At 39.3% G+C, this 72,089-nt stretch overlaps 1 protein-coding gene across 3 annotated transcripts; it reads right to left on the bottom strand.

Moving 5' to 3' along the window:
* Positions 1-22,832: 22,832 nt before the first annotated feature.
* ICE1 (interactor of little elongation complex ELL subunit 1) lies at positions 22,833-59,944 on the bottom strand. Of its 3 annotated transcripts, none has more exons than XM_084214101.1 (20): positions 59,855-59,944; positions 59,063-59,121; positions 57,450-57,484; positions 56,984-57,002; positions 56,129-56,240; positions 55,389-55,465; positions 50,171-50,208; positions 47,942-48,024; positions 47,646-47,685; positions 47,501-47,557; positions 45,766-45,855; positions 45,629-45,682; positions 40,376-40,728; positions 34,758-39,212; positions 32,817-32,985; positions 29,712-29,872; positions 26,921-27,111; positions 25,654-25,760; positions 24,642-24,740; positions 22,833-23,720 (listed from the first exon to the last, which is right to left on the bottom strand). In XM_084214101.1, exons 1-20 carry the CDS (start codon positions 59,936-59,938, stop codon positions 23,539-23,541), a joined length of 6,465 nt encoding a protein of 2,154 aa, XP_084070227.1. In that variant the 5' UTR covers positions 59,939-59,944; the 3' UTR covers positions 22,833-23,538. The 3 variants fall into 3 exon arrangements, with proteins under 3 accessions (XP_084070227.1, XP_084070228.1, XP_084070229.1); XM_084214102.1 differs by having other exon boundaries at positions 29,712-29,803; XM_084214103.1 differs by having other exon boundaries at positions 37,020-39,212.
* Positions 59,945-72,089: the final 12,145 nt, after the last annotated feature.

Raw genomic sequence — 72,089 nt, 5'->3', positions numbered from 1 at the left:
GTACACTTACTTAGAGTGTAGTGGCAATTACAGAATCACAGAATGACTAGGTTGGTAGAGACCAATATCATCAAGTCCAACTCTTGCCCTAAACACCTTAACTAAACCATAGCACCAAGTGCTACATCCAGTCTTTTTTTTTGAGCATATCCAGGGATGGTGACTCCACCACCTCCCCAGGCAGGCCATTCCAATATTTTATCACTCTTTCTGTGAAAAACTTCCTCCTAATATCCAGCCTATATTTCCCCTGACACAGCTGTCAGGGGAATGAATGTGCCCACTCATTCTGACAGTTGCTGCCTGGAGAAAGACACCAACCCCCACCTGACTACAACCACCTTTCAGGAAGTTGTAGAGAGTGGTGAGATCACCCCTGAGTCTCCTTTTCTCCAGGCTAAGCAACCCCAGCTCCCTCAGTCGTTCCTCACAGGGCTTGGGTTCCAAGCCCTTCACCAGCCTTGTCACTCTTCTCTGAATATGCTCCAGCCCCGCCATGTCCTACCTACACTGAGGGGCCAGAACTGGACACAGCACTCAAGGTGCAGCCTCACCAGTACCAAGTACAGGGGAAGAATGACCTCCCTGCTCCTGCTGGCCACACTATTCCTCATACAGGCCAGGATGTCATTGGCCTTCTTGGCCACCAGGCTGGGTCATGTTCAGCCAGCTGTTGACTAGTACCCCAGGTCCTTTTCCACCTGGGCACTGTCCAGCCACACCATCCCCAGCCTATAGCACTGCAGGGGGTTATTGTCACCAAAATGCAGGACTTGGCACTTGGACTTACTAAACTCCATCCCACTGGACTCTGCCCATGCATCCAACCATTCTAGATCTCTCTGCAGAGCCCTTCTCCCTTCCAACAGATCAACATATGCCCCCAACTTGGTGTCAGCTGCAAATTTACTAATGAAGGACTCAATTCCCTCATCAATGAAGGTATTGAACAAAACTGGCCCCAGCACAGACGCCTGAGGGACACCACTAGGCTGTTGTCATCTTATTACAGGGGTTCCATACTGTTGTCTCCTTATCACAAAAGTTTCATACCTTCTTGGTGTTTTCTCATGGGCAGCTCCTCAGAGCACTGACTCATTCTTCTTCACAAAGTAGCCAAGTGACTCCAGCCAACCCACTCTTTTATAACACTCTTTTTCTCATTGGTTACAGCTGTGGCCTGTTCCTAATCTTTGATAATTGGCCCAGCTGCAACTCCTTAGGGGTAAGATTACTTTTTACACTATCTTTATTTTCTTATATTCTCTCCCACTACAACTAGCTGCCGGCTGGATACAGCACCATTCACCACCACTCTCTGGGCCTGGCGATCCAGCCAGTTCTTAACCCAGCAAAGAGTGCTCCTGTCCAAGCCTGTGGGCTATCAGCTTTTCCAGGAGTGTGCTGTGAAAGACAGTGTCAAAGGCCTTGCTGAAGTCCAAACAGACAACATCCACAGCTTTTCTTGCATCTACCAGGCAGGTCACTTGGTCATAAAAGGGGACCAGGTTGGTCAAACATGACCTACCCCTCCTAAACCCATGCTGGCTAGGTTTACCCTGGCCATCCTATAAGTGCTGTGTGATGGCACTTAATATAAATTGCTCCATTATCTTGCCTGGTACTGAGGTCAGGCTGAGTAGTCTATAATTACTAGGATCCTCCTTTCTACCTTTTTTGTGAATGGGTGTCACATTGCCAGCTTCCAGTCATCTGGAACCTCACCAGTGAGCCAGGGCTGTTGGTAAATGATGGAGACCAGCTTCGCAAGTTCATCTGCCAGCTCCCTCATCACCCTGGGATGGATCCCATCTGGTGGCATAGATTTATGAACATCCAAGTGGCTCAGCAGTTCTCTGACTGCTTCCTCCTGAATTATGGGGGGACCATTCTGCTCCCTGATACCATCAACCAACCCAAGAGGGCAGTTTTCCTGAAGACAAGTCATCTTCCCACTAAAAACTGAGGCAAAAAAGGCATTAAGCACCTCTGCCTTCTTATCTGCAGTTACCAAGTCCCCTCCTGTTGTCTTATCACAAATTCTAGCATCATTATAGTGCAAGGGATTTCATATCTCCAGGGCCTCGTACCTCCTTGAAGTTTTTTCTCAACGCAGCTCCTCTATGCACTGCCTGTCCCTGGTCCTTGCAGCAGTCATCTGACTCCTCTTCTTCACAGCCAACAATTGCCAGCTCTCTTCACAGCACAACCAACAAATGCCATCTCTCTCTTTAACCAGCTCACTCTTTTTTAGCACTTACTCTTATTGGATACAGGTATGGCTTGTTAAGATCTGGGCCTGTTTCTAATCTTTAGTAATTAGTTCAGCAGCAACTCCTCAGGTGTGAGACTACCTGCTGCACTATTTTCTTACATTCCATGTCTCCACACCCTCCTCCATCTAATAAAGAACAAAGACTGATTTTACCCTTCCTTTTATTGTTAATATATTTGTAAAAACATTTTTTTATTATCCTTTACTGAAGTTGACATTCTATTTTCAAACTGAGCTTTGGCTTCCCTAATTTTTCTTCTACACGCTCTAGTAGCCCCATTAAATATTTCCCGAGAGACCTGACCCTCCTTCCAAAGATGAAACATCCTCTTTTTTTTCTTAAGTTCCTCCAGAACCTCCTTGCCCATCCAGGCTGGGTGTTTGCCTTGTCACCTCGTCTTTCGGCACACAGGGACAGTCTGTTCCTGTGCCCTCAATATCTGTTTTGAAGCACTTCCACTTTTCCTGAACTCCTTCGCTTTTAAGGACTGCTTCCCAAGGAACTCTTTGAATTAGCCTCTTAAATAGGCCAAAGTCCGCTCTCCGAAAGTCCAATATAAAAGTCTTTAATTAATGTTCCTCCTGACTTCACCAAATATCAAGAATTCTATAATTTCAGGATCATTATGCCACAAGTCACCTCCAACCACCACATCTCCCACTAGTCTATCTCTATTTACAAACAACAGTTCTAACATAGTCCCTCCCCTGGTGGGCTCACTCACCGGCCGCAACAAAAACTTTTCGTCCAACTTGCCTTTCAGCCGCAAGATAAAGATAGTGTCTGATTTTTGCTTGAGGAGAGGGTGTTGGCTGAATGGTCTAGAATGAGAAGAGCATCTCACGCTTAGTGCCTCAGAAAATAACATTGTAGATGTTTATAGAAAGATACTCACCAGACCTGAAACTCTTGACCTAGGTCAATAATTTTAACTGCTGCGTTGCTCAGCATGAGCTGGCAATGTGCACTTGCAGCACAGAAAGCCAACCTCATCCTGGGCTGCATCAAAAGCAGCCTCAAGCCAGCAGGACAAAGGAGGGCATTCTGACCATCTATTCTTCTCTAGTGTGCCCCCACATGGAGTGCTGCATACATCTCTGGGGTTCCGAAAATAAGAAAGGCATGTACCTGTTGGAGCAAGTCCAGAGGAGACCACAAAGATGATGAGAGGGCTGGAGCACCTCTCCTGTGAAGACAAGCTGAGAGAGTTGGCTTATTCATCCTGGAGAAGAAAAGGCTTCACAGAGACCTTAGAGCACTTTCGGTACCTAAAGGGGGCTACAAGAGAGATGGAGAAGGACATTCAACAAGGGCATACAGTGCCAGTACAAGGGGTAATGGCTTTAGACTGACAAAGAGTAGGTTTAGATTAATATTAGGAAAAAATGCTTTACTCTATGGGTGGTGAGACACTAGAACAGGTTGCTCAGAGAAGTTGTGGATGCCCCATCCCTGGCAGCGTTCAAGGTCAGGTTGAACGGGGCTTTGAGCAGCCTGGTCTTGTGGAACATGTTCCAGCCCATGACAGGGGTCTAGAACTAGATCAGTTTTAAGGTCCCTTCCAATTCAAACTGTTCTGTGATTCCATGATTATTGTAGATGAACTAGAGCCAAGCAAACAGGGAATCCAACCAGCATTAATGTAATATTTTCCATAAATGCTTACAAGAATATTAGCTGTTAGGTCAACTGCAGCACAGCCTAGAATTTTCCTGAAGTCTCCGCAGGCTTCAGAAATATGCCATATTACCAATCACATAATGATAGGGCCTGTGCTTGTTAATCATACACCATAGAAACATGAACAAACAGCTCTTCACTTTCTCACATCTTGGTTTGTAGTAGTGGATATATTAAGCACCATGGCATTGCTAGAATGTTTTCATGTATCCTACTAAAAATGTTATTATTTTTACTGCTTAGACTATTCATATCACTGTAGTTCTATAAGATTTACAAAGCAGAAGAGCTTGTGGAAGACAATAGCAGCTTCTAGTTCAGTAGGAAATAGCTGAGATGTTGTTAAAACATGTTTCCCAAAAGCTGAAGATCAGAATTAATTCAAGATCTGTGAATACAAATATGAAATGTTTTTTCACAATGTATTGCATAAAACTGCTTTTAATTAGCTATGTTACCATTGTCCTGTATGCTAGGGTGCAGTCTTGCTCAACCTCCAGATACACAAGACAATGATTACAGAGGTAATTGTACTGAAAGAAAGCAAACCATAAACGTGCAGTGCTACAGATTTACTGATACAAGTCAGGTGGGTAGAAGGCCCCAAAATGGCCACTTCTACTCTGAATGAGAGCATTTGTGAGGATGTAAGTTTATACCCTGTTTCCCATCTATTGGTAGTGGGACAAGTATGCATAAGAAGAAGTGGATATAATACAGAATATCAATGTAATTTAATCCTGTGCAGATTATACTGATTACAGCTGTTTACTGAAACAATGAGTATAAGTTTCTGAAAAATCCAAAGTCATGCCTGAGCGTTTAACTTATATTTTGGCATGAAAAACCTGTAATCAACAGATTTACTTGCAAGGTTTATGGTGGGGTGTTAGAAAAAAGTTCAGAGCCTTCCAGATTGGCTGGGGCTTTTAACAACTGGTTCTAGTGAATGGTGTCCCCGCCCATGTCAAGGCTCTTGGAACAAGATGATCTTTAAGGTCCTTTCCAACCCAAACCATTCTAAGATTCTATAATTCTGAGTTTGTTGAAATGAAGAAAAGGTTTGCTCTACTTTTGTTCAGTGTTGAACCACTGATATTACTTACTAAATCATTAAATCTACTTTACATATATAAATTATGGAGTTTTAAACAATTGTTACCCTTAGGAATGGAAAACAAAGGACCTGCCATATTGCATTGAAAGCAGATGAAAAATCAAATGTCTGCTTTTTGTGATAATGGACTAAATTTTCCCTTACTCTGCACTTATTCTTGCTATGAACATTTCCTTGAAGTGTCATAGGATTTCAGAAGCCCCAACAGGAGATGGGTAATATTCTAATGTTATCACATCTTTAATTAAATGTTTGAAGAAGAAAGGATTAATGACCTTGAAACAGAAGAGTTTTGCAATATAGTCTTCCCCTAACTATGCTGTGTTTTATTTCTTCTAATTTTAAAATAGTAAACTACTGAACCTAGGTATGTGATTCTTTACTCATTCTGGAAGAGAGAAGGATTTATTTTTATTTTACAACTTACTCTTACAAGCTTTGATTAAGCTAGCCCCTAAGAGCTGAAAGTCACAAAGTTTTCACTTAAATTCTGTGTTAGTAAATAATGCAAACATCAGTAGTGAAAAATAGCAAAATAGATGAAAGATTCTTGGCTAAATTTGAATCTCTTAATTATTGCATCTTAGGGCAAACAATGGCAACAGCATCAGTTTATTCACTTTAAAACACTGCTTGCTTTATTTAAAAAATTGTATTTCATATTTTATAAAGAATTTTGTTCAACTATGTCATCCATTCATTTCAAATACTTTTTGAACCAAAGGACAGAGTAGCCTTCAAAGAGGCAAAAATTAATATATGTTCTTTGTTGGTGTTTTACAATGTATAATTAATTTTTTATTAGTTTGTCTGCATATTCAGTGCAAGAAAAAACCTTTTCCTGTTTATTACACTACAATTACAAGGCTTGTCTTGAAAACTGCTTGTATAATTTGAAGACTGCTAGGTATACTACATTGAAGATATGGAAGAAATTAAATTTGGTTTAATTTTGAAAGATCCTTTCTATGTCCTCACTGATGTAGCAGATACTTCAACTGTATTTTCTATTCTGAAATCACTTATGAAATATTCAAATATAAACAATTTTACTTAGTTTGCAAGATGTCTGGATGGAGGTAAGGAATTAGGTAGTCAGTCATTATGCAGAATAATGCTTGCTAGTACAAGACATCACTTCTTGCTACATGAAACAAGCAGGACAACAAAAAAGGACATCTCCCAACAGAATTATCTCTACTTGGTAAATGTCCTAAAAAACACTGCTGAAATTCAGTTCTGTCATTTAACTGATGCCTTATATAGCAGGTGAGAGGTTCACACCACTATGTCATCTTTTCTATTGGTAGTGAAGTTTTTCTTTTCAGCATCTTAGATGGGGAAGAGCCTGTAAGTTTCTGTTCAATTATCTAGAACTCCTTTACTACACAAAACAGTGGGTTTTGAGAAGACAGTAAAATAAAGGTTTTCCCTCCTATGGGTTGTGTGCTTGTGCTCCAACAGAGACAATCATGTGTGGGGTGGGAAGCATCTGTCCTTTGGCAGGAGTTGGGTGCCTCTACTCCTGTACCTGTAGCAGTGGCTGCCCAAAGAGGCACCTCAGCTCTTCACTCACTGCCAGATTATTTGCCACCTACTCACTATTCCAGATTTGGAATGTGCTCTTCCTACTCAGTAAAGGGTGTGAGGGGTTTTGAACCAAGGGGAATGGAAAGCCAGACATACTTTTGAGCGCGCTTGTGTGGGCCGATCCTCCATATATCTGCATTTGTGCATATTGCCGCTGTCACTGCACATGGAAACTATTCTGTGAAAGCACCTTGCAGTCAAGAGAAGGAATTTGCCATTCTGCTCTGGACAGAGCAGACTCACTCTGCTGGAAGGTACTAGGAGATGCCAACAGGGGCCAAGGCCTAATTTTAGGTTCAAGGGGGATAACGAGCAGGTAAGGAGGAAAGCAAGGAGGTGATTTAAACGCTGTCAATTCAAAGTTTCTCCTTCTAATGTGAGAATTGAATGAATCGCTCCCCAGGAGCATGGTCCAGGAAGCACAGCTGTGGTCCCTATTCTCTGGAAACAACACACTCCAGTGCTAAACACTCTGAGACCTTACAAAAAATCGGAAGATCAAACAAAGAATGGAAGACCCTGAGATAAATGTTGTTCCATGCTCCATACAGGGAGGAGTTTATGACTTTTCCCATTTTAAAACACCTCTTTCACACACATACCGATGGGTTTACAAAGAGCCACCTCTAATAACTTCTGAAAGCTGTGAAGAAGATCTTCATGTCCTGCTGTTAAATCTGTCCATAATATATAAGGTTTTTATCTTACACATGCCAAATATAATGAATAGGAGCAAAGTTCCTCAGTTAAATAATGTAACAAATGCAGTACAGGCAGCTCTTTTGAAAAGTTTGGTTTGACCACAAAAATCTGGGGATAAGGAAATGGCAACAGGATTTGCTGACCACACTGCCAGAGGATTCCTCCTAAAAATGATTGCTTCACAATGTTCAAAGGAGAAGTTATAGACAAACTTGTACTAGTGCAATCTGCAAAAAAATAGATGCAAAAAGTGTTGTTTTGCCTTCTATTTTATTGTTCTCCTGGATGTATAAAAATGTATGTGGTGCAAGCAGGCAACAAAATACAGCGTTAGCGGTGTGCTTTTGAACAAAACTGGAACGAAAGAATGAGTTGATGATGGAAATTTTTACAATATATGCCTATTTCTAATTTTTTTTTCCATGAGGGGAGATAACTGTCGCTCACATTGTTTCTCATTGTTGTAGGACATCCATAGGACCTCCCATCAAATTTCAAGGTGGCACCAGCACAGGCACAGGCTCCCTCTCTCTCTCCCTTGGGGGCGTGGGGGTGGCTGCCCGATGTCTCTCAGGGCTCCTCCACCCTTCCATCCTGCAGGGGCCTTCACCTCCCTTCTCTGTCCAAGGCCCAGCCTACCTCACTCAGGCCTTGTGGCTTCCCCTCCCCCGCCCTAGGTGTGTTGGTAGGCCTAGGTGCACTGTTTCCTCTCCTTTCAGATACAGAGGTGATGGCATACACAGATAATTTAAGGTTGCTCCTACTTCCAATATTATGTTTAAAAGACTGCTTAATTACTATCCACTCTCTTGCAAGCATTGACAGGTTTATGAGCAGCCACTTTCACAATCAGCTGGCATTACCTCCAACCAACTTAGCTAGGAATTTGACTATGACTAGGCAGATGTGACATTAAATTGCCCTTGGAGTCACTCTAGGATAGCTAGTGAATTTCACAAAGTTAAAATCAAAGGCTAACCACTGTTCTACTGGTACAATCCTTCATGCTTCTGTAAGCCTGATAACACCAGATGTACATGTGTCTGTCTACTTTCAGGCTTCTGGTTGTGTATCCTTTCTGTACCCCTATCTACATGCACTTATAGCAGCTGCTTCCTCCACTTTTCACAGGCTTCAAAGAATGTACTTTGGATTGATTAGCTGGATGGGAGTCATCGTAGCAGGTCAATTCATTTTCCCATGGTGTTTTTTGTTCCACCTCATGCATGTCACTTTTTCCATTTTGATCATACCAGTATTACCTGCGTAGCGTGGTAATACTTTTATTTGTGCCTGTTTGCAGGGATGAAGCAGCTAAAGAATTTTTGCTCTAGCATGAAGATGACTCAATATGACTTTTCATTCAATGTACCTAGTGTTTATATGCTAATTCTTTAAATGTTATATTTTTTTGGCCAGAAATGTATGCAGTGATTCAATGGTAGCTCTCTCCTCCTGTATAAAACTCATATATAAGGTTTAAATACATGCACATCAAAGTAAATGCCAAAAAAAAACCAGCTCAGTAAGAGATGAGAAATTTTACTTGAGATGTATTATTTGTTAAGAGCAAAGGTATTTGCTCTTAAAGATGAAAACTTAAGGCTCTCCAGAATTTTTTTCAGGAGTGCTATAGTTGGACCCAGTCATCTCCACTCTTGGGCTCTGACAATTTACTGATACCATACTTCATCACTGACAAACAAAAAGATTGCTTCAGCTCATTTCCTCTCCTTGCTCCTCCCTTGCTCACGTGGAACAATAAACCAAATTTGAGAATGGCATATGAACCAGATTATATGCATAGAAATGTAGGAATTAAGAATGGCGACTCTATAGGAAATGGAAAAGAGAATACTGTAAAGAATGGAGGACTGTAGGCAATTATTGGAAGCTAAGGTGATGACACAATACTTGTGAAAAAGCAGCAAGCTTAGGGTGTCCTGAGTAGGATGAGTGTAAAATTTTTAGGGTCTTTGGATGTTCAGTGAGGGACATAAGGAGTGTGGTTTTACTTGCCATAGTGCCAAATAAATAACAATAGATGCATGCAAGGGTCTTTGCAAAGATTTAGGAACACTTTGTTAAGTTAGACAATAATTGAAGCAATTCTATATTAATAGACCTATCATAAATATACCAGAGAAGTTATTTGCCAGAAAAATTCTCATGCTAGGCCCAGCAAGAAAACCAGGGGTTTCTGTTGCAGTAGAATTTTTTACCATTTGGTGGTCATTAGCTGTCCCTGACTTTCTTCTTCTACTTTTCTTCACATGAAATTGCAAGACTGGTAATATTTGCTATAGATCTTTCTGTGTTTGAGCCAGCATGAGGGCAGTCCGGGGTGTGGCCAGGATGTTCTTCAGTACCTGTCATGCAGAGAGATGAAAAGTCCTATGGGAAACACAGCAATTATGGTACAAGTTAGGACAACTCTTAGGGTAGCTGGAATTTTTCCAGGAACCAAACTGGCCTGGCAACTTTGGAATGGAGATAAATACCTATACCTTCCATTTGCTTTCTGCTCCATACTACACCTGAAGGGAACTAAGCCGTCTGACACTGCCTCACTTTTGGAGTGTTCTCAATATTACCGTTCTGCTGAGGAAGAACACAAGTGCATGAAATAGTGCACAAACAAACAAATAAACAAAAAAATCAGTCTGAAGCACCATATAACTGTAAAGAGCTAACAGATGAAAATAGGTGAAAATGTACAAGGTCACTTATTTAATGTGCAGTGCAGAGATTCCTGAGGTAGCCCCGGAACAAGTACTTCTCAGAGCAAAAGCCTGTAGAAGCACTGCTGCAAGCAAGTTAGCTCTGCATCACAGCACAGAGGCAGCTGTCACACCGCTGTCACTGTAAATCATACAACATTGTCACCATCAGGGGAAAAATGCACTTTTCTCCTTCTAACTTAAAAATTCACTTTTAGGAAGGAATAAAAAAAGTTTTAAAAACAATTACCATGTGAATCACATTTTTACCATTACCCTCAGCTTTGCCTAAATAAATAGGGGATACTGATAAAAATGATAGGGAGCTCATTTTCTTCTAGCCACAAGATAAAGCTAAAAGTAATAATATTCATGCCATAGTTTTGACTTATTTCCCAAGAGGAGTAGTGTATCTCTTGAATCTAATGCCAGCTGTAAATGCTATGCTGATAAAATTAATCTCTCAGAGTGAAAAGATTACACTGTACAAAGCTACTATGTAATTTAATATTGGATTTTCTCCTTGTTGCAGGATTAGCTCTTTTTATGGTTACTGACACATGAAATAAAGAACAGTGACCAGAACACTTATAAAAATAAGTCAGATTTTATCATATAATGGTGGTTTATCAGAGTAGGGGAAAAACAGGGTTCATAAAACCAACAGCTAGTTAGTGGTTATGGAAAGAAAGTAATTCTGCAATTGAACTATAGTGGTGGTACATTAAATAGGAGTGAGTAATGGTAGCTGAACTTAGTTAATTACAGCTGGAAATATTTCAAATAGCTGGAACAGTTTTATACTGAAACCATATGATGTGTTCTGGCTTGATTGCTCTCAGAAGGCCTGCTGCTGTACTACCCTTCAGGCAAAACATCTGCTGAGATCTATATGCTTATAAGGAGAGATTACAGACACATTTTAAAGATAAAGATTGGATTCAAGCAACAATTAAATAGCCATTGCCCAGTTCTGTGAAATATAATTTGCATTATCTTTCCTCTTTGTGGAAAAATATTGCTTGGATTAGTCATTCACATGGACTACTGGACACAATTATGGCTCAGGGAAACTTTTTGTGATAATTGTGTTCTTGGCTTTTCATGTAACACCCATGTCTTGGCATGGAAGGTAGAGTATATTTAAAACTAAGGATTCTGGCAGAGGTTTTGTGATCTCAGTGTATTTCCATACTAGACTGTACGCTGCCTGAGGCCAGAACCCCTGACTGTACACCATCAATTATTTATGCACACCCTGAGGCAGAGAGGGCAACCTCAGCACGGCAGCAGAGGATGCTCCTCACATGTCCACCAGTGCATGTGAGTGGGAGCTCTGGGCCCTGCTGCAAGGACAGTGACGGGCACACCACAGCCTGCACCACCAGCACCCACCCTCACTGCCACATGCTTCTCTGGGCCTCCTTGCAGCACAGGTGGGCCATTCAGCTGTCCTGTTCGCTAGGCTGACTACACAAGCAAGGAGGCACAGGAGACAAGGTCATACTCCAGCTCCAGAAGGGCCAAGTGCTTGGTGATGCTGGAGCCAGAGTCTGCCCCGCACCTACAATGACGAGCGCAAAGCCCTCTTGGTAGTAGACAGACACAGCCACAGCAGCTATACATGTTTTCAATTTGGCTTTCACCTGAAGCTGCAGACATTCCTCTCCAGCAATACCAGCTGAGCACTAGACCCTGGGATGCCAAGCACTCTCTGGAGCTGACTGTGACAGGCTCTGGCTACACTTCTGCTAATGAGAACAGGAAAAGTATTTTGTGTTGAATAACATTCCTTGAATAAGGCCCCTGGCCTGGCCAGGAATATGGTCATATAACCACACAAATACTGTTCTTCCTGCAATGCTGCTCTTGAAAGCAGCTTCTGGTCTGCACAAACACGCATCTTGAAACACATCAGGTTGCACAAATATGGATTCAGAAATGCTTTCAAAGCCAAGAGGTCTGATTTCTCTCTCTGCTATAACTATAGCATATCCCTATGTATGGACATCCCTGGAAGCACACTGCAGTCAGCAGTGTGAACATGGATAGAGTAACCTCAAATGCAGTATAAACATAGCCAGTGTATCTACTCCATTCTCTAGGATCAAGTTAGCACTTCCTGAAGCAGCACCAAGATATCCATTACATTGCATCAAACAGTCATCGTGGAACTTCCAGGTTCCCAGGGAAAAGAAGGTAGTGCTACACAATGTGAGAAATGTCAAAAGTTTTCTGAAAGTCTTTTCAGTTAGCAAAATCTCATTGAATAAAGTGTTTTCTTGAAGAAGTAAGGTGGATTATTGGAAAGCACTTTCACCATATATGCTTCAAAAAAATAAGGCTGGGAGAAGAAAACATTTTGTGTTTAAATATGCCTCTTTTTTTTTTTCCCCCAAATATACATATAACTGGATGCTAGTTTTGAAACTGTCAATATTCCCCAGGATTGCTTTCATAAATATGAGGATTTGTAGCCATTGCCAAGATATGCTTCATTCCTATTTTTGGGCATACTTCAGAAATTCATACTTGAGCAACTCACTGCCCTCAAGGGATGTTGTGCTTAGGTAAGAATTGACATTAAGCCTCATCACAACAGGATTTTCTGGATTTCTGAATCTCAATGCAAGTCTGCAGCTAAAGTTTTGAAACTAGTCCTTAGACTTCCAATGGTTCTACAGCAAAGCCACAGAGATGAATAAAAGTGAACTGTGGGTGGAAAATCAGATTTTATGTTGAAATTTTTGATGTTGTCATTCAGGTCCATCTCAAATCCACAGTTTGCATGGACTTGTTCTACTGCTCTTCCTCCCCCTTTGCCATGTAGCTTTGTGACAGAAATGGGATAGTTGTTCTACATTCAAAGGTTTGAAGCATTTAAGGCAAAAGAATATTTCCATTTTCATACACATAAAGAAACATGTATTTTACACTTCAGAAAACAAGAGAGTATATACAGACCTAAGAAACTAGTCTATTTTAATTGCAAGCAAGAAGTCAGAGACCACAAAAATACCATTAAATCCAAAGTATGAGGATCCTTGAGTGCACTCCCCCAGCAGAGGCCTGACTGCCTGTGCTGGAAGCCAGCACTGATGTGGTATAACTGCACAAGCTTGGATGATATGGCTGTGAAAAGCTGGTGGGTGAGAAGGAGCTGTGAGAAGCCCCTTTGGAGGCCTCCTTGCTTCACCTCTGAGTAGTGCTTAAGCTGTATCTGTTGCCCTCAGCAGAGGTGCATGGTGGGCCCAAGTCAGACACCTGTCTTGACCTGGAGCCTGCCTTGCAACCAGTGTGATAGCCGCCTAGCTGCTGGCTGACCCTGGCACTGCCAGGGGACAGCTTTGCTCACCTTGCTCCAGCATAGGGGTCAGTGGGATCCCTACTCCAGCTTGCCCAGCTGGTGGCTTTCCTTCCCTTACAGAGCAGCCTGCTCTGGCTGCAGTGATCCCTGAGCTGTTCACAGGATTCGACATGAACCTGCTATAGCATCCATCTGCCCGATATCAAGATCCTTGAATAAAAGTTACATTGTCAAGACCTAAGAACAAAGAACATTGTTTTACTAAAAAAATGCACAAGCTATTAATTTGGTCACTAAATTGATGTTATTGTAGCAGAGGTTGCACAGTCTTTTCCTTCCAAAAGGATCAGGCTGTAGGCTGGCATTTAAATTAGTTTTAAATGAGCCAAAATGTATAATGTAAGCAGGTATCTAAACTGAACAAACTAAAAGTCTGGTTATAGATGATTTTAAGCTAGTCACCCTCACTTATATAAATTCTTGATTTGCTATGTGTATCTGGCATGACAACTGTTGGGGTCAACACAGGGGATGGTTCAGACAGCCACTGCAAAGATAGGTGTGTACCATGCTGGGGGTGGTAGGGCTTTCCCTCTGCTGTCTCTAGGAGCACTGACATGCTTGCACACTTATGCACGGGGTGTACATTCTGGAAAATCCATAGCAGAGGGTACGTTTCTATGCAGAAACACTTGCAGACTGGCATTTTGATTTCAATGGGAATTTACTTCTAAATAGGCTGGTTATTGTCTTTAAATGCTGGCAATGAATACAAGAACGTCTCTGCTGTGACTCATGCAATATTGAAAAAAAAAAGGGATTTTATAATTGAGACATCACAGACATCATCATTACTCAGTCAAAAGCAGATTAAAAAGAGTCCACTGTTGCTGCTACAAATTTGCGTAATATTACTTGGGATTTTATATTTTTAAAAAGTTATAGTGTTTCCTACATTGTGACATATTTTTCTTGATTCATCTTTAGTGAAATAGTCCCCCAGACCTATGCAATGTGGATAACTCAGCTCTCTCAATGGAAAAATAGAGCCTCTAAAAGGGGAACAAAACCCCTATTCATAATATGACTCTAAGAAATTTTATCCCTTCAAAGTGCCTGTGTTTCCAATCTGTACATTCACTTCTCTAACCATTTCCCTTCTAGAATGTAGAAATCATAAAGAACCTATTTTTTTAGTAAAATATCAATAAATTGGAACCAGCATTGGCTTATGGAAGTTTTAACTCAAACTTAATGGATTAGGGCAAATGAATATAAAATTCTTTATATGGGTGTGTAGAAAGGCATCTGCTAACAGCAAGCAATTTAAAATCATAGCATCATTTAGGACAGAAAAGAATTTTAAGATCATCAAATCTAATCACTAACCCAGCACTGTCAAGTTCTCTACTAAAATTAGTGGCTGTAGGATTTACTTGGACGTAAACTGGAAATCTACATAAGTTTAATAAACGCCAAAGAAAAGTTGGGAGGCTGTTCTGAATAATTATGAAAAAGGGTGGGTTTTAAATTAAATTTGTGCATATATGTTTATATAACAATTTCTCTTTTAAGTTTTAACAATTACACTACATTTTAATTTTAAGAAAATTTTCAATTACTTCAGGTAATTATTATTATTTCCACACGCTTTCTTTAAGACATCCCATCCATACACATCACATCAGTACCTCATTCTCTTTCTGCAAATAAACAAAAAAACCACCCAAAGTAACATGCCCAATCCCTGATACTGGTAAGACACATAGGACCATAGGACCCAAATCCAGTTTTAGTTTTCAAAAATTGTGTGATTTTGAGCTTCTTGGATTCATGTGGGTTTTTTTTTTACTTCTTTTCCAGTTAGATGACCTTTAGATGTGCTTAAAAGCTGTATTTTCTTGACAGGGCAATCTATTTATTGATCATTAATATACCATGAATTCAACTGCTCGTAAAAAGTCCAATTCAGAACCCACATACACAAAAGCAATCTTTCTTTCTTCCCCCTTAATCTGCCTCACTTTTCCCATTATTTTATTTGACTTACATTGTTATTATCTTCAGAGCTGTATTTATAGCTATTTGTCTCATTCAAATATTTGTTCTGAAGTGTATAATTTATATTTTTATATAATTTATAATAATTGGATAAATAATATATCAACATATATTATTATAAATATATAATTATAACAATATATTAAATTATCTTATTTATATAATATAATTTTATTTTTATAATTTTTTTCTCCCACGTAGCTTGGGAGATTTGTACAGGCTATCACTTTAACCATGGGAAAACAGGGAGAATTGGTGCACTCTGAGCTTTCTTAGAAGCAACCCTCACATGTCCGTGTGTCAGGCAGTCCAGACACCAAAAAGCCATGACTCAGCATCTCACAGCAGACACAAAGAGTCGGCTGCAGCGGCCCCACCACAGTGTGCGAGAGGTTTGCAGGGTTTGTGGCTGTTGCTTTAGCCCGTCACACTGCAGATGCACAGCTTCTCCCAAGTCAGGAGCTGGGCTGTGGGAGGGAGGGAAGGAGAGAGGAGAATGCCTGAAGCTTTCTTTCTGAAACTGCAAGTACTTCTCCTGCACAGAATGGGTGACAGTTCTGAGCTGAAAATGAATTTAATAAAAACACACCCTCGTACAGTACAGATTGATAAGAGTGGGTATTTGGTCAAAGCTGTCAATGGCCGTGCTCAGTACAGTCTGCTTTAAACAGCAGAGACCCTAAACTATTCTAGAGAAGGACAGTAATTTACTCTTTTCAGGGCAAAAAAATTTAAATCATTCATCAACTTTTTTCCCCCTAGAACACAGATGAATACTTACATTTCTTTCATATGTTTACTCATTTACAGAAATTTTGCCCCTAAAATACCAATTGATATTTGCACCCATACAAACCAGTTTCTATGTGAGAAGGGTGGAAAGCCGAGCAAAAAAAAGAAAAAAAAAATCTGTAACAACTGCAAGCTTGTCTTCTTTCTTTTAGTGCACAGCGTTATCAGTAATAGATATGGTAGGTAAAGTTCCAACCTCACACCTTCGGTCGGGAATACTTGGTTGGGAATCTCCTTAGAAGAGAGTTCACCACGAGAGGGAGCTTTCAAGCAGCCAGACAACTTCAGCAAACTCCAGTGGAAAAACACGCCAGAATCAGGCAACAGCCAAAAAAATTCTGTCAGCCTAATCTCAACATGTAAATGCGTACAATTCTTTATGGAAAATAAGTAATTTTCATCTATATTTGTGGAAATGTGTCTGTATGTGTTAAACCGCATGTATGTTCAGAAAATTTTGTCCCCATATGAGGAAGAACCTTGCAATTTCTTACCTGAGAAAACCTTCCTTGAATCAATACTGCTATGTAGGAATTCCATGAGTAGTCAATTACTACTGAGTCTGTCCTATTTATAGAAGAACTTGCATTACAGAAACAAAAACGAGCCCAACCAAAGGCCAAAAAATCAAATATATGTGTTTTTCTCTTCCGCTTCACATTCCTATGCAGTGAGAAGTGGGTTGCTTTGTGTAAACGGGGGCAGTCTGGCACTGCACTAGTGTTACTAGGATGAGTATCACTGCTCTGCCTGGTTTGGAGAGTTGTTCCTATGTAAAGAGAAAGATTCCATTCTGCCCATTTTTCATATTCTTCAGTGCATTCACTGTCTTGCAATCTTCCTGCAGATAATGAAAATGCTATGATTCCTTTTGCAAGAACAGAGATTTTGCCATTCCAAGGCCAAAATGCACCCAGCTACATGTCCCTCGATACTGCTCTGCAGTACACTGTCTGTTCATCAGCGTTTACTTTTCAGGCGAGATGACACAAGTAGTTTGGATCTTTTTCTAGTTTTTTCATCCTGCTGTTACAAAGGGTAGCATTACAATACAAAGGTAATTGCATTTATATTGAAAAAGTTCTCACAGGTATTTTAACTAAAAGTTTAATTTATTAAACTTAAAAATTAAGAAAGCTTTATATCAATGGACTATTGCATTCCAGATTTTTTCTAACACTACATGAAATCATTATACAGCAATTAAGGTCTTACACAGAACACTGGCATGCTATATTCCTCTCAAAGAAATTTAAAGATAGAAAATCCTAATTGATAAAAGTTTAGCAAATAACCTGCTACACAAAACAGAAACAAATCTTTGCTTGGCAAACCATGATCAAATTTTTCTATCACTGAAGACAAATATCTCTGTTGCTGTGCAAACAGGGCACAAAGGATGCTAAGTTATGCACCAGTGCTTTGATTAACTATATAAAGCACGGAAGACTAACATGATGAAAGAGAAGTTGTCACTTACATGTTAATTCTGACACTATTTTTTATTACCTGTAGTTTTTAATTTGTTCTTCCTTCTCTGTATCACATGAATCAAGAAAATTAGCAAATTACTCATAAAAGATTCATCAGGGTGAATTATTTAATTGCAGTGTCTACATGTTAAAACATATTTGACTACAAGGAACAAATTAATTCCTTGGAGTAATCCAGTAATCAGGCATAGGCTGATCTCCCCTCATACGCCATTTTTGTGATCAAATTTACTTCATATGCACAGAAAAAATACCAGACTACTATTTTCAGCTCCAGACGGTTTTATAAATAAGCATATGAAAGCAATCTCTATTAAATACATAATTTAAAGAAGGTTTATGGCACAAGCCTAAATGTAGCTGAGTTCACCAAGTAAATTACTTTACTTGGTGACGTTACATCTGATTACATCTTTTACGACCTAGTGAGAAAAATGGGCAAATTTTCAACTATCCTGGTACATATATTGCAACATCATCATCAGAACATTCCTTCATTAATTATTTATTTATATTCAAAAGATATTTATTACTTCATTATTCTGATATTGTTAATCTCAGAGGGAGGAATTAAAATAATACTTTAAAGTTACCAGCAGTGATAAATTCAGCTTGAAAGGATAAACATCATCCTTTTGCAATGAATGACAGAAAAGATGCAAAATAAATACCTAGAGAACATAGATAACAAAGTCTGCAACATTTTAGCTTAAACTAGCAGAGCCTTTTACTTCTTGACAGTATTAAGAAGACCCTCAGCGTAATGGTCTTACACCTATGAAAAAATAAAAGCCTTCAATATCTTCTGGTTCTTCCAGAAGACATTTAATGTACCACATTTAATGTCTTCTGGAAGAACCAGAACACATTAAAGACTTTTAATGAACACCTTTCCCTGGTGTTTCAGATTTCAAGGCAAGATGTATTCTATTGCCATCTGTGTGGCAGTTGTCTGGTGTCAAGTGGGCAATTCTCCTTATCTCTCTTCCTGAGTGATTGTAATCAAGGTCCCTCAGCAGGGAACATCTGCTGATAAGGGGCTATTGAATGTCACCCCATGACTGATAAGAACTGTAACATCCCATTGTGAGATGCTCCGCCCAGAGGGAGGAGCCAAGCATTCCTACCCAGATATAATCTGGAGATTCTGATACACCAGCACAGCTTTTTCTCCACTGGACTCCCCAGAGGAACAGCAGCTGCTTCTACTTCCACGGATCTGTGGAGGAAGAATTCACCCCTTTCCTACAGGACTCCCCTGCTCCAACAGAACCACGCCTGACACTCCAGGAGGACTGCAGCCACTTTTCCAACTGGACTGCTACCAACACCCTGACCAACAGGGGTGTCAGGTTGAGTTCTGACTCTGTCAGTGTTGTTCTAGTGTATTGCATTGTTGCATTTTATCCTTTTATTTTTTCCTTCCCTATTAAAGAACTGTTATTTCCTGCTCCTATATTTTTTGCCTGAGAGCCCCTTATTTAAAATTCATAGCAATTCAGAGGGGTGGGGAGAGTTTGCATTCTCCATTTCAGGGGAGGCTTCTGTCTCCTTTAGCAGGCACCTGTCTTTCTAAACCAAGACACTTGGGTAACAAAACACATTTGAACATTTCCCCTGGGAAACAAAACTCACCAGTCCAGGTTCCTGGTAGCAGACTGCAGAAACCACTTGGAACTGTCAAAACAATCCAAGTTAGCACTGGTGCCAGCTTGGGTCTGGGAGGCATCCTGCACAATGCGGAATTTCAGCAGCCAGCCAGCCACTCCAGGCCACAGGCCCCTGAACACTAATGCCGGCCCTTTTCCCCAGCAAACAAAACTGACCAGCCATGGTAAGTGGTGTCAGTTGGCAGGAGCCACTTGGAACTGCCAAACCAGCCCGAGTGGACAGTGGTGGCAGCTTGGGTCCAGGAGGCATCCTGCGCAATGTGGAATTTCAGCAGCCAGCCGGCCACTCCGGGCCACAGGCCCTTAAACACCAACGCTGGCCCTTTTCCTGGGCAAACAAAACTCACCAGCTTAGATTCCTAATGGCAGTTTGCAGGTGCTACTTAGCACTGTCAAACTAGCCCGAGTTGGCCGTGGTACCAGATTGGATCTGGGAGGCATCCTGCGCAATGCAAAATGTCAGAAGCCAACCAGCCACTCCAGGCCACAACCTCTGAACACCAACACCGGCTCTTTTCCCTGGGAAACAAAACTCACCAGCCAGCTTCCTGATGGCAGATTGCAGTAGGCCCTTGACTCTCTCAAACCAGCCTAAGTGTTCACTGGTAGCAGCTTGGGTCTTGGAGGCATCCTGCGCAATGCAGAATTTCAGCTGGCACCCAGCCACTCCGGGCCACAGGCCCCTGAACACTAACGCCAGCGCTTTTCCCTGGGAAACACAATTCACCAGCCCAGGTTCCTGATGGCAGATTGCAAGAGCCACTTGGCGCTGTCAAAGCAGCCTGAGTTGGCACTGGTGCTAGATTGGGTGTGGGAGGCATCCTGCACAATTTCAGGAGCCAGCAGGCTTTTCTTGAAGTGAAAAATTAGGTATAGTGGGAAGAATGTAAGCTAAATGGTGATACTTCAAAGTGTTTTAACCACGTAATTTCAGCTTCTTTACAACAAATCTTCAGGTTTTCTTAACTGGTTTCCACTCAAACATGCAGTTTCATCAATTAAAACAGAGTACAGCATGTAATTTCATTAGTCATTTCAAACTGGAAAACTTGCAATGGCTTTGATCTTATTCTAGTGTCCAGATCAGAAATCCTTTTTGTTCAAAACAGGCAGGTGAAAGCAGAAGCTAGGACAGACCATATATCAGTTTCAGAGAGTTTGATCAAATAACTAAAGATTAATTTTAAGCAATCTAGAGTCCAACATTTTTTTTATTTTATGAAGAAATAATTCACACTGAAAAATATTTCCTACCATCCCTAGAGAGTCAAAATCATCCTGGAAAATATCCTAGTGGTGTAACACGTAGCTTAGCCCAAAGATGCTACTTCTTTTAGAAACAAAGTTCAATAAAAGGTATGTATGTCCAAAATTTGTATTCCAGCAAGGGATGACTGAGTAAACAATCAAATAATTCTGCCAGTATAACATGTTAGGATTCAGACACTCTAAAAATAACTTTTAGTATGAAAGTAACTAAACAAGAAAAATAGATAAATAAAATTTTTCCTTGAATAACTTATTCCAGCATCCTGTTCATCTACACCTAGACAAAGTTACACTGCTCTCCAATATTTATGACAAGTTTCTTTTCCTGGAGTCAATACATATCAGGGATTTTTCAAATATCAAATAATACCATTATGAACTCAGAAGCCTCTGTCAGAATTACCCTTATAAATAAACTATTATACACATTTACTGTCTCCTGTATTTGAGTCAGGAGAACTGCTACAGCTGAGTATTTTAATCTGACATGAATTTTGACTGTTAGCATTTTGTCTAGCCTTGGATTGTTGACAATAAAGTCTTAGCTGTTAAGACAGTTTTTCATGTTTTAGTTTAGGAATATGAGAAGGCATAGAGGAAGTGAAAACTTGAACATTTCCTGATACACATAGTTTTCTAAAAGCCACATGTTCAATATTTGTGTGAGAACAAAAAAAAAAAAAAGCAAAAATCTGCAAATGATGATAGAAAGCTGTAAATCCCTGTTTTAATGGCTATTTTGAACAAAATGGGACTTTAGTATTTTGAACAGATATTGAGACGGATAAAGCATGCCATCTACTGAAAATCACTATCCTTTATGGATATCAACAATTTATATCTTTTTTAGTATGGTAACTTTGACACTGTGTGTGGGTGTTGCAAATATTTTTTGATGAATGATGAGTGATTAGTATTTAACAGAAACAAACACCTTCAGGGTATTAATTATTCTAATTTTACTTATTCCAATGCAGTTTGATTGGGTGGGCAGTTAAGAGGGACACAGACTTAAAAATCAGCTTTATGTTTCCAGTACACACAAAAATTTTTCTTACAGTTACATATGCAGAATATTTTTCATGAAAATAGTTTGAGGGTAGGTTGAATTTTTTTTTTTTCATTTGGTTCCAAATTTGTAGTTTTAGATTTTTTTGTCTAGGAAAATTCTGGTATTTCTCCTGTGAATCTCATACTTCAAATGCCAGTGTTTTACAAATTCTAAAGGAAATAAGTTCTTCTATTTGCTGTGAAGATTTTTGGGTTGCAATATTTTTGCACTGAAGCATCTGTGATCCTCTACTCACTTAGTTTCTTACTTTTTTATTTGTTCTGTTTCACATTTCCTTTAGTTGTCAGATTTATCATCCATACTTTCTTTTATTGTCAACCTGTGCTTTCTTTTGACTTCTTCCACTTTAAATATTTTGTGCTCATTTTAGTGTAAGAAGGGTAAATATAGGCTACACATAAAATCCTCAAAGGCTTCACAATCACCAAAATGCCCAGAGTCCCAGATATCATACAGCTTCAACCTGGGGCAAATTAATTTATATGAACCCCTACTGGAAGCCTTCATGACAGACATCTGTAGCAATGCCTATTGTGCACAGGTATCACCAATACTACTAGATTATTTCTCATTGACTGAATTGTCTGTGGTAAGCTCACTGAGGTTAATTTGATGTCCAGAGTGCAAGCAGCTATAGCTGCAACTGAAATCAATGGCCACTTTGCTCTACACAGTTTCACCTCAGAGGAAAGAAACTCACAGAGGGCTAGGAGACTGCACTGGTAGTCATACTTAGAAGAGACACAAAAATCTCAATGCATATCAGCACCACAAAACTCTGTCAGAAGCTAGGTCCCATGACAATAAGAATCTGCATTAGCAAAGCTCACCCCTTCACATGGGCACAACCACACAGTGAAAATACAAATTTTCAACAGTTTTTAGATGCTACTTCCCAAGCCTCCAAAGCATACCAGAAACTTTTGGAGAGATGTCCAGAACTGCAATGTTATGAACAATTCATTCAGTGAAATTACCTCAACAGGTAATTTCCTGCTGTCCCCCAAAACAGTATTTATACAAGCTAGAAACACAGCTAACTCTCGGTTATTTAAAAGGTCAACAAGAACACAATGGTATTCATCTCTTTTATTATCAAAGATACAAAAACAGAGTGTAATGAAGCTATCATTAGAAACATTAACTTTTTTTGAATCAACTCTCTATTTACATACACAAAATTCTCCAAGTGGAACAATAGCAAATGTGAGACAAATAAGAATACACCATATATACAAGTTTAGAGATTTAGCATCTGTTACTCCATACATGATGGCTACAAAAAAAGTCAATTCCTACCTGTTTTCCTCAAGTATTTTAAATTAAGTTTATTAAACCCAAGCAAAATAAAGCAGAATCTGTGGAATGTTCTGCTATCTGAATGGTTACTTTATAAAAATAGTACAAAATAATAGAGCCATGTTTTCAAGTCTTCAAATATTCTGTCAAGTAGTCCATACTCCAAACTGATGTAGGTAGAAAAACAAAAACAGTTACTGATTTTTATTGTCATCAAACCAGAAATACATCAGAAGTTCAAGATGCACTCATTTTCAGATCACTAATCAGCTACTAGGAAAAGCAAGTATTTTTGTTTATTTTTTAAAAACTCTTCCTTCAAACAGAAAAGCCAAATAAAATACTTGACCTTGCTTTGCATGATCAGACATTCTGATTAATAGCATGAAATACAAGAAGACACACACCTTTGTATGGTTTTTAACTGGAACCAACTACTGTTTAATTGGTAAGGCACTTCTTCCTTTAGATCAGTCCTCTTCCCTATATTTTAGTTTAGCTCCATTTCACAAAGGGAGGTGATTTCAGCTATGCCATTTGTGATAGCAGAAGGGACGTTGTTATGAACTTTTGCTCTCCAGGCACCGATGGCCTCAACAATACCTTCTGGATTGCTTGAACTCAAGTCACATAGTGAATATACAGCTGCCAGCTGCACACCCCAAGGAATAGCTGCAAAAAGTTAACAAAAATCAGGTTATAGAAACTTTTTGATAAGCAAGAATGTTTTAGGGAATCTTGAATCTATAGAAACTATTATTTAAGAACTGAAAATAAAACACATAAACAGTTGTGATGTCTAAAACCATAATGCAGAAAGATGACAACCTGGACACAAATTCCATAACGTCTCATTTTATACGAATGCTTTCCAGTTTTCTCAATTCAGCAACTTTTCAGTACTCAAAGGGCATTCAGGAGTTGAGAATCTAGTGACTTCAGTTAAGAGTAATCAGACTTACGAAAGCAGTCAGGTTTACACTGCGTCTGAAATACAGACATACACTGTGTTTCAAACACTACCAAGTTAGAACTTGAGATTGCAAAGAAGAGAAGTTATACAGGTGGTTCAAAACAGCTCCCAAACATCATCAAATGCTTCACTGCAAAAGGTACTTAACATCCAGAGTAACTTAACAATGTGGATTTCTGCTGCTCTAACTGCCTTGTTTCATCTCATCAGAACCTGTCCTTCCCCCAGTACAACAATTTTATTAGTAAGCTTCAGCATAAATTGCTCAGGTAAAAAAATTAGCTATTACTGCTTAAGTTACAATCACCCTTCAAGTGATCTTAACTTGATCACCCTTTAAGTCATCTCTAATGCAGCTGACAGGCTCTTTACATGAAACAGTCCAATTCCAAGGTGTCTGAAACCATCTCACATTTTTTCTCTGTCTCAAACAGACGGTAATACTGTTAATAGCTCATTAACTTTGTAACAGAAAGGGACTCAAACTGAAAACTGTTTGACCTGTTAAACGAAAACTGCAAGAGCAGGCTGTTTTGCCATGTGTGCCTTAATTTATATTCTGGCTTTGCAAAACTTCACATTGTGGATGTTGCACTCAAGTTCCTCTAAAATAACGTTACCTTCCTCTTTTGCATGCTGTACAAACAGTCCAATTACTGAACTAATATTCTTCACTGCAGCAAGATAGCCTTCCTTCAAACCTATTTGTCCTAATCGACCTGAAAGAAAAAAAATGTTACTACATATCTGACTATTTAGACAGTCAACTTCCCAGCTTTTATATTTCCCAAATGTCTGTTGAAGTATCAACAGAAAATGCAAATTTTAACTACAAAAAATTATTGTTACCATGTTGTCTTGGGAACAACAGTTGTCTTATTCCTTGTGTAACTAAAGATCTGAAGATTTTCATCAGATTGATTCAACCTCCTATAGGTTTACAATTTTTAAGTGTAAAACTCAGAAAGAATGCCATTTTTTTAATAAACCATGTCATATAGCATACATACTGAAAATATTTATTAAAACTCAAATTATATATATTTCCATCAAACGCCACCTAGATCCCAAATAAATTAATCTAACTTAAACTTATTATGATATTAAGTTGCATAAAAAACTGCATTTTATACATTTTGCTGGAAACTATATGGCATGAAGCTGTCTCATGGGAGGTTTAGGTTAGCTATTAGAAAAATGTTCTTCACCCAGAGGTTGGTTAGGCACTGGAACAGGCTCCTCAGGGAACTGGTCACAGCACCAATCCTGTCTGATTTCAAGACCCATTAGGAACGTGGTGTGATTCCTGGGGTTGGTTTGTACAGGGTAGGAGTTGGACTTCAATGATCCTAGCGGGTTCCTTCCAATTCAGGATTTCTATGATTCTATATGTGGCTACAGATGATTTCATTTTAAATACATAAAACATGCTGGTATTTGTTATCATGAATTTATATGACATCTCTGAAAACTTAAGTACCTTCTTTCCACAGGCTGATAAACAGAAAATACCTGTATAAAGATCCAATAAAATTCAATAATACTTCAACCCCCTTTCCAGACAGGGCTGACACTTTCATAAAGACATATTTATACAAAATAGAAGTTCAACCAAGAATTCATATTACTTACCAATTAGCCTGAGTGTCAACGCTATAACACTATCACGAATTGATTGAGCAGTTTCATGCCCCTTTCTCTTCTTTATCCAGTTATCCATAGAAGGCCAAAGCACTTTGCTGTGAAAGAAAAATTAATTGGAAAATCTCATACTGCATGAAGGGGAAGGGGTGGTTATAGTATTCATACACAAATGACTCTTTTGTTTCTTACTAATTTTACATAGTCTGACTTGACAAATGAATATGAAATCGTGTTGCTTTCAAATGTCATGCTGATATGTTCTGGAAGTTTCTTATATGACTGAAAATTCAGTTTGTATGTTACAAGTAGGATATGATGCTTATTTTTAAACCTAAAATGACCCAAAGTAAGACTTTTTTTAATCCTTAAAATTATGCTAATAGACCTAGTTACCTATTACCAGCACAACTCAAGACAAAATCACCTTGGTATGGCTTTAATTAAGACTACATATGTTTCACTAAAGCTAATTTGTATTAATTTTAAAAGTATTTCAACAAAAAAAAAAACTTCTTTACTATCTGAAGGTATGGAATTTATATAGAAGACAATGATTATAAGTATCACTTTTATGTTATGTCACAGATAAACAAATGTCTCCTAAGTCTATATAGAAAATCAAGGCTCTCAGATCAGTGTAGCTGTCAAAATGGAGTCTATCAGACAAGGTTAAGTATGGTAGCAGTCCATATCCTGGATTTTAGGTTCAAAGAAAATTTAAGACATTGACTCTAACTATTATAATTATTTTAGAATTAAAATCAGACTGAAATCAAGATAATACATTAATGAGTATGGATATATTTCACTTCCAGCACGGAAACAGTGTTATTTTCATGTCAGAAATTCCACCCTCGTTTTCTACTGTGGAGGAAGGGGAATTCAACAAGTAAGTTCAGAAGAAGACAATCACTTTGCTTCACTGACAGACAATCTCAAAATCTTACACAGCTATTTTGAAAGCAATTCTTTACTAGAATAGCTCTAACAGGGTTCATTTTTTGGGACAATACCATAAAATACTGCATTTCCTCATTGATCATTCCTCCTATCTTAAAATAATGCACACATACATAGTAATCTAGGTCTCATCAGGCTGAACATCCTCATTTTCTAAATACCTATGCAACATTTTATTATGTTAAAAGCTAAAAGCTAAGTCATGATGAATTTGTGAAACAAAAAATACACCACCAAAACAAACCACAGAAAAAGCACAAAGAAAAACATTTGAAAGACGTGTTCGCCACAATACCTTATAACATTATTATATGTCCAATCCCACTTCATATGAGAGCAGAGTAGATCAACAGCAAATATATACTGCCAAGCATCTTCACTGAGATCTTCTCCACACTGCTCACTCAGGTGAAATTCCACTTTTGTACATGACTGCATTTCTAGAAGCAGGTTTGAGACCATAATACCAGCATCTAAAGATGAACTCTGGAATTGTAGAAGATAATTATCTTAATGCATAAAAAGTTGCCAGCCCAGAACCAAACTCTTTGCAAGTATTTGATACTGTGTACAGCATCTTACACCACATATCCAACTTTTGGGTTGAATTAACACAAATAGAGTACATAAACCAAAACCTTCAAGTACTAGGTATTTTTCTTGACACTTTTACTAAAAGGAGAATTTGGGAAAAAAATACCCAAACAAGAGAAAACACAGATCTCACACCCACTCTCTCATCTCCTCCTACAATTTGGGGATTTTTATTTCTCTCAATGCAGCATTAAGGTAAGAAGCGTGTTTTTCCAGTGCAAGAAGATTAGTCTAATATAGCTAATAATTAGTCTAATACAAATAATTTTAAAATTTATTACTCTTTATTCTTCATTACGGGTGAATTTGCAAGCAAATACTTCCAATAGTTCAGATAAATAAATATACAATGTGAAACCATTCTGCTAATTAAACAACTAAGGGAAGAAAGGAAATTTAAAAACAAACATTTTTTTAATATCTGACGTATTAAAAAAGTCTAGGCTTATCACATAAACAGAATGGGTGCTTGGCAGATCTCCTCAGTACAAAACCTCATATAATTGGCAAGTTCTGCCATGGTGGAAGTCACTAAAATGACATGCTTTTACCCAGAAAAAACACCCATCCCAAGTGAGCTTTAGTTTCAGAAGTAGAACAATCTTCTCCTAAAATTATATGTATAACAGACTGTTAATCACAATCTACTTTGAAACTATTATCTGTATTTCTACCCAAGTAAAACAGAGCTTACAGACAGGATGATGTCATCTCCTATCTTCAATACAGAAAATTCTGAGGTATTTCTCCCCAGCTGCAGCAGCACTTGTATTTCAGAGACCCATTAATAAAGTAGGTAGTGTGAGTGCAAAGAATTAATATTTCCAGGAACATTTACTAGGACATTCTTATGTGCATCTCTACTGGCATGATGCTAAAAGCTGTAACCTAATAGAATGGAGAATACAAACTCTTTGCTAAACAGGGACTGCAGTACAGCATAACTGAATACCAGAGCTTAATGCTACATCACAACTGTGATATAATAGTAAAACAAACAGATACAAATCCATGCCAAATTAACTCACTCCTGCACTAAAGCAGGAGGTTTAGGGGGCTGTAATTTCAGTGATACCAAATTAAATTCAGAGCTGGTTTCAGAGATTAAAGAAAAAAAGATAATACAACACCTAAAGGCTATGATGACAGCACTGACTACTGCATTCCTCAAGGCAGTTGAAGAGCAGCATGTTAGGATAGGGAATAGATGAGCTATTATCACGGTTTAGGAATGGTATTCGCCAAAAGCACAGCTAGCTTCCTCCCTCCTCTCCCTTCCTCTTCTCTGTGGCAGGATGGAGAGGAGAATTGGAGGCACAAAATATAATGATCACAGGTTGAGAGAAGAACAATTTACTGGAAATAGCAATGAGATAAGAATACAAACAGCAATAACAATAAATACTAATGATGGAGGGTACAAAAGAGAGACCAACAATTCACATGGAAACAACAATACACAACCTCTCCCTCCACCACACTATGCTGGTCTGGAAGGGACTTATTCTCCCTGGAAGAGACTCCCTTCCCCACAACCCTGGTAATGATGTGAGGTGGTACAGAATTAACCTCCAGGTCCCAGCCATGCCCCCTTTTGGCAACCGCAAAAATTAACCCTGTTCTGGCCAGAACTAGGACAGCTATGAATCAATATGATTTCACTTGATCTATACAAAATTATTTTATTTCCAGGATGCAAGCCTGGCCTTAATATGGAGTTCTCAAATATATGGGGCCCTAGCCTTTAAACAGCCACACAAGCCTGTTACACGAACTCCTTCAGAAGCAAAGCACTTCTGGCTTTCCATTTGCATGATATAGAATTGCTCCCAATGATTTCAATTTTCCCTCCTTGCAACATTCTTTTCAGGATGGTAATATGTGCCTGCTGAAAGCTGATAGAAATGAAATGATCTGCCAAACAGCTCAAAGGCTTGAAGTCAGCTCTCCCTGATTATCCTTCTCCTGGTATCACTGGTTTTGTATAAATCACACCAACGCTTATGTAATTGAGTTTTTTTGTGATAAACAAGTATTTACAGTCTACCTTGCAAAAAGATCATGAGCAAAAAGAGACAGGCTCGTCTTGAAAATAACTGTAGTAAAATATTACCTGTGACACAGAGAACTACAAAAGACAAAACAAATACATATTTTAAAAAGCAACAATATAAAGTAAAAGAAAGAAACATCTCAAAGAACAGTTCTACAGATGGAAAGAATTCCCTAGTCCAACAATGCTCTAGTTAAAAGTTTAAAAACAACCTTTACTATTAATGTTCAGTAGATGGGAAAACAAGAAAAGTACTGCATTCTAGTAGGGTCTAGACAACTAGGGGAAAAATGCCTGAAGAGGCATTAGTTGTGCAACTGTATAGCCTCCATGGGATATTCGCACCCTCCATTAGAAAAGAAAGTTGCTTGATTTAATTCAGCTAGCAAAGCAACCAAATGAGACAAAAGCTGATACTAACAATTAAATCAGACATTACCTGTTCCCAGTTGAGATAAGCACTTAAACAGGCCAGCATCTCATTGTTTGCACTCTTCCTGACAACTAATTGCATAGCTTTGTTAATTGCACCTTGGAAGACAAATATGTCAGACCATACATTTGTGATAAATAAAATCAATTTTTCTGAGTCTGGATAGTCTAAGGAAAAAAAGAAATAATTAAGTAATTTTTTAACATTTTAAAACACAAAAATGAATATATTCAGGCATTAAAAGCTAGTACATTCAGCAAGCTAAGTAGAAAACAAGGCACAGAAGTCACATCACAACTGAAGCCTAAGGAAAGGAAGTCATGCTAGCACATCTCAGTCCTGAGACTAAATAAGAAGAAAAGATCCAAAAAACCAAACAAGAAATACCAGAAGAACCCCAGCATCCCTTAAGCTACCCCGCCCCCCCCATTGTAATTTCACTCCCTCCCCTTTCTTCTTTCTTACTTCACTTTAGTTCACTAAGGAGAGTGGTCTTAGAGCATTGAAACGGGATTCTTTTAGGATTTACTTAGACTGGAAGATGCACTCCAACAACCTACCTAATACATTCCAGTCACAAACAAGCATTCTGATCACTGGGCCAAACTAGAATTAGTCAAAAAAAAAAAAAATCTACAGTGCTTGCTAATACCTTGCACCCATACACCTGTGAAATTATATGCAATTATATATAAGGATATATATATATCAAGGTTGCCATGAAGTTTCACACAATTCAAATCTGGTATTTCTCAGCAGTTTTCCCAGACTTTGTCAGAGAAATTACATATTATACATATATGTGAGCATATATGAATGTTACATGCTCCTATTTATATTTCCATAGATGTAAAAATTGGTGCTACTCCATATAATTGAAGAATCCTCATTCAATAAAGTAATTCAGAGCAAGTATCTGACAACCATCAATCGACAGGACAGTTCCAGGCCATCAATGGGAAGCCAAAAGACCCTTCTGAATACCAAAGCTGAGAGCTCCAAGGCAAAATACTAAGATAAAACATGAGTGTGTAGACTGTAAGCAATAACAAATTCATTGGAATAAGTAAAAAAGCAGATACTACTTTCATGCATGAAATGCTGTACTGGAATGCATGTGCCTGAAACACTATACAAAAAACAATGAAATCTAAAAGCTGAATGGACCTTCCCTCTTCAGCATAACTTCTATATTTTTTGAAAGATCTTAAGTACTAGAAAACATATCAAAATATATAAAATCAAGAAGCTTTAATGAACATAAAGGATATACAGTTCAATGAAGTGTTTTGGATGGACCTTCTACTCTGAAGCTGCTCATCATGTGAAGAATTCACTTTTTTCTATCAGGACTGCTGATGAACTAGAATTACTGACAACTAGAATTGCCTGCCCAGGAATTTGAAACACTTATAAAATTCACTCAACGATGAGTAAGAGTTCAAGGGGCATTTAAAAAAAAAAAAAAAAAAAGGAAAAAAAAGGAAAAAGGGAGGGAACAGAGGAGAGGTAAAAGGAAAATTAAGCAGAAAGGTAACATTTTATTTATAGTCACTTAAGGCAGAATACTTGCAAGGAGAACAGAACAAAAACGATGGACAAGTCATCAAGGCAACAAATTATGTTGGTCTAAAGAAGCAATACTGACTGTTCATAGTGAATTTGGTAATTGTGTAGCTTGTGTTGCCATAATTCTGATGGCAATATGTGAAACTACGTGAAAGACAAAACCCAAAAATAAATGCATAGTAATGAAATAAAACCAAACAAATTTTAAAATGCCTAAACAGCATTTAAGTTGTGTTTACAGCTGTTCCCACTCAAAAAATAACTATAAAACCACAGAGCAATGTTTAAGATGTGTTTACAGCTGTTCCCACTCAAAAAATAACTATAAAACCACAGAGCAATGACAATAGAAACTTATGTAATTCAATGTATAGAAGAGAAAATCATCCAATAAAAGTCTGCATTTAGTTATTAAAGTTTGGTTCTTAGAAAGAAAAAAGCAAGGAAAAAAGGGGGAATGTTTAATGTTTGCAAGAGCCCACAAAAAGAAAAAGCAGTAAGATACTGCAAAACAAAAAGATTAATTATTGTTTTAGACGGAGAAAATATATATCTGACAAGTAATAGTTTCTAACATGGCACAGTATTAAAACTATTAACATGAAAGAAGTAAAAGTAGAATTATAACAGACTGAAGGATAGAAAAACAGAGGGGAAAACAAGAATTTAAAAAAGAACTCAAACAAAAATATTACACCCCTTCAAAAAATGGTAATTAAGAACAAAATGAAATCACAAACCTTTTTAAGATTAAAACAAAAAAAGACAGGAATGTTATATGAAAGAGAGCAAGTAATTGTAACCATCTCAAGCTTTAGCACTTTGCTTGTCAGTGCTCTTGAATTTTATTTTAATGTTTAACACAGATACCAGTACACTATTTTCAAACTTAGTGAGTTTTAATCTTCCAAAACTAAGATTCTTAACTTAGCAATAGTACGTATGCGTTATCTTTATTCCTGTGACCAAAAGGCAGGGGAGTAAAGGAAGTGAATGAAAATGGAAAAAACTTCTTAACAAAGCAAGAATTTGGATAACAGAAAGTAAATTTTAAGGAGGACATATAATAAAAATACCCTGGTTTTGATCAAGGTATTGTCTGGCTCCTGACACTATGTTAAATACCTGGTTTTAAATCACACTTTATGAATCAATACCTACTCAATTAAAATAAGAAAATAATAATAGGCTAAAAGGACAAATAGGCTAAATTCACAGAAATCACATTATCATTTTGGAGATGGTGGGGAAATGAAAGTACAGAGTGTCCTAAATCAAATATTTCCTTGGAAAAATAAGTAGACTACTTATTTTAGAGCCCAGGACACCACAAAACTACAGTACAGATGTGATGGAACTATGAGAAGGGGTATTTCTTCTAGACAGTCTATATTTCTGCATTACAGAAAAAAGTTCTAGAAAACAAGCCTTGAAGAGGAAAACAACCCTTGAACAGGGTTTCTGTATGTTTTTACAAACATAATAATTCTGACACACTACAGCAAAGACACACAGCACATTTAAGATATAAGGCCACTATACCTTCTTTAAGTAGACTATAGCAGAAAAGGCGAGCTCTTTCCAAATCTCCCAATTGTCGACAAATTCCTGCATAGACTCGACACAGAGCCTGACTGAAATTATAATTTGGGGCATTCTTCTGAGCTTTCAACTTATTGAGAATAACATGCAGCAAGGACTCTGCTAAATGCTATAAGACACAAAATATATTGTTAGACTGTTACATACTGAAGAATACTTGACAACATTACAGGCATAACAAATAAAAAGAACTACTATCTTATTTGCAAGAATACTGTTTGAATATATATAAAAATGCAGGAAAGCAAATCAGAGGCAACCAGTGAAAGAAAAAAGAGGGAGGAGCAAGCAACTTCCCAGAACAAACAAGCAATAAACAAATGCAGAAGAGGGCTACTATTGTTTTAATACAAATCATTTAGTTATGTGATTAACAACACTCTTCCTCAAAGAATAAGGAGAATAATGGCAAGTAGAAGGAACAAGGAGAGGAATAATGACAGGTAGAGTAACCCAAATAACCTAATTAGAGCAAATGTTAGCACCCTGACTTAGCTACTTCCAAAGATGCCACAGAAGGACAAACAGCCCATTGTTCAGGTGCGAGATTTACTAGGTAAGTTAACAGTAGTCTTTCTCCAGATCACTGTACCTACTGCAGGAGATGGGGAGGAGATGTTGCTGCCTATAGTAACATGGGACTTAATATGAGATGCAAGGAAAAAGAATATGGGCATTGTGCAGAGGGTGCATGACTTATTAGGGGATGCTTAGAGGGAGACCTCAGAGTGGGTGAGTAGAATAAGAGGTTTAGGAGCCAGGTGCCGGAGAGTACACAGTTCAGACTGGGTATCTGTGGACAACAGGGATTCTGAGTGTTAGCTTTGGGAGGAACCAGAAGGTCGAAACCAGCTACCTGAAAGACCACAAGTCTGAGGCCCAGACACAAGTCCAGACTAGCTACTGGAAGAATGTGTGTACACTTCTGTGTCTCTAAGTTTGTCAGTGCATGAGACAAGTGAGAAGAATATCAGTCACCTACTGAATATAATGATTGCCTAATGTTAGCTGCTGGGGGAAATCCATATTATCTGTATATATATATATATATGAATGTATTTTCCTCTACCAGGATTTCAACCTGATTAACCAGACAAGGGAATAAGAGTAGGCGTATTCTGTGTGCATGTCTCTCTACTAGGAGTATGTACTTGGGCTTGCTACTGGCTGGACCTGAAAACATAAAGCTACAAGTCTTGCTTCTATGAAGTTACCAGACTTGACAACTCCTAACAAAGAGACCTGAGATCTCGGTAGCAGCTTCTGAGGAGAACTTAATTATGTACCAGGACTGTAACAGGACAAAATGCTGCCATGTACCAATTGGTGAATTGCTCTGCTGTAAACTACAAATTATCTATGAGAAAGATGGCAACTGAAGCAAAATTTTTCAGCACTGATGCTAAGGAAGTTCTGAGAAATAAAATAAGGGAAGAATTTTCCAATAAAATTAAATTTAATAACCTGATGTAGAATAGTAAAGGTAAACATAGAACTAAATTATACACCAGTATATACATTGAAGTTTATCTTTTTAATTAAAAAAAAAAAAAAGAGTAATTTTGGAGAAACTCCTACAACAGTTAATACTGTCCATTTCAAAAAGTTCTGCAAAAATAAAGTGGTTCATGCATACATCAGAAAAGCATATGTATTTATAACTGCAGTTTTGCATCTTGGACACCACTGAACAGTAATTTCTTGTGCAGTTCTGTATTTTCTTATGTTATAAAAATTTAGATTTCTAATAACCTTTCAAGACTACACTTTGGCACAGGACATTGCCACAACAATTGAGAATTCAAATACTACAAATTTAGACTCTTTCTATCTGCACAGAAGTGATTATTAAATAATAAAATTAAAAATTATGCTACTTACCTTGTTTTTTATACCAAATTCATAGACAACTTCTCTCTCTTCATCTCTCATTACTGGAATCTTTGAGATATTACCAACATACACATGACCTTTGATAACTGGTAACAAGTCAAAACAGGACTCAGCAACTTTCTTTAATGCCAAAGAAACTTTCTGGCAGTTAGAATCCTTCTTTACTGGTAGTGATTCTTCTAAATTGGAACACTGTGATGAATCACTGATTTCATAGCTTTTACCATGGAAAGCATCCTGCATTTCAGAAATTGTATTTTTAGTATTTCTAGCGGCAGTAATTTCACTGGGCTCCATCCCTGGCGGTTCACTGTCCAGCCTCAGTCTTTTGGCACTTCTTGGTGTAGATACCTGCAGTAGTGTCCTTTTTCCAAGATGATTTGAAAAGAATTGCTGATTTTGCACATCTTTGTCTTCATCTTTGCTACTATCAGATTTCAAATTCCTCCGAGCTTTAACAAAGGCAGTTGATGTAGATGCAATTGCTTTGAATCCACCTGCTTGAGACACAGGTCCTGGCAAACTTTGGCTGTCTGAAAAAGCACATCGGTTAAGCTGAATATTGCCTTTCAGAATGTTTAGTGTCCTTGCCCTTGCAGACAGCTCCGGATACATAGTGTCCAATATTTTCACAGAGTTCTCCTGAGGAGTGCCTGGACCAGCACTAACTGCTGCAAAGAGAGGAAATCTTCCTGGAACGGGAAGTGCATGCTTTGGAATGGAAGTACAAAATTTCAAAGGTGAGGAGCGAATCCTTCTACCTACTGCCATTTCTGAGGGTGAGGGAGGAGAAAAAAAAATAGATTTTACTGCTGAAGTATCTGTTAATGGGGACATGAGAGGAAGAACAGGAGTTTTGCATAGTGGGGATAGCAGGTCATCAAGAGGGGAAAGCAGAGAGAATTGACCTGTAGAAGACATTATTGGGGACACAGCACAGGCAGTTTTTGGAGGAGTAGCAATCAGAGGCAGTAGCAAGGGGGGCAGAGGAGGACCTATCTCTTCCCTGATTTTATTTATGATCTCAGATGAGCATTTTTTTGCCATAGAAGTATTAGTATTTGCAAGAACTGGCTGAGCAACTTTAAGAGTCTTTATTTTTCTTTTACCTTGAAACAGTTTCTTTGACAGCTTTGTATGCATTACTTGGGCAGCTGTTTCAGTAGAAACAGTCAGGATTTCAGATGGTTCTTGCTCTTTACACTTCCACTTACTGCTCTTCTTGAGAGCACAAGACTCTGATTCCACCATATGTAACTTCTCAAATACTGTCTTTTGTGGTTCAGAAAGCTGACCAACTGTTTGACAACTACACCTTACATCAGAGAGGGTTGGATTTGGAAGATAATTGAGTAAAATTTTTTTTGTACTACTATCTATGATAATATCAGTGCTGCTTTCTCCTGTATTGCAAGCAGTGCAAGTTTGATTATTATTATTATATTCTTCAAACACTGAGATCCCCATATCAACACTTTGTAAGAAACCTCGTTTCCCATTTGACTGAAGTTTAGCAGAATCATTTTCTTCTAAGAAATTGCCCAGTGCTAACATTCTTGCATTTAATTTACTGTTTTTTACAGTCAGCCTGCAATTTTCTGAGAATTTGCTTAACATCTTGCATAGTGGCAACCTATTTTTCGAAGCATTTGGCGTCACAGGGCTTTCTTTTGATGTTCCGGATTTTAATAGACTTTCCTCACTGTGACTGATGCATCCAGCTATGTTAGACTCCATGAGTTCATTAGCACTCTCAGTATTTTCAGAGGTTACTAATATACATTCTGTTTTCCAAGAGGCTGAGTCTTCAGGATAACTCTCCCCAGTCACACTTGACCACTCATTTGCAGTATCTCCAGAGTTGTTTGGTTCGCAGTGTGTATTCATACCCACGACAGTGTCTGCTTTTAGGTGACTAACTGTGAAAGTATTTCCTGGGTGCATCACTGAATGAAGCTCACATACTTGGTAATCAGCATCAACAATTGCACTAGTTTCCAGAGCATCCAATGCAATTCTGCTGGAAGCTCTCAGTTTGTTTCTAAACATTGGAATGCATTCAGAACACTTCACATACTTAACTTTTTGTATAGAACAGTCTTTCTCTTCAGAGTCATTGCTCTGCTCTGGCATATCAAAATCATTTTTACACTTTATTATGGCATTTTTCCCAGAACCCACAAAACCATTCAGTTCTTTACTTTCTCCCCCACCTGTTAGTGAATTAGTTCTAGAAGGATCTGGTCTAACCTTCCACGTAGAAGTCCTGCATCCTGAGTCTTGACAATCAGACTTTTGGAGAAAAGCATTCTTCTTACATGGGTTTGCATATATGATCTGTGATTTAACAGATGCCTGAGGTTCTTCATCTACTGGCTGATCCTTATCTGAAGATTTCTCTTCATTTTTGTGTACATATTCTCTCTCAGGGCAGCCCAGTTCTTTGCCCATGTTGACTTGTTCAGTAGACAGAATCTCAGCACCCTCTTCTAAGTTATCTGAAGAACAGTTAAATGTACTACTCATAATGGAATTTGTATGCCCCTTCTTTTCCCAACTACAGGAAAAAGCAGCCTTTCCTGCTAAGTTAGTTTCAAGGAAACCAACAACTTTCTGAAGACTGAAATTTAGATCAGGAGATCTTGTGGATTCCAAGCCAATTCCCACTTGCACAGGAGAATTGGTTTCCTCATTATTTATACAGCATTTCTCCAAGTCCTTTTGAGCAGCAAAAGCCAAGCCACTTCTATATTCCATTTCTGAAGTAGGCTGGCAATTGATCTCCAAAACAGCATTTTTCTTCACAACATTCTTTTCCTGCTTCAGTGAACTGGAGCAAGTCTCAGACACCAATTCCCTGCTTTGTTTATTTAACTTCCCTTCTATTTCATCACATTTATTATTTTCAGTTACCAGGAGCTGAGTCAGAGGTTTTGCACACTGTTCCTGAGAAAAAGGATTACTTTCTATTAAGATAGATTCAATTGTATCGCCTCTTGCTAACAACTCACTGCTTTCCCCTCCACAGTCTTCTGCATTAACTCTGACTTCAGTCTCTAGACATTCAAACAGTCCAAAGTTTTGAGATTTGGACTGCCCACATTCTAATGTCTTACATAAGTTTTCAGATTGTTTTATTTCACCTTTCACTTCTGTAATATCTAACACAGAGGATTCACACTTAGCTACTCTGCTTTCTGCACCAATAATGCATGCTGTCTTTGGCAGCGCAAGTATATTTTCTAAGTTTGACTTCCTTTGAGATAAATTACTACCATCTTCCTCGTGATGTGGTTTGCTTTGTAAACCTACCCCCTCCTTTATATCTGCAAGTTTTACATTTTCTGCACTATGGAGTAGCTCTGACAATTCAGCTATTTCTAGAACACTTCCTCTGTTAAATTTCATAGTTAGTTCAGGAGTTGGAGCTCTGGTTATACTCATGTCTTCAATTTTGAGGTGTTCATAACTTGGAAAGACTGACAAAGTTCTCATTCCTTCAGCAGCAGATACAGGTAAATAATGCCTAGAGACTTTAACAGTCTCTGGTTCACATTCACTGTTCACACTGTCTTTTGTTTGCATATGTTGTTTCTCCCCAATCTCTTCACTGTCATATTTTATTTCAGAGCACTGAGAGTGTGCAGAGATCTCAATAGCTCCAGCCATATTAGTTAATTTGACAACATTTTTTGATTTATTTTCAACCACTTCATTTTCTATCAACACATCAGATTTTTCCTCAGCATCTTCTCTTTGAAGCACAATGCATTGCTTTGACAGGAAATGAGAAACACTCTGCAGAACAGATGCTTCTCTGGAAGTTTCTCTCTGTGCTACTAATTTCTCTCTCTCTGCATTCACTAATTCACCACATTTTTCATGTGTACCCTCATTATCAACAGCTCTAATTAAGGTTACATTCTCCTCTGTTTGCTCTACCACACTACATTTTTCTATCTGATTCTGAGGCTTGAAACTGTGTATCATAAAATCTACTGAAGAATCTCCCTCTTCACTGTCCATGTCCTCACCATCTCCTTTCTGTTCTTCCATGTCTTCTGATTTGTGTGCTGTTGCTCCAGTTAGTTTTCTGTTCTCCGTTTCCACATCCCCAGAATTCTCCTCCAAACAATTTTTGTTAGTTACCATGTTTGTCATTAGAGCAGCACCTTCAGCTTGCTTTCTTTCAGCATCTCTCTCCTTGCTTGACATCTTAGGACTGATATGAATATTCTTTTCATTCCAACTCAGATTAAGTGAGATTTTTGCATCAAAACCATGCTCACATGATTTGCACTGTCTGTTACACTCATCACCAGGGCTGATAACATTACAACTCGGAGGCTGAACTTGGTCTTCTTGTAAAATATCCTCCACTGTAGAACTACTGCAATCATCTTCTTCATCACTGGAACCTGCGACTTCTCCCAAGAACATATCCTTCAATCAAAAAAAAAGCAAAGTTAATAATCTGAACCCTAGTATCAGTTTTAGGACCTACTTTTCTAAACAAGTACACTTTAGGCCCTGACATGCAATGGTTTTGAGAGATTAAGGCTGGTCAACAAAATTACAACCCTCTCCACCATTGCTCTTCATAGTGAATGAAAGTACCTCTGTAAAAACTAGGAGACTTCTTTACCTACCTACTTCCATTCTAAAATTACCAGAAAAGAGCATTTGAGCAGGATTTAACTTTCAAGCTCTGGAATTTTGCTATGAAAGACAAGCTTATATTGAACACAAATTGGGACTTTAAGTCTGCACCACGGGTAAAATATGGCAGCAAGTTGAGACCTAGGTGACTGTATACTGGTTTTGGCAAGGATAGTTAATTTTCTTCACAGAAAGGGGGGTATGTTTTGGATTTGTGCTGAAAATGGTGTTAATAATATAGAAATGTTTTCATTATGGCTGAGTGGTGCTTGCATAGCATCAAGGGCTTTTCTGCTTCTCCTACTGCCACACTGGTGAGAGCACTGGGGGGGGGTGCACAGCAAGTTGGGAGGAAACACAGTTTGGACAGCTGACCCCAACAGACAAAAGAGACATCCCATACCATTATGACATCATGCTGAGCATATAAAGAGAGGGAAAGAAGGAACGGTGGGACATTTGGACTGATGATATTTATCTTTCCAAGTCACCATTATGCATGATGGAGCCCTCTTGACCTGCCTGCTCATGTGAAAGAGTGAATGGATTCCTTGTTCTGCTTTGCTTGCATGCACAGCTTTTCCTGCTAAACTGGCTTTATCTCAACCCATGTTTCCTCACTTCTACTCTTCCGATTCTCCCCAGCATCCTGCTGGTAAGGAAGTCAGCAAGCAGCTGCATGGCACTTAGTTTTTGACTGGGTTTCAATCATGACACATACACTTCTGAAGATTATGTTTTTGCTCCCTTCCACAAGCAGTATGCTACAAGGTTAAAGAAGTATCTATATGGATCTAAGCACACAGAGACCTTTTCAATGTGTAAGTAATACTGATACAAAAAAAAAAAAAAAAAAAGCCCAGGAATATAAAATCATTATTTCTTTAGTATCTTTAGTAATTTTAAGACCAAATTAAGTGCCAAGTCAGATGCATCCTGAAACTCACCTGTGTAGTCAGTGGTGAAAGCTGTACTGGAGAAAGTAGAGCAGGAAGAGGTCTGGCCCAATTCAATATATCCATCACATTTCCACCTGGGTCGCTCCACTCCTGACTGGAAAAGCCTGAAGTGCTGTGGTCCTTGCCTGTCTGTATTATCACATCTACATTTTTATCCTCACCACTGTGAAGTTGTTCTTCAGTAGTCCTGTTCACAGCACAATCATCTCCAAAAGGCTCAGTACTTGTTTGAATTATCATCGCTGTTACAGAATTTGGCTTTACAGCACTTTCCCCTGAAGAACACCAAGGTAGTGTTTTGCCATCACACTTCCTGATCTTTTGGTGGATTTGTACAGTGTCTAAGACAGAAAAATATTGTTAAGAATTTTTGCCCCTCCATTTTTGTTTACAGAGATAATATATAATAGTAATAAAAATGTAATACTATATTTTCAAGTGACGTTTACACAGAAGATCTTAATCACTTTCAGAAATGCTTTCCTTATAGAGATGTTGTTATTCACACAATTATTTTTTTAATGAAAAGGCATATGTGTGTGCAAAGAGCTTTCCCCCAAACTGTCTGACTTGGATCATTAAAACATTCCCAATTTTTCTCATCAAGAAGGGTCATTCTTGGTAGGATTGAAGGTCCATGTTTTTATCTCAGTCTTTGCCCAGTAACTCACAGTCATAAAAAGCAGAACAACCGTGCACAGACATTCCCCGCCCAGACTGTAATTCTCAGCTTAAAGTAATCTGCAGGTTTGAGCCAGCAGCTGTACTTCCAAGCAAGTTACAACTATACCCTGCCATAAATACAACAAGGAAGCTCTTAGCTACATTTCTAGTTTATGATTTAATATGCATATTCTTTTAAATTGTTTGTTCTTTAAATTTACATAATAAGTCTAATCACACAAGATTTTGCTTTAATGGCATTATTTAGTCAGTTCTGAACCCTTAAAAAAAGCACCACAACGTATCCTATGCACAAAGTTGTTGGAACAACTAAGATAAAGATAATAAGATAAAGATACTGACAACCCTTCCAAGATGTCAACTATACAATTTTACAGTTATTCTAACAACAAGAAAGCATGTCCAGATGCTCTGTGTGATTCTTTGCAATACTTTTGCTTTGTTACTTTTCAAATCAGTTCTTACTATTACACAGTAATTCATTTATTATGCAGACAAAACACATTCATCCAGGAAAATCTAAAGACAAATAATTTTAATTTATTATAATTATGGTAAATACTTCAAAAAGGGAGAAGATGGCCCAGTTTCCTACAATTTAAATTCAATGATTTTATAAAATGAAAATATTACCTCCAATAAGACAGTAGAAATCAACAATTCCTAAACCCCAGTGTGTCATATGGAGCTAAAATCTACTCTGTAGTATTTGCAATTCTTTTATGACATTGTATGTGTGATCTAGTTTATAGTATTCACAAAACACTACTGGACACCAAATCAGCAGTATCGAAGCAAGAGATCAAGCCTATTCTGTGTACACATGAGTATGCCATCTGCAGTGAACCACTTAAATTTTGTGACTAAATTTTGCCTTAAAAAAGCTAGTTTAGATTTAAAAGAGAAACTGCTGTTAAAACAATTTAACTGCAGAGGCAGGGTAAGGGTTTTTTTATGAAAGTTTCTCTCACGCACCATAAGCAGCAAAACTCTGAAAGTTTACTCAAAACCTTTGCTCAGAAACTTTGTCTAGCCCCTGAACACACACTCTCACACCCCTGCTTGACACTACCAGACTTCCAAGATCTTTGAGAAAGAAGACTGTACATGTCCGTTACTCCTCCTGGAGGAGGTACTGGGCTGTTTACTGGAAAGATGAGGGCTATAGAACCCCCAGATTTTAATGCTTATGCAAGCCTCCATCTCTGACGGACTCCTACAGTGTATCACAACCACAGACCACAACCAACCACACATCACTGGAGCCACAGATGGTGGTTATCTTTGTCTTTTCTCCTCTTTTTTCTTTCCAGTTTTCCTCTTTAGGGTGATCACACACTTCAGAATAGCTAGATACTCCTTTCCAAACCATTACAGTGTTTTCTATTTATAGGTTCAACGCAGTTCTAATAAAATTTGTTGTTATTCCAATTATTTCATGGTTTTCTACTTTAATCCACCCCAAGGGATCCTTTAGCAACAAATCTGATTGCCCTGCCTCAAAGGCAAGTCACAATACCATCCGACAATAGAAAGAACAGCACATGCATATAATGGTTTTGAGTATAGGATGTACTAATTTAACTGGCACAACTTGCATTCTGTTGGGGGGAAAAAATTGTGTGCTTCATTCATGCTCTCTGTGGTAATCCACTACTAGAACTTACACAGATATTCCCAAATCAACATCAATGGTAATATATTATTCAAAAATATTAATTTAACTTGATAGGTCAAAATAGCCTCCTCAGAGATCAAAAGCTTTTAAGCACATTCTGATACGTTAGCACCACTAAAGGAGTAAATTAGAAAAATTGATCAATAACCCTATTTCAAAGATCCATCTCAATCACTTCATGTAGCAACTCCATGAAAAAATCTCAATTACTGCACTGGACACCAGGAGGAGGGAGAAACCGAACAATCTGAAGGGCCCTAGCACATCATTTTCACCAAAGATAAGAAAGCTCTGCCATTTCCTTTACATCTTCTAAGTATTACGACAATACCTTGTTTTATAAAACCATCTACAAGCCACAGACAATATTCTGTTTTCTGAGACAGCAAATCCACATATTGCATTACATGAAACAAAGAACTATGGTGAACTGCATACCCAAAACTAAATATGCAATGCTACATTGTTATGTAGGTGTTACCTTAAGAGATTTTCATATGTTTTTCAAGACAGAAAAGTGGTCTGCTTATCAAAATACTCATGTGCTATGGACGTTAATCTCAAGACCATAAAACACGCATATTCCTGGGGATTCAGTCTCATCTTTGTGTTTTACATATAATACCACTGTGTTTATCTCCTATTATCTGATATTAAAGCAGACAACTCAAGTGCACTCCTTTCAATCTCTGCATTTAAGATCTACATGCAGCTTCTCCCCTATTCTATATCCCCAAACAAAAAGATGAGCAGATAAGATGGGTATAGCTCCTTACTAAGACAAATTTAGCTCAGAACCCAGTTACAGAATACCTCTTGAAGAAGCTTGGCTCCTACCAGACAGGGTCTTTACTGCGTTCCTTCAGTTCTTCTCACCATAGCATAGGAACAGAGCATGTTAGAGAACCCAACTTACCAAAATATTCAGCACCCAGCTACAAGATTCTTCAAATGCTTCATTAAATACTGTGTAGGTGATTTTATGTCCTAACTATATGAGATAAAGTTTTCCAAAGACTAAAACACTATCAATGTCTTATTAACCTTAGATTATGGCCCAAGGTTACTGGTGTGATGGTCAGATGCAGGTATTGTCAACTTTATTACTGGTAGATTTGTAACAGTACTACCAAATGCTTTTAAATTAAGTTTGGCAAACCTCCATTATCCTATGAGGCTTTCAGAACAGTACATTTGGAAAGCTTCTTGAGTCTTCCAATTTTCATATATGAACACATTCTTCAAGAAAACCATTCAAAGTAGTATCAACCTTAGCAGAACAGAGAAGACACTGATCCATAATGCAAAGCTTTGGGTATTTTACAGCACATTTGAATATACTAAGAAATCTGTTATAAGAAGTATACTTCTGAAAGGCTAAAACTAGGCAGTAGATGAAATGACATTCTCTGGAAAAGATACTACCATCAAGTTGTGTCTGCTCTCTAGGTTGAAACTATTATAATATGTTATAATATGTATTATAATATGGGATCAGAAATCAGAGCAAACTCATTAAGATCCTTTTTTTCCTAGAAGATTGCACCTATAAACATAAGCACTTTGTTATTATGAATTCAAGGTAAAGGCCAGTTTCATAAAAGGCTGAATAACAAGATGGCTGTTCTAGGCCTGAAGAGGGAAAAAACCAAACCAGTAACAGGACAAAAGATGTATTTCTATGAAATCTAATCATTCCAACAAAGGTGTGGTCTAAGCTTAGAATTTTCTCCACACTGAAATGGGAAGAAAGAAGGACTGGCTAGAAGAGACTGTTACAGATAATTGCTTCCTTCTATGAAAGTACTGTCATTTCCTTGACAAGATATGAATAGGAAAGATGGAACACAGTTCCTCTTTTGGTGGATGGCAAAGGGATTACTCTGGAACCTGAGACCCCTACAATCACATATATTTGAAACTCTTCAGTTTCTTGTGCTTGTTCTAGTCACTTGACTGACCCTTGATCAAGACATTAAATTCAGAATTGCAGGGCAAAAGAGTCTAGCTCAGTTTTGGAGCTGAAGCCATGTATTTGCTGCATTAAACTCATGGGAGTAAGGCTGACTTACAGGTTTATGAGTTGGTCCTTATATTTTGGCACCTCTTAAGTGGATTCCATTGGAACACATCTGAAGACAGATTCATTGGGATCTACACTAGTAGCAAATTTTCAGACTTAACAGGGTCTTTGAAAAGTTTATCTTCAAAGCTCTTAATGCTGCTGGGTACCTATCCCAGATAATATCTCTACACCTTTAGTTACAGAAAAATCAGAGTAGCAGAGAAACTGAAAAAACTCATAAAGCTTAATAAAAACATTCCAAAGATGCAACACAGAAATTAAAGTAGTTTCAAGACATCTATTACTCTTGAGAGCAGAAAGAAAATATCTGCTATGTAAAGTTAAAACAGTCAAAGTTTGCTGTGAATATACATGTGAATAACTACTCAGATTATTTTTATCATTATTTGAATACCACATTACAAAGAAGAAAATGGAGGTAACAGCTTCTTAAACTTTATAATTCAACTATGTTACCACATATTTGCTTCAGACCAAAGAGAGCCCATATGCACCATCATTCATGTTATATACTACAGAGTTGATGATGATAGAATAATAATGTTTTAAACATGAGACAAGTTTTGATACTTACAAACAGCAAAAGAATTTGATTTCTTGATTGCAACAGCAAATTACAACAGCTTTCTATCAGAGGACAGTTCAAGTTTACTTACCCATTCAAATTAATATTTGAATTATTTTCAGATAATTCAGATTCTAATCACACATGTAGTTGACCAGACAAAGCCCAAGAAAAGTATTTAAGTCTTTCAAAAGAGTGTTATGCAGTTACTACCCAAATGGCACCTACCTTCCGTAACAGTTAATCTTCTTTTGTTAGACCATTCCTTATCCCGAATAGAAGCTGAAAGAAAGTACCAACATTGCCTTTTGGTCAGAAAAAGAGAGAGCATCAAGAAAATTTCAAGACTTTGCATGCCATCATACCTAAGACAGGATCATTTTTCTCATTCTCTCTTTTTCCTGTTGCACTGTCAATGCACATCCAGAGTTCTTCTAATAAGAGCTTCACTCTTCCTGTTAAAATAAATAAATAAAAATATCTATTTATTTTAAATAAACTGATAAAATTGAACTAAGAATTTGTGTTTATTTTACTCAGAACACAGACATGCCTACAACTAAATACAAAATATCCACAAAAAAATTAAAACAAGGCACAAGCTTCTGTGAAAGAGAAATGCTAGATGACATTTAGGGAATAGATCCTGTACTGGCCATATCCCCATAGCAGACTAAAGGAACAGCTGGAGAATGCTTTACCTTTTCCTTTTTATAGGGAGTACTACAAAAAGTTATAACAGCCCCCAAAGTAAATGGTAAAACAGATTCAAATGTAGCATTAGCGAAGTTAAACAGCTCTGTAAAACAAATGAAGTTACATGAACCTGAGAGAAAATCTTCTGCAAAGATGTGTATCACATTTATGCTCACTCAGTAATAATTAGTCTTATCACGTAATAGCACCACATATCTGAATTATCAGGCCACAACACTAGGAGACTGTCTACAGTTCTAACAGCACCATTGCAAGGTGATGTCAAACAATCTAGTTTCAGAGACAGAAGAGAGGTGGAGAGGGAAGAAAAACTCAAAACCTCAGTAAAATACAGAAGCACCTTATCTACTTATGCCAAAAGTATCATAAATCCAACAATCAGGAACTAAGATTTTTTTTGTGCAAATTCTGTAAGTCAAACGCCATAGCAAACTGCTATTATTTTATGAAGAGACATAGTAAAAAACACTCAGCATATACAAGGCAAACCTACAAAATTTTGCTAAACAGCTAATAACAACACTACCATTTACTCATTATTAATAAACCCTTGCTGCTATTTGAAGCTCAAATTAATGCTCAGATATTAATTTTCCTATTTTGCCATTAATTAAAAATCAAAGGATTAAATTTGGTACCAGTTCAGTACAACCCAAAAGTAAAAAATATGCCACGACACAAACAAACTGACAAGGTTTGGCTTTTTCAAAAAAATTCAATTTCTGCAACAAACCTATTTTGCAAAGCAAGAAATAGAACAGTGAAGTTCTTATACCTCAAAACAGCCTTCAGCATATCTAAACAGTTCAAAAGCAGTACCAGCACTTTAAAAGACTGCAAAAAATACAAAAAATAAATTTGCCTAAACTTTGGCCTCAGTATTTTAGAGGAAGTTTTGAAGTTTGCTCCATTAGAGTTATATTCAGTTAATTTGTAGCATGTATTTTAGATCACTAGAGCAAAAAAAAGTCAACAAGATACAGCCATACATCCTGTATTTCCACTTGATTTTCCAAATCTCCCAAAGAAATTTTACCAGATTACTCTCCTATTTGGTGCTTTATGATTTCAGTAAGCTTCAGAGGGATTGTTAGTATTTTCTTCAGTGTTTGCATTTTTTTTAGAATTGCACATCAGCTGATTTCACATATGCACAGGGTAGACTAGTCATTTTTATAAATGAAGAGTTTTCCTTACTGAAAAACTAAAAATAGTAATCTATTAGATTGGTCCTTCATCAGTGTAACCTACTTGTATCAACCACATCTGCTCTTATAGCATTTTGGCAGGATCCTCTGTTTCCAAAATTGCAACTCCAGAAGAGCTGCAATAAATTCAAAACAATTGGTTCCACACAGAGAATGGACTTGCAAAAAGTCTTACCTTTGTCTATATCTGTTGCAAGATCTTCACTTGAACTCTGAGTTTCTGCATGTTTAACTATTAAAAAGAGGAGAGGTGTAAAGAAAATATTCAAATGGAACAATACCACATACAAATTCAAAGGCATTCAAAGGTAAGCACTTACGTTTTCTGCACTTCTCTTTAATTACACCATCAAGTTTTCCCTGTTAAAATTAAGAAGTACAGAATTTTTATGCCATATATATTTCTTAGAGCATCAGCTCCTAAAGAGCAAGAAATCTAGATCAACACTTCTGAAGTTGGAAAATTTCTCTCTTACAGTGAATTGCTAATGTTTAGTTATTCAAAATCCCCCCAAAAATGTAATTTAACTATTTCAGCATCTGTTACACTAATAGCTTCTTTCTTTCCCCCAAAAATACTAACAGAAGTTTCACACAAAGACAAGGAAAGCCTTACTTGTGTTTTTTTTAGCTCCTTTTCAAGCCTTTTCTTTTCAGTTTTCAGTTGTCTGAAGTCCTGTGTATGCTTTGTTGCAGCCTCTTCAAAAAAGAGAGCCAAAATTCAATTTAGAAACTACACTGTTGTCGCTACGGAACACGAAAGAACACAGGCGCACATTGTTGCTCTTAAGTTGAAGAGCAAAAAAAGGGGAAGTTTATTTTTTGACTTTAACATATATAGTTTTCTAAAAGTGACAGTGGATTGGAGGGTGACAGTGCCACCTCTCCAATGACACTGGGCAAACTAACAGTCTATCAAAGTTCTCTTCCTCCATAAAGGAATGCAAAACAATGTGCTATTTACAGAAAGTGTGTCAGAAAGTTCTCTAAAAGAATGTCAACATCAGAAGGCTTAGAAAATCTTAAAAAATCAGGGTGACACATTGTAAAGAGGCCACTAATTTAACTGATGCTGGTATAGTGGTTCCTAGTTTGCAAATAAAATTATCAGAAAAAAACAGACAGCGTGAAATACAAATCTACTGAAGTTATATTTTGGTTCATTCAAACAATATCTCATGCATACAAGTATGTTGCCTTCTACTGTATAATTATTGTTTTGAACCACAGCAATACATTTATTAGTTTTCTCAATTATATGCAAGAATGAAGAGTGGGTTGTATTGTAATGATACTGTACCGTAGAACAATATACATCAAGTGAAAAAAGGAGATAAAATTGAGCTGCAAGGGTTTTTTACATGTTTTCTTTTCTTATTTAAATAAGAGCTCTGGTTCAAAGATGAAAATACCACAGCCAGCTGCATTAGAAAGATACATGCAGTACTCAAGGCTAATAGAGAAGAGGACCTTATCTCTTAATGCCTAACAGACACATGGCAGGAGTGCAGATGGGTGGAAATAGAGGGCATAGGGTAGGTGAGAACTGAATGCAAGGTTCCTGGGAAAATTCTCAGGTGACAGAGTCAGCTGAGAGAACTCCTGAGAGTTCAGCTGGATGACTTATATATGGATAGGAAAGTAAAGAAATGGAATCTTCCTGTTGATCAAATCAGAAGCGAGCCTATTAAAATAAAAGGTTTTAAAAAGGAACCTTGAGTGGTAGGCTAACAAAAAACCAATCATGGCAAAATTTCATACTGCTGAAAGACACAATGTTTGAGATATTTAATGAACATAGAAAAAACCAAAACAGATAAAATAGTCACTGAAACTCGACCTAACACATACTCTCTCTCAGTATTTTCTTCTAGTTCTGCCAGAATTTGAGATTTTGGAGGCAAGTGTGTAAAAAGACTGGCTGTCCTGCAATGGAACTCCAAAATTCTCATCAAAATAAACACCTTGTACCTGTACTTTACAGTAAGATTCAGGGGGTTTCTAACACTAAGATATGTCACTCAGTTCACTGTATTTTGAACTACGGTAAGCACAGCTAAAATATGCGTGATATGAATGCAAATATTTGCCTTGCCAATTGATGACACAGCAAGTGAAGTCTCAAAAAGTCTTACATACATCCATCCTCACAAACAAGAAAAATACAGTGCCATGAAGCCAATGCTTTTTCTCCATGTAAAAAAAAGCAAACTAACTAACCAACTAAAATACAAGTGCCAGACTATTTAAAAGTCAGAAAATGTGCATCAGGAACACCAAATACTTAAATGTGAACATAAACATGAAGAATCCTGCCAGGATTATTAGAACACTGGAGCACATGCCCTATGAAAACAGTCTTATTGAAATAGACTTAATCAGCCAGAGGGGAGAACATAACAAATCATAGAAAGAATACAAGAACAGCTTTCCTGTACAAGGAGGTATCAAGAAGGTGGAATGAGACTGGAGACTGTTAATGAGACTGCTCAATCAAGAAGATGGAACGACACTGCTGTATGGTAGACATTAGCTGTAAACTGAAACATGGGAGTTTCCAACATGTTACTGAACCAAGTTGCCTACAGAGGCTAGTAACACTCCATCCTTTGAAGGTTTTATGACTAGAAGTTCCCTTCCAACTTCATCTGAATCACGTGCCTAAGACACTCAGCAGAAAATATTCTGCAGGAGGGCTGATATAAATCAGAGACTAAGGGCCCCACATAGTGCTGGCCTGCCTTGCTCCTTGGGCATCAAAGTTTAACTCACAATTCCTCTGGACAGAAAAGGAAAAAAGAGATTATGTTGCTGAACTGTTGTCCTACTCAATGTAGAAAGTTACCTTCAAGTTTTTTCACTTTAGTTTCCAGTTTCTTTCTCCTGTTAAAAAGAACACATTAATAGATCATTTTTTAAAATAGAACTATGTTGCATGAAAAGTCAGAAAAAAAATCTAGCCATTGAAAGAAAACACACCTCTTATACCCAGGACCTGCAAGACCAATGAGTCCCTGAAGCTGAAAAATTAAATTGGTGGCATACTGCTGGAATTCTCACACAAACACCTCTATCTGTTATAGAGGCAAAGCTTGCTTTTAAGAGCATCAATTCACTAAATATACCTTTAGCAACAACTCAGTATTAGAAATACAACCGCAAAAAACTGGCTTCTGTTTCTTGCATTTCTATGATGTAACACAGACAGGTTAGCTTTACTCCTTGAAAACAATCAAGCTCTGCTTATAATGAATAATATCTAAGCAATGAGATAATCAGGAATAGCCCTCAGGATGACTTATGTCCCACACCTTTTTGTTCAGAACATCCAGATGGTTTAGACTAAAATCAAATCAAAGGAAAAAACATGAAACATCCCAACCAATTTTGACTTCAACATTTCCAACCCTACCTTATATGTAAAACACACAGAACTGGAAAATAAATAAATAGAAAAATAAACATTTCAATTCATTTCTTCTACTAAATTCTAATATCCCAGAAATTGTTTTTAAACTGTTGTGGTAAGTAGACAATTCGACCAATGATCACTAATTTACTTTCATGAAGCAGAACACAGTTCATCTATTCCCCATATTAAAACCTGTGTAATAGATTGAGATTTACCATCTAAGCCTTTCTGGATGTTCAGGTTTTAATTACCACTTCAGACATTAACCAGAATATATTCAAAAACCCACTCATAAATGGTATGATTGACCACCTTTTGCATGTTCAGTAGTCAAAGTATAGTATAAAGTAATAGACCAAGGATTCTGTGCCTTCTCAGCCTGAAGAGGTTCATACTTACTTTCCTATATGATGGCTTTGATAGTCAAGCCACAGATGAGAATTCCAGCAGAATTCCTCATAAAATACCTTTATAAAAAAAATAAGGGGAGGCAGGGGAGGGGGGAGTTGTCCTTTAGAAAACAGGAGGTAAGAAACTTCTGTTTCTCTGTAGATTATCTTCAAGTGAATGCACAGAAGTACTACATATGCAATGCATGGACATTGGAAGCAAGATAAGTTGACACCGGAAGACAGAGAGATGCTGTTTACCATTGCAAGGAGAAGACTAATGCAGCCAAAGCTCAATTAGAATTCAAGCTGAGCAGTACTCTGAAGGACACCATAAGGGCTTTTCAAAACATCTTAACAGCAAATGGAAGATCAGAAATAACATCAGTCCATTGCTTGATGAGGTTAATCACATCACAAATAGGGATGCAAAGCAGAGATATTTAATGCCTTCTTCACATCTGTCACCAATGACAGACCCTGGGACTCCCAGAAACCTGTGCTGGAAGACCATGAGTGGCTTGTTTAGATTAGGAAAGAGACGGCTGAGGGGTGGCCTCATCACAGTTTACAACTTCCTCAGCAGGGGACAGTGGAGAGGAAGGTGCTTATCTCCTCTCTCTGGTGACCAGTGATAGGACAGAAGGAAATGAAATGAAGCTGCATTGGTGGAAGTTTAGGTGGGACATTAGGAAAAGGTTCTTCAGGCTCCCCAGGGAAGCAATCATCGACATCAAGCCTGTCAGAGTTCCAGAAGCACCTGAATGACAGTCTCAGTCCTACAGCTTAGTTTTAAGTAGTCCTGCGAGAAGAAGGGAGTTGAACTCATGATCCTCATAGGTACTTTTCAACTTGAGATAAAAAAAAACTAGGATACAAATAACAAGATTCTGAACAAACAAAGACAAACAAAGTGCCAACATTATCATTGCAATAATATTTATAAATTAAGTAATTACATTTACATATGCAGTACTATACTAATTTCATAAACACACAACTACGTGAAGAAGATAGGTAGATGTTAAATCTAGCAATTTACAAAAAGCTGTTTGCAGATTATGCATTTGGCCAGAACTACCCTTACGTTACCCAAAACAAGTTCCTATCTGATCCTTAAGATACATGCACAACTGCAGCTAACAGAATGTTATGCTAACAGAAGTTGTACTCCATGGGAATTGCCATCCCTGTAGAATATTCAGATCTCAACTAGACAGTCCTGAGCAAGCTAACTTTAACACTGGCTCTGAACAGCAGACCAGACCAAAGGACATGAGTGATAATTTCTCACCTAAGTTTTTTAATAATACCTGTAGATTAACAGTAATTTTATGCACAATTCACTAGTACTGTGCTTCTGAAAAAATCCAGCTTTCAAATTACTGAATTCATATGTCCTACTGTTTCAAATGGCCCCAGTATCAGAGGTATACAAAACAGCTACAGCATCACAGAATTGAGGCTGAGGTGGCAAGAATCCTCTGGAAGTTATCGTGTTAAACCCACACTGCTCAAGCAGGGCCATCTACAGCTCACTGGCCAGGACCATTTCCAAATGGCTTCTGAATATTTCTAAGGATGGTAAGGCCACAAGCTCCCAGGGCAATCTATGGAAGCACTCAGTCATTCTTACAGCAAAAAGTATTTCCTGATGTTCACAGGAAACATGACCTTCTTTGTCTTAGTTTGTTCCCATTGCCTCTTGTCCTATCACTGACGTCCAAGGAAGTGAGCCTGTTTTTTTTTTTCTTTACATGCTCCCTTCAGGTATTTATAGACATTGGTAATACCACCCCTGAGTCTTTTCTTCTCTAGACTTAACAGTCCCAGATCTCTCAGCCTTCTGTCACTGGAGAAATGGTCGTATTCCTAATCATCTTCCTTAATCATCTTCATGGTCCTTCACTGAACTCACTCCCATATATCCATGTCTCTCTTGTATTGAGAAGTCCAGAACTAACACAGTATTTCAGGGGTGGCATCTGGAGTGCTGAGCAGAAGAGAATAGCATCTCCCTCAGCCTGCTGGCAAAACTCACTGAAAACCAAGATACTGGTAGTCCTCTTTGCCACCAGTGTGTATCGCTGGTTCACGTCATAAAATCATACCAAGCTGCTTCCACCAGCACGTACTGGTGTATGTGATTGTTCCTCATCAGGTGCTGGGCTTCGCACTTCTCCTTGCTGAGAAGTTACCTCATTTCTTCAGCCTGCCAACCTTGTGCTGGATAGCAGCATGCCCCTCTGGTTCATCAGCCACGTGTGCCATTGGCAAGCATGCTGACAGTAGGCTCTGCCCCATCATGCAGATCACTAACAAGATATTAAACCGGACTAGACCCACTGTGCAGTCCTCTGTCTGCCCCTAGGGTAGTATTATCTACTGGTCTCCAACTAGACTTTACACAGTGGACATCACCATACTCAAGGCCCTGCCATTAAGCCACTTTTTGATCCACTGTCTGCCCATCCAGCCCCTACAGCACCAGCCAAATGGGCTATGATGAGGCTATTACAGGAAACGGTGTCAGAGATCTTATTCCCCATCAGACACTAGCCACTGCTCTCCCCTGATCTAGAAAATATATCAATTTATAAGGTCAGTGAAGCACAACTTCCCCTTGGTGAAGCCATGCTGTCTACTCCAGAGCTTCTTGTCCTTCATGTGCCTGGAAATGAGTTCAAGGATGACCTGCTCCATTACCTTCCCAGGGATCAAAGTGAGGCTGACTGGCCTGTAGTTCCCTGGCTCCTCCTTCTTGAAGATATGAGTGACAGCCAGGGACAAACATTAAATCTATATTGACACAATAAACTGCCAGCACATCAGAGTGGTCAGTTCCCTCTTAAGATGCAGTTAGCGATGGGGTAGCTGCTCTCTGCTGCTCTTAGATAAGACAATGTACTGAATATTTCATTAAGTTCACAGTATATTGAGTGCATCTATATGTGAAGTAAGTGCAGAACAGCTGAAGAAATGACAACAATCCTAGTCTTCTAATACAGTCTTTTGGGTAATAATGGCTTGCTGCTCTGCTTGTGAATACCGCATGTTTCACAAGTCATGTAAAGAGACTAGTGTATTTCTTTTGAGAAATGCTTCACTCACTTGATCATCTCTGTGGACCTTCATTAGAGTCTCTCCAGTATACCTATATCTCCGGTACAAAACAGCCCAGAACTGGGCACAGTACTTCAAGGCATGGCCTCACCAGTACTGAGCAGAGATAATCAATCACTTCCCTTGACCAGCTGGTAGCACCAAAATAGCTTAGAAACACCAAAGTTAAAAATGATAACCAGCTTACATGGAAGCAAAGAGTCACCAGCAGGAGTCCCATTGGGATGTATGCTAGAACACATCAGAAAAAAAAGTTGACTACAAAATCAAAAGGGTCTTAGAATTCCAAGTCACTAGAGAGCAATCATTGGTTTTTGTAAATGCAAAGTGATGCACATGAAGAAAAATAACCACAACTACCAACACCTTGCTGTATATTAGGTGGTTCTCTTTTGAGAGCATGAGCAGCTTCCCACACAATATTGAGAAGTCACAGTTCCCTGATAAAGGTGATTTAAAGGTTAAAAATATTAGAGGATTAAAGAGCAATTAGACAAATCCATTAGAGTATGCATCAAGAGCTGTAAGAGTTAACACACATATATGCTCCTTTGACTGACTGTAACTGGAAAAACAAACTTTGGGAATTAACAAGGCACAGCTTCAGAATACTCTGTATTATGGCAGCAAAAATTACTTTTGCACTTTTGGTGCCAAATCCCTCCTGCTCATTTCCAAACATGGCAGACAGTTCACTATGAACTGCTGAGCTGTTACATTAAAACAATTATTTTAAGGACTGATTTTAGTACAGACCACTTTGGAAATATTATTCTTATACTGGCCTCAGAGACTTAACACCAAAACTGAAATGGATGGCAATAACAAAAAGCTGAGACTAAGAACCACCTAGAACTGGAGAAACTACAGCTTTTTTCAATTTCATCCTGTTCTTAAAGACTTTCATTAAACAACCACATAAAGCCACTTGACGACAAGACAATAAATAAAGTAACACTGCACTCAAAAGAGTTTGCTACAAAACTTAGGATCATTCTCCCATCGACTCCTTGTTCTAAGAACCCACAAGTACAAAAACTTTAGCGAAATGGAAAGCACGACAACATAAGGTACATTATCAAGTCTGGAAGAAGTAAGAGAGGCAAAGAAAGGTTGAGAAAAAAAGAAGCATCACTCACACAGCATCACTGTTTACTATTTCTTCTTTAATTTTAACATATTCCAGTTGACTCTCCTGATAAATCTTGAGCGAACTCTGAAAAAGGAAAGCACAGTTAAAAAATGTCCATAATGAAGGCAAAAAAAAAAAAAAGGCAGACACCTTACCTCTTCTAATGAAAACAGTACCTGGCCAAAAAAACTACAAGAAAGAAAGTGGGGTATTTTCTTCAGAAATTATAATAATGTCTAGAAAATACATACACGTAGGTAATTTGAACAATCTAAACCTTCTTTCCTGTAGACTAAACCTCAGCTAAGCAATGGGAGAGAAATTAGGAATAAACTTCAGAAGCTAATGATGTAAAACATATGTTCAAAAAGGTAACAGAAGCACAACACTATTCTGCACAGACCCTCTTTCTTGGCAACTTTTCACTAGCACAAATTATATTCAATAATCTGACAAGATCAGAGCAGAAAACCAAAGGAGTCTGAATGTTTCTCATTCCTTCCTTACTTAGTGAGGAAATAACCAAATATTCTGATCAAACACTTTAAGAACTAGAACAACCTAAACTTATTGCCTCTCTGAAACCTGAAGTAATTTAATTAACTCTACCTAACTTCACCAGAGCTACCTGTCCCAGTGAGCTGGAAATAAGAACAGAGCTTGTTAAAAGTCAGCTTCATTAAGATGAGCATTAGGAAAATGCATTTTCTTCAACAGAAAAAGCACAAGTTATTTAAAGAACCATACCTTTTTTTCTTCCAACTCTGCCTTCAAGGAACCCAACTCTTCCTGGCATTTTTCCAGAGGCAAAATTTTCTGTAACATCTTCTCCACTTGGCAACGAAGAGCAGAGATCTCTCTGAAATTAGATGTGCAATTACAAAAGTTGCCAAAAACACAGATGCTTTGAAATTCAGTATTCTGATTCTTCAATCAAGCATCTGAGTATTTTGCTTTTATCCTATGGAAAAAATGCTGTGAGAAATACCTAAAAACTTTGAGTTTCAGTGTTCTCATTTTTCCACCTATTTAAAGAAATTCCAAGATCTGACTTAAAAACACTACACTGAAGCCAAAGCTAGATGCAAGCAGATGGCATGTACCACAGAAGTATGCTGCCTACACTAAAGTGCCAGTAATAAGTGTCTCTGCATACACAGTGCTGTAAAGTAAGAGCAGAGTCCAAATGCAGTGTTTGTCAGCAGGCAGGCTGGAGTCCATAAAAATTATATGATGCCTCTTCCTCTATGATCACAGAGTAAGCAAGGGCACACAGACACAACTCTTAAGTCAAAACGCTTCACACAGATATGGACGCTCCAAAGGGCCATACATTTAACCACCACCAAAAGATGAGCTTCACATCTCCACTTGGACTCTCACTAGCCCAGGAAAGAATCCCACACATGTATTGTAGAGGAAGGACAGACCCCTCCTCATCATACCTTTGCCTAACTATGGCCTAGGAAGAATGGTAAAAGTACCATACTAAAAGTGCAGCTTAGACCCAAGGCTGTTGCTATGACACCATCAGACTCCTAAAACTAACAACACAGGGAATATAGTCATACGTCTTTAGTAAACAATATAAATCCAACTTACCGTTCAGCAAATTGAAGCTGTAATCTCTTGTTAAGGTAGAAATTAAAAACAGTTTATCAAATGTCCTTAAGTATATTTCAATCCAACTGCGACTTGCAAAGAAACATCCAGTAAAGACTTCCTCACAGAAAAAAAACTCCCCAAGACTTGCAGAACTAAGTGTTTGATACATGCATTTCAACACATTTGAAGCGAATAAGAAAAGCTTCTTCTGTTACATGAAAAAGATTGAGTAATTCTCAGCAACTCAGATTTCAAACAGACCACCTTAAACCATATACCAGAAACAGGTAGATCTTAAGTGGATAGTTTTAATTCCAAAGGCCTATTTTCTTTACAAAACCCACCCAGTTTGTTCTTTATTAGAGACATCATCTCATAACCTAAACAGAAAGCCTTAAGCCCTTTTGTAAATGTTTTAGGTATACTAATCATGTAAGAACACAAAGAGAAAACTAAAGGATATCAGTGCATTTCTGTTGATACTCTGTCAGCAAACGACTGTAAGAAAAGAAAAAACCCAGACATTACTCATTTTCTCACCTAATTTTGACAACCTTATGTTAGGGTATCTTTCCTTTTGCTTTATAGATAAATAGAGGATGTGTAAGATTGGTTTACATTTTCTGATAGTAGTCAATATAACCCTTTGATTTCATTAAGCCATTCAAACCTCAAATCAAACTGCTTTAAGTAGAAAAAAAACCCAACAACTGGCAATTACATTAAGCTGTAATCATTAACTAATTGCAGCTTTAAAAAAAAGGTATTGCTTAGACAAAGGAAATAATATACATATACATACACACACACGCGCACACACACACATATATATATAAAAAAACATGTTTCCAAACTTGTTTTAGGATGTTTTCCTAAAAAAGAACATATCTCAGAGAAATAGTCTGAAAGATCCTAAAAAGCTTTAATCTTTATATTACTCTCCTAGCAGCCATAAAGGGTAACACTTACCCTGATGGAAGAGGGCCATGGGAGGGCACCAAGGAAAGCTACTCCCTTCTTTCCTCAAATGTTATGTTTTTTAAGAACAGAGAAAAGAAAGGACAAGAAAGAGTAATGCCATGGCAGTTACCCTAATACAGAGAGGGCTGCATTACTTTCTATTGCAATAGTTAAGAGCAATCCAGTAAAGCAAAAAAGAAAGGCTGAGCTGCAAGTAGTTAAAGAAGAGGCAATTTCCGCAAGAAATATATGCACTGGCAGAAATAAGAGGGACACAAAATTAAGAGGTCAAAAAAGAAAACACAACAAAGTAAAGGAGCTTTGAAAAAAGGTTCCTAGTTAAGAGACCCAGTGTGCGCTAGCTGAAATACTCTGGAAATGGAATGCAGGACTGTCATTTAGAGTCACTAAGGCCAGATTGATACATATCTAGGAAAGGAAACATAAGAAACAAACCACTACAATTAGGAGACATTGCATGCATATTAGGCCATAGTATGGAAGTATACATAACATATCTTGATACATTATTCTATACAATGAGTTCATGGGTTTTGAGAAGAATTGGAAACAAGCACAGAAAAGAAAGCAAACTGTAAGAAGGATTTTATAATCATACATTCCGAACAATGTTCAGCTTCACTTTTCACATTCTGATATTTAATCCCAACAGAATTTCAGAACTTAACAATCCAACTAAATTCTGCTGAAAAAGTTCATATCTGTACTCAACTTTTAGTTCCCACATTCTTCACCAGAGAAAAATGAAATAAGCGAGCACAATTAAATGAACAAAATAAATATAAATATCATCAATGATCTGCTTTTGCCTTAAATAAATAAATCTCTTCAAAGAGTCGCTTCTGCCTGTACTTCTAATAATATTACAGGTACACAAAATAGCCCTGTTTACTGTCATTATACACAGATGTTTTACATAACAAATTAGTCTTACAGTCTAGATTTAGGACATGTTTGTGAAGAACTTTCATTTTGAGAAGCATCTAGTGTAGTGCATAAAAGAATATCCACATTCCAAAAATCATATCTCCTGCACTGCTGTAAGTACTTAAGAATAAAACCCAAACAAACAACAACGCGTGCAATTGTACTTACTCTCCATCAATTATTTTTTGCTTCAATGCAATTAATGCAGCTACATATTCATTCATATTCTGTAAGGAAGAGTCTCAAGTCAGTAAAGAACTTGCACCCCAAAAATCAGTACTGTAAATAACCCCTAATCCAATGGTTAATTTTATAGAAAATATAATAAACTTCATTCATGCAGAGAATGCAGGCTCCACAAGTAAGTATGCATCTTAAGTGAGGCCTTGCTACAAAAGCTCTTCAAACTTCGCCTTTGCAGTAGATTCTATACTAAATCCCTATAACTTTTACATCCAAATCCAATTGACCTTTGGCAGAATATCAGCAATAAACATCAGCTCACTTGAGTCTACTGATTTTCCAGTTTCTCATCCATACTCATTCTAAGTGTGTCCTATGAACTCTCAACAGGACCTTCTCTTCATTTAAAGGAAAAACAAAAATTACCCAAAGCATAATACCATAAAAATAAGACACTCGCTTAAGAGCCCCCAAGGAAGTAAATTCTAAATCCTTATACTGCACCGAATCAAAGCCAAAAGAACGCAACTAGAAATTCCCTGACAGATCCCACTAAGCACGTCGCAGAGACACGAGCTACTTTTCCACACTTCGCCTAGCTAAAGCTCGACACTGCTACTACTTTTAGAGCCCGCACGCTATCCGCGCTCCCGACGGCACAGGGAGTGGTGACTGTGGTACCCGACACTTCCCGCCAGCGGCTCGGCGCTGATCCACCACCTCGTCCGTGAGCAAAAACCCCACTCCAGCGCCACAGGGACGGAGGTCCTTGCCTACCTGCTGGAGAACGCCGCAGCTGGCACAGGCCCTGCCGGCGGCCGCAGTTCGGGCCGGCGGCGGCGGCGTCTCTCCGGGCATCATCGTGCCCACGCCTCCGTCCGGCCCCGAGAGCGGTGCGTCTGCGCCGCTCCATTGCGTCACACACCGCGACACCGCTGTAGCAAGGACCCAGCTCTCCTTCTTCTCCTCAAGATTGCTGTCCACTGCTGCCTGACTCTTAGCAGCAGAAAAGACAGCAAAAAGTCGTCTCTGCAGAGACTGAGCGTTGAAAGCAACTGGTGGAGAGCGACTTAGCCCACTGAAAAGCACGGCCTCAGCCACGTCCTTCTACCACTACTATTAGTTTTTCTTCTTTTAGATGCAGGCACTTTGGTACGGGAACCACTGTAGGCCTGGCGCAGGTGCGGAACAGGGCAGCTTCTTGTCCCTGGCGCGAGAGGAGGGATGGAGCCGCCGCTGGAGCGGCGCGTGAGGGGGAAAGGTGGGGCGGCGCGCACGGGCGCGGCTGTTCAGTGACAGGGCGGCCAGGAGGCCAGCCCGGGCAGAGCCGAGCTCCCCTGCAGCCGGAATCGCCCAACATTGGTCTCGGCGATCCGCGACGAACCTGAGGTGGTACCGAAATCGGCCGGAAGATAAACTAACGCAATTTGAAATATTTGAAAGCCTGCATTCTTTATTACAGCATTGGACACTTTGGGAGGATAGCTCCTCTAATCGGAAGTGTGTCATGAAACTACAACAGGGCATTAATTCTATCATGATCATACGTAGTCATTACAACTTACTTTCTAGTTAATACGTAAACATCACTGTCGTAAAACTAATTTGCATGCGTCCGCCTCCTGTTGGAAGTACTTTTATAGTGCTAGACGGTCATCTAAAGGGGTCTCTGAAGCTCGTATTCACTGTGTCCCGATATTACAGATGACCTTCCCTTGAACATTTTTTTGGGGGCCTGCGTTGTTGCTTCTTGTTACATAACTTTGCCAGAAAATCCCGCTATATTTCTCATTATCTATTTATCCACTGGTTCCAGCCACGTTTATCATCTTATGCATACTTTTACATTCTTTTGGGTTTGGGTTGGTTTTTTTGCTAGTTAGTTTTTAAACTCTATCTAGGAACTTCAGGAGAACTGAAAATTTATATTCTCTGTGTTATCTCTCAGAAGCTATTCACCCTCGCAGCCTTCCCTCTGCCCCTGTGCTGCCAAGCTAGAACTGCCTCGTAGACAAGGGCATGCTAAGCTGATGCCATTCCCTGACACACACCCCCCTCCTAGTTTTTCAAACGGGAGCATACCAGTTCAGCTCACTCAGACAGCATCTTGTGGGAACATAATACTCATGAGAAGAGATCAAGCTTTTTATTTCATCGGAGCACTTGTAAACACTTTTAATATTTAGCATCGCTTGTCATGACTGCCTGCATTTACCACTTACACTACATCTTTCTATAGTGAGTAAGCTTGGGAAAGACTTAATAGAATTACAGAATGGTTTGGCTTAAAAGGGACCTTAAAGATCATGTAGTTCCAAGGCCGCTGCCATGGGGAGGGACACGTGCTGCTAGACCAGATTGCTTATGTGTTTCAGGCCATGCTTTCAATCACTTAGAGGCACAGAAGTTAAAGTAGTAACTGCTTATTGTTGTGAAAAACATTAATCACTTGTTTTAAGATTTAAAAGTTTAATAGTAATAAAATGGTTATAAAAATAGTAATAAAAATTAGAGTAAAAAGAATTTGGACCATCATAGTTAGGACAATAAAGTACAATAAAAACAAGACATATGGACAGTCCGGGTGCCTCCTGGGCAATTAAGCCCCAAAAGCTCACACCTTAACAAAGGATTAACCCTTAAAAGCAATAACCTGTTGTATATTCGTATATCTCGTACATGATGCATAAATTCTTTTCAAACAAAGGGTGTTCTCTGGTTATTGTCAACTTCTCCCCCTTTATCCTGTTAGCTCCTCAGAGTCGGGAAAGAGGTGGAAGAAAATTGCTTTTTTGGTCTTTTCCAATAAGGAGGCAATAATTTTTCTCTTGGGGATTTTAGGTGTCTTGTTGCTGTTATCTCTGTGCAAAGAATTTCGTGATTATCTCACCCTTTCTTGAGCTAGTTAAAAAAGTATCTTGCATCACATATTTTCTATTTTAACATTACATTATAATGTAAAACTGTATTTACCACACTACTTAAAAAAATACAGTACTACTAATTAATACAACATAATAACACATATAGTATGCCTTTTAATATCTGCAAAGAGCCAATCATGTAATATGTACTTTTCACACTGTATTGTGCCAGCCTGTGTTACTGTTTGAGGTACATAGAAATCCCTCAGTATTTAGCAGACAGGACAGACAGTTGCACAAAATGCAAATTTGTTTGTAGGAAAGACATTTCTGTTCTTGTGAGCCAGCGAAGTCTTCCTGAAGATAAGGAAAGCCTCCTGTCTCTTTTAAGGAAGATACCAAGACTATCACCATGACAACCTGAAGAAAGAGAGAAAATAAAAAGATATGGACTTTGGTTGGCTCACAGTGACGTGGCTCCTTTTCACCTATTGAGAGTTTTGTTTCCTTTTCATAACCAATGGGCAGTGTATGTGTTCATTAAACAAATGTAAATATCTTGTAAAACTATAAAAGCAATATGTTGCTTTAATAAATAGATCTATACAGCCTTCTGATGGAGTCCTGGTGCTTTGCGCCAAGTGGGGCTCTATAATGACATTAGTTTGTGATTTTTTTCTATTCAGCTTATGGTGTTGAACTTTATTCACTGCATGCTGCTGCTTACACTTCTAGTCTACCTGAAACTTTCTCTGGCTTACAATTTATCCAGTTGCTTTTTCACTATTGTCTTCCTTGTAGTATTGGAATAATATTCCAATATTACCGGATGGAACGTGTCTGGGCTCGTCCGGCCCTCGCTGCTCGGCCAAAGGCAGCTGGTGTGGTTTTTCACCACAGAGATCCCTCCGGCTAGCTAAGAGTTGCAGCTAGACACTGAGAACAAGTCCAGGCTGGTAGGAACTCAGCTTTACTTCGGGTGAAAGTCCTTAGGCTAGGTGAAGACAAAAGGAGAGGATTCTACAGCAGGGTTCGGTCCAGAGCTTTATTCCAGATCTCTGAATCTTGGTAACAGCTACAGTAGAATCCCGGCTGCATGGTCCCCAGGTCCTTTTAAGCTCTGGGGGAGGGGGAAGGGAGAGGATAGGTGAGCTACCAACCAGGTGGGAGAGGGCGAGTCTCAGGGGACAATGACACTTAGACAGGCCAATGACCCCAAGGCTGAGAGGCATCTTTTGAACTTCTGCCAATCACAGGATGCCCTTGCTGGAAAGTTAAGCTTGATGGACATCACTTAGGAAGAGAAAGGGGGAGGGGAACAGAGAAGCTATACCTGGGAAAGGATTGAGGAGTCTGAAACAGGAAATTGCAACACACTACAACATTGTAGTTTATACATATTCCTTAGGGGAATCAATATTCAGTTCTAGTTCTGAAGACCATGTTAAATCTTCCTTCTGATGAGCAGTAATGTATACAGTTGCACAGTTACCTGGACCTTGATGAAGACATTGAAACTTGTAACTCCTGTGTACTACTCTGGTAATACAGGCTTTCTACTTTGAGATCCTTACAAAAGTATAATGAAATACCCTTTAGAATAACAATGAAGTTTGTATGTCAGTGTCACTGGAATTAATTTACCCTCTGGGCTGAGTAAGTTTCCCATGTGAAGTGCCCTTCCAAGGGAATGGAGCCGAGTACTACTCATTTTAGATTTGAGAATTTGGGGCTGTAGTCAGTTCAGGTAACCAGGCACTTTATTAGGTGAGTTTCTTAAGGACAGGGTTCTGCAGAAAGTAACAGTGCTATATCTGAAAGAAATTAATAGATGTTTTCAGAAGAATTCAATGTTTCTTGTAACTATTCATGCTTAAAGTGAAAATGTTACCAAAATTTTGGTTTAACATTAAAGATGTCCAAATTTTCTAGTTGTTTAGACTTCACAGAATTGTTTAAGTCAGAAAAGACCTCCAAAATCATCAAGTCCAGTTTTTACTAATCTCCTAATTTTACTAATTTTACCTAATTTTACTAATCTACTAATTTTACTAATGCGGCATTAAGTGCCGCATCCAATATTTTCTTGAACACCTCCAGGGATTGGCAATACTACTGCCTCCTTGTGCAGCCTATTCCAATCCTTAACAACCCTTTCTGTGAACACATTCTTCTTATGTCCATTCTAATCCTCTCCTGGCCCAGCTCAAGACTATGTCCTCTTGTCCTGTTGCTAGTTGCCTGGGAGAAAAAAGGCTGACCCCACCTTGCTACAACCTCCTTTCAGGCAGTTGTAGAGCACAATAAAGGTCCCCCTGAGCCTTTTCTTCACACTAAACAACCCAGCTCCCACAGCTGCTCCTCCATGGACTCATGCTCTAAACACTTTACCATCTTTGTTGGTCTTCTCTGACACACTCCAGCACTTCAATGTCTTTCTTGAATTGAGGTGCTCAGAATTTGACACAGTACACAAGGTACAGCCTCAACAGTTCCAGTACAGGATGGCAATCACCTCCCTAGTCCTGCTGGTCACATTACAGGTCAGGATACCATTGGCCTTCTTGGCTATCGGGTCACATTGATAAATGCATTTACAGCCAGCTGTTGACTTACATCCCCACATCCTTTTCTCCTAGGCAGCTTTCCAGCCACTCTTCCCTCAGCCTGTAGACTTTCATGGGATTGCTGTGACCCAAATGCTGGACCTGGTACTTTGCCTTCTGGAACCTCATACAGTTGGCGTTGGCCCATCAATCCAGCCAGTCCAAATCCCTCTGCAGAGCCTTTCCACTGTCCAGCAGATCATACACTCCTGCCCAACAACTTAGTGTTGTCCATGAGTGGGCAATTGAGAGTGTCCTGGATTCCCTCATCCAGATCATCAATAAAGATATTAAACAGGGCTTGGCCCAATACTGAGCCTCAGGGAACCCCTCTAGTGACCACCCACCAACTGGATGTAGCACCACTCACCACATCTCTCTTGGCCCAGCCATCCTGCCAGTTCTTAAACCAGCAAAGACTGCACCTGTCCCAGTCATGGGCTGCCAGCTTCTCCTTTTGTTTTTGATGTATTTGTAAAGAACACTTTTTATTATCTTTCACAGCAGTGGCTATATTGAATTCTAGCTGAGCTTTCTCCTTTCTAATTTCCTCTCTACATCTAATGACATCCTTGTACATGACCTAAAAGAGGAGGGTTATAAATCTGGAATTTAAAAACTCTTATGAGTTCAGCTTATTCAGGGCTAAGACGTGTGCCATGAAATCCAAGTCAGAGAGACTTTAGTCTCTTTTGTTGGTGATAAAACAGAAAATTAGCCTCTTCTTTAGCTGTGAATCTACTCATTACTGAATGGGGCCATTAATAAAGAATGAAATTATGCCTGCAGGGTTATTGTATTTATTTATCAGAACTGAAATATGCAGCAGCACATAAACATGATTTCTTTACTGTTCCTTATAGAGACAACATAAAATGTCTGTCCTGGTTTCCATGAACGATGAACAGAAAGGTTGTCATGGTTTGACCCTGGCACAATGCCAGTGCCCCCATGAAAATGCTTCCTCCCTGGTATCTGCTATGAGATGTGATCAGAAATAGAGCAAAGCAGGCTCCAGCTTAAGAATAAAAAAGGGAAAACTTTATTAACCTACAACTCTACATAAAGAGAAACATACATTTTGGAGTGAAAACCTTACGTGTCTCATTCCTCCTCCTCCCCCCGCCAGATTTCCCAAACATCCACCCTTCAGATCATCCACTCTCGATCTATCACCACCCTTTAGATCATCAATTCTCAAATCATCAAGGAGAATGGAATCTCTCTTGCACCATAGGCTTCCCCTGGAAACACAGTTAAAACCTCTTGTGTTTCCCTGTCACGCATGGCACTGCCCGGAGATCATCTGCCATTGTGACCTCTTCCTTCCATGCCCAGTGCTCTCACCACTGTGCATGGACCAGAGCTGCCTCTAGGGTTTTCCTTTTCAAGGATGCTTTGCCCAGTTCCAAAAAAGGTACAGTCCCTCACCCTTTGGGACACAAGTCCCCCCCAAATTTAAACTCCCTGGGGCCAAGGGGTCTCGAGAACAGAGATCCTCTTCTTCTTCCTGGAGGGCACCCCCACCACCCTCCTCACCAGTCATCTCTGTCCACGCACTCCTTCACATCACTGCATTTTATTGGCTCCGAGTCACTGCCTCCCCCTACATGCAGTCTCTGTGTCACAGGAAAAAGTGGTTCCATCCATGGCTATACAAGAAAAGTCCAGCCAAAGGCCACTCCATCACCTCCTCCCACCTAGGATTCTTCTCAACTCTTCTGACATCTTTCACTTGCACAGACTTTCATCACACTTGCCCATTTCCTGGTATTTCATCTATATCTCTCTTCTCATTTAACTCCAAGAGGAATCAGCATTTGTAAGATTCCCATCATCCAAAAAAGGGTTAAAAGTCTCAGGCTCGGCCTGTGCAGAACTCCCACGGCTGCCCTGCAGGCACCTTCTCCCCGCACTGCCCCCTTCTCCTTCTCGGCTGGCTGTGCTATCAAATCTCAAGGTAACACAGGCACAGACACCAGCCCTCTCTCTCTCTCCTCCGGACGGGGCGGGGCGGGGGGGGCTCCCCGATGTCTCTCCGGGTTCCTCCACCCTTCCATCTTGCAGGGCCTTCTCCTCCCTTCTCTGTCCAGGCCCCCAGCCTACCTGATTCAGGCCTTGTGGCTTCCCCTCCCCCGCCCACCTCGGAGCCGGGCAGGGGAGGTCCGAACCAGAACCAAGAGAGTTTTCCCCTGGGAGTTCTCAGCTTTTAACCCCCTGTGTTCTCAGAGGCGTGTCCATGTCCTCAGTGGCCACACCAGGTGCCAATATTCAAATCTGAGCACCTATTGGTTTGACCACAGCATCCCAAAAAAACCTACTTCCTCTCAAACTACGACAAAGGTGTTGATGTTCCCAAAGAATTTCTGCACAAAAAAAGCCTTGGGTGGTCATTCATAGCATCCAAAAGTGTCATCATTTCCCCAGAAGTAACTGAAGGCAATATTGGTGATAGGTGAAATTAGAGAGACTGAAGAGGAAACGAAGATGCCTAACCATCTTCACAGCTTGTCAACATGACAAAATCATGGTCTCTGGCACTCTCAGCTTCATATCAGAAAGGTTTATACTATAGCAAGTATGAAAGAAATCTAGCATGGTTAGATTAGGTATTAGTTCACCAAAAAAGGGTTATGAAGCATTGGAACATGATGCCCAGGGAAGTGCTTGAGTCACTATGCCTGGAGGTATTTAAAGGCCTTGTAGATCTGCCACTTACAGATGCAGTTTAGTGGTAGAACTTGGCGCTAAGTTAACAGCTGAACATGACTAACCTGAGAGGGAAATGTGTACTAATGTATTTATAAATAATTTGATAGGTGAAGGTATGGGTTTGAACATCTTTGAAATGGGTCTTAATGTCTCTACTGACTCAGGGCAGCAGGTTTGTTACAGAGCCCTGACATCTTGTCTCCTGAAAGAGACAGATGAATCTGCACAAGCTTGAGTTTCTGAACAGGTTCAAGGGGGGAATATGTGGCAGGCACTTTGGGAAGGCTGTACCTTCCTAGTATGGGGAAAGGAAGAGGGCAACAGGCAGATGGAAGTTTAAGATAAAAGGAGGTTGTGCCCTCTGAACCTCAAGAGAGAAAACCCCACAGGTGTGTGCCCTAGTGGACTCTCTCCCTTTATTTGAATAAAGTTGCAGGACTCCTCTGTCTCCTTTATGGACACTGGATCATAGAGTGATTCTCTGTACAATCCTAAAGGTCTCTTTCAACCTAAATGATTCTATGATTCTATTATTTTAATATTACTTCATGAAGATGAAATTCAGGTATAGTGAAAGTGTTCACCTATCTCAGCTGTAATCATATACAGAGTGAACTTCCTATGCAAAACTTCTATGCAGTATTTCAGTGGAATCTCTTGTTTTAGCAGCTCTTGCTGGTTTCAGATTCTTGTCAGTTCTCTAATGGCAGTCTAATGTACAAGATCTCTGAAATACTTTACACCTCTAGAGTAGAATCCCAGTCTTTTTGCTAAAAAGAAAACACATCAGGATGGAATTACAAGTGTCAGTTTTTCTTGCTTCCTATCCATAGTATTCTGGGATGCAATAAAGGCAAAGAAGCAATTATTTTAAGACAGACATGAAGCAGTTTTATTTAGACATTAGCAGACAAGCATATCATAATTTTCCTACTTTAAATATTACTGCACCATAGGGAAAAAATAGCTTTCAAGGGACCCCTGGAAGTCCACAGTCCAACCTGCTCAAAGTGAATTTAACTACAAGCTAGATAATGTTGCACAAGGTCCTGTCCAGGTGGGTTTTTTTACATCTGATGCCCAAAAACTAGGCAAGAAAACAGTATTCCATAGTCTAGGGCCTACAGAGCAAGTATTTGTTTATTTGATACCAGGAGTGAAGGGGATAGCTTCACCACAAACTCACTTGCCCATTCTTCACAAAGTACAATCTTTTATACTTTTTTACTTACAGTGCACATTATGCTTTCCTAACCTTCATATTGCAACATATTTTCTAATTACATGATTACATTCGCTGTTTCTGCAGGAGGTGATCATCAGCCTCCTGGCGGTTGTTTTGGATGAAGGTTCAGAAGTCTTCCTTGGGCTTGAACTTTTCACCTTTGTTTCTGTGCATGCTCTATCAGATTATCTGCTCAGCTAGTGGTTACCTTTTTGCAGTTAGCTTGTTCTGCTAAATTTGCTGATTTCTAAAAGGTGCTCTTGTTCACATACCCTGTTACAAACTAACTACTTCTTTCTACAGAGCTGCAGCTTTTCGCAGAGTTCAAGCATTATCTTGTTGCCTAGACTTATAAAGGACGGAAAGGAGGTGGGGGCGAACCAGGGAGGGTGATGAGGCAACATTGGCCTTGGTCTTGTTGGCCTGGTGTCACAACTTCAAAGAAGTAGATCCTACCATCTCTCTGGCTGTCTTATTTGAAGACAATTTAAAGAGCATACACTCCAAAGTAAGGTACCTCCCTTTTTAGTTTTAACTACTTCCCTTTTCACCAACGGAAGAGACAAATGTAAGAAGATATAAGTGAAAAAATAAGTTTACTAAAAAATGAAACAGCAGCAGGCAAAAATAACAGTGATAGTCGCTAGATACAAAGTTGCTGAATCTCATGGACTACCCAGAAACAAAGAGAAACAAAAGGGTGGAGAAGCCTCTCCCCCTAGATGGCGCCTCCAATACCGACCTTGTCATCTGAGAGACAAGGGCAGAAATGGCTGACAAACCCTCCCCCCAGAATGGCACCCTCTACAGACAACCATGCGGTCTGAGAGACAAAGAGGGTGGACAATCCCTGCTCAGGTCAACTTTTCCCTGGACAAACTGGGAAGGTAGGAGTTTATGAAGCGGTTCTGGTGGCAGATGGGGTGGGCTGGAATTGCCTGGGGCCTCCAACCCCATGGTGTCAGCTCCCCAGCTTCCTTTTGGTGACTGGCATTGTGTGTCTGTGTGTGTGGTCAGTGAAATAAATCCGCAGGAGATCTTTCTCCTTTTGATGCCTTTATTAAAAGCGATCAGCTCAGGATGGGGGAACCCGACAGGTCTGCAGTTTTGCTGTCGCCGCTCCCAGGGGTGACTCAGAGGAGGAAGAAGAAGAGGAGGAAAGTGCAACAGCTTCATCCACTGGGGGGGCAGAGCTGGGGATCCCGTCCTCACAAGAGTGCTCTGGGGTATGCACACATCCTTCTGTCTGCCAGTCCAGGGGTCCTCACTCGTGCTGTGGTCTTCTCACCTAAGGTGAGGGACGACCGAGGATTCCAGCATCCTTGCAGGCTCGGAACTCTATTCTTGACATCTAGACCTCACTCTAATCTCTCGATTTTGATTTGGCTCGTTGCTTTTGGGGAGGTTTATCAGATGAGTTTGGGGGCTTTCACCCCATTGCACCCTGGGTCTGGGATTCATTTACATGTCTCCTGATGTTGCCCTCCTTTCCCACCGAGAAACAGTCATTGACCTGTCCCAGGCAGGGTGATACTGATACAATACAGTATATACGACCACATCAGCATACCAATCTGTTGCGGTGCCATCTCCCGGGAAACAGCGGGCTACGCCCAGCAGCTGTCCCTGCAGGAAAGGGTGCTCGGGGCTGGTCTCTGTCCCCCCTCGTGCTAACCCCGGGGTGCCCCCTCCCAGGCTCAGTAGGGACCCGTGCTTGAGGAGAGGGGGTCAGCCCGCCGTTCCCGGACGGGCCGGTCCCCGCGGACACCGCCCGTGGGGGCTCCCCCGGCCCCGCCGGGACCCGCGCTGGGGAGTGTGAAATACAAAGCTGTGTTTCATGTCTGGCACAGAAAGGAAATGTGTATATTTGTGACTGTGATATGTGTGGACACCAACCATGGGACGACTGCAAATTCTAATATTAACTGAGGAAAGTAAAGCATGGAAGAAGGCCTCTGAACCTAGCCTTTGCTTGCAATTAACCTGGATTAATTTAGGAGTATTTGAATTACAGCATTCGGGATGTTGCTCTTTGCTTGTAGTCAGGCCTTAAAAAGTGCTGTAACGGTAACCTTTTTAGGTATAATTTTGGAATATTGATTGTATCCTTGAAACTATAGCTTTGGAATGTATAGAAAGGAAATGTGCTTATCTCACTCCTTAACAAAACTGAGAAAAACAGCTTGAGAAAGGAAGAGGGACATCCTCTGAAGGATTTGCAACTTCAAGGGAAGCTGGACATCACTGATAGCCCTTGTAATAACAAGGGGGACCCACATCTGGGGAGCTGAACTTCACCAGAGGGGATTCGTTATTGTTCTTGCGGAAACTGGACCAACATCTCAAAGGCTGCCACCACCATCTGGGGATCTTCTTTTTTTGGAACGCATCCTGAGAAAAACTAAATCACAATAGTGTATAGAATTGTGATAGAAATAGAAACTGCTGAGAAAGCTTCTGAGTACCCCTATAAATACCTGTAAGCCCAAATATCGGTGTGCAGTTGGAGGGAAAACTGCCTCCACTGTACCCAGCGCTGTTTTGCTCATACTTTACCATAATTAATTAATAAATTGATTGTTGCTTGAATATTAGCCTAGTCAAGCTTCTTATTTATAACAGGAGGGGGTGCTCCACCGCTCCCGCATCATCCCCGGGCTGGGCGGGACCGCGCCGAAGGTGGGGGTCGGGCCCCACCACTCCCGGGCAGTCCAGCAACTTTGGAGAACAGATAGTTAAAAGTATACTGTTAACAGAACATTACAACATGAAATTATAAACTATAAATAGCTAGGACTCCCACTGAGCAGTTATTGGTTTCAGTTGCGAGCTTTGCAGTCTAAAAAATGGATAACCTTTTTTTTTTTTTTGTTCGTAACATTTATGGTTTATAATTTCATGTTGTAATGTTCTGTTAACAGTATACTTTTAACTACCTGTTCTCAGTAGCTGCTAGCCGGCCCGAAAGTGGTGGGGCCCGACCCCCACCTTCGGCGCGGTCCCGCCCGGGCCGGGGATGATGCGGGAGCGGTGGAGCACCCCCTCCCCAGCGCGGGTCCCGGCGGGGCCGGGGGAGCCCCCACGGGCGGTGTCCGCGGGGACCGGCCCGTCCGGGAACGGCGGGCTGACTCCCCCCTGGGGCACGGGTCCCCACTGAGCCCGGGAGGGAGCACCCCGGGGATAGCACGGGGGGGAACAGAGACCAGCCCCGAGCACCCTTTCCTGCAGGGACAGCTGCTGGGCGTAGCCCGCTGTTTCCCGGGAGATGGCACCGCAACAGATTGGTATGCTGATGTGGTCGTATATACTGTATTGTATCAGTACCACCCTGCCTGGGACAGGTCAATGACTGTTTCTCGGTGGGAAAGGAGGGCAACATCAGGAGACATGTAAATGAATCCCAGACCCAGGGTGCAACGGGGTGAAAGCCCCCAAACTCATTTGATAAACCCCCAAAAGCAACGAGCCAAATCAAAATCGAGAGATTAGAGTGAGGTCTAGATGTCAAGAATAGAGTTCCGAGCCTGCAAGGATGCTGGAATCCTCGGTCGTCCCTCACCTTAGGTGAGAAGACCACAGCACAAGTGAGGACCCCTGGACTGGCA

The sequence above is a fragment of the Fringilla coelebs genome (assembly GCF_963513975.1).
Source record: "Fringilla coelebs genome assembly, chromosome: 1".
Taxonomy (NCBI): Eukaryota; Metazoa; Chordata; class Aves; order Passeriformes; family Fringillidae; genus Fringilla; species Fringilla coelebs.
Note: the sequence above shows the minus strand (reverse complement) of the source record. Positions and strands in the feature narration are given on the sequence as shown.

What these genes read in the sequence shown, in the direction of transcription:
- ICE1 (XM_084214101.1), bottom strand. Translation starts at nt 59,938, where the DNA reads ATGATGCCCGGAGAGACGCCGCCGCCGCCGGCCCGAACTGCGGCCGCC. An exon ending in AGGAGCTAAAAAAAACACAA is followed by an intron (nt 47,686 to 47,941) that starts GTAAGGCTTTCC and finishes TAATTTTAACAG; the next exon opens with GGAAAACTTGATGGTGTAAT. An exon ending in TTTCACCACTGACTACACAG is followed by an intron (nt 39,213 to 40,375) that starts GTGAGTTTCAGG and finishes TTTTGATTGAAG; the next exon opens with GATATGTTCTTGGGAGAAGT.